The sequence below is a fragment of the Elephas maximus genome, chromosome 3, assembly GCF_024166365.1.
Source record: "Elephas maximus indicus isolate mEleMax1 chromosome 3, mEleMax1 primary haplotype, whole genome shotgun sequence".
NCBI classification, from domain to species: domain Eukaryota; kingdom Metazoa; phylum Chordata; class Mammalia; order Proboscidea; family Elephantidae; genus Elephas; species Elephas maximus.
The window spans coordinates 144,167,453-144,239,541 of record NC_064821.1 but is presented as its reverse complement, the minus strand read 5'-3'; positions in this window follow the sequence as shown (position 1 = coordinate 144,239,541).

The following is a 72,089-nucleotide window of genomic DNA, read 5'->3' as shown; positions in this document are numbered from 1 at the left end:
CAACGGCAATGGGTTTGGGTTGGTTTTTTTGGCATATGAACTATAGAAAAAAACAGACTTTTCAAGAAATGTACTATTGTCAATGCATACATTGATATGTAGTTTATTTTTCTCATTATGCTGTGCTGGGATTAGGAATCCCTAGAATAGTGTCACGAGAATGATGCAGTTCAATTCACTCAACAAATATGTTGACTGAATGCCTACCATGTTCTATATCCTAGGCATTTGGGGGTACATCTGTGAACAAAATTAAGATCCCTGTCCTCATTCAACATATAAAAAAGAAAATGTACAAGTTTATGATGGTGATTAATTTAGCCTGAAATATAAAACCTGCTTTTCTCATTCAATCACAGAATTTTCTACTAAAATTAAATTCAGATCATAAATGAGAGCAAGCAAAATCTGCTCCATATTTGTAAAAGACAAAGGATTTTCATAAAATGAAAGGGAAAATTGTGATGTTTTATTCCAAGTTAAGCAGTAAGTTGAAGGCTGAAGACAGCACATTATATTCTATTGACTGAATGCATAAATAGAAATTTATCTGATAATATTAAAATATGCGTTGTTTTCCTTTCACATTTACCATATACATATTTCTAATTTTTCTGGCTGAGTAGTTTTAATAACTCAATTGTTATTAACTTCTCTGTCGAACCTGAGATAGACCACTTTCTGATGTACCTCCATGATCATCTTTTGGTCAAATTGAAATCTTATGTTTTTTTAATTATGTCAAGATTATGAGGTTAATATTATGTGCTATCTTCAGATATATTAAATTTTTGTGTATAATGTTGGGTGAATTTATACCTACTTGTCTAAAAACTATTGGGTCAGAATCTGTCTATCTGCCTAAGTATATTTATCAGCATTTCCTTATCTTTTCTAAAACAGATGGATCTTTAATTATTATGTTGTGTGAGTTAAAAATGCATCTAGGCATTCAAAAATCTCTGGGTTCTCGGTTTGCACTTATCAGCAGAAAAGTTTTCTTCACCTGTGTTTGGTTCAAAGGTTATATCCCTATTTTTCCAATGCAATTCTCAATACTTCTGCATTTCTTAAAACCAGAGATACACAGTTAAAAATCCACAGCATCCAGAAAGGTGACAGAAATCTTGAACTGAGCAGCCTACATAACAGGAGGAAATGATTGGGGACTATGGTAGAACCAGATCCTATATACCCTACTAAAGACATTCAAAAATGTTCTGTGTTTTTAAAGCACTTTGGTCAAACACAACTGCAGATACAGCCTGCAGGCTTGCAATTTGCGATCCCTGTCTTAAACACTGCTTGCCTAGATTGCTATAACATACGCGGCTTAAGTCAGCCTGACGTAAATCCACAGGTTCCAATTACAGGCAGTCCTGGGTTACCAACAAGTTCCATTCCTAAATCTACTTTAAGTTTGTATGTTAAGTCAGAACAGTTATATATGGTTCATATTTAATGTCAGATCATATCTAATATCAGTCATGGATCTGTCTTAGTGTACAGTAGATAATACAACTTTTTTTTTTTTCTTGTACAAAAATTTATATACACCTTGCTATATAGTCCTGGAAACACTGGCGGCATAGTGGTTAAGTGCTACGGCTGCTAACCAAAAGGTCGGCAGTTCAAATCCACCAGGCGCTCCTTGGAAACTCTGTGGGGCAGTTCCACTCTGTCCTATAGTGTCACTATGAGTCGGAATCAACTCGACAGCAATGGATTTCATTTTTTTGGTTTATATACTCCTAGTTGCTCTCCCCTTAATGAGACAGCACACTCTTTCTTTCCACTCTCTATTTTCGTGTCCATTTGGCCAGCTTCTGAACCCCTCTGCATTCTCATCTCCTATAGAGCTGCCCACATAGTTTCATGTGTCTACTTAATCCAAAAAGGTCACTCCTCACTAATATAATTTTCTAACCCATAGTCCAATCCAATCCTTGTCTGAAGAGTTGGCTTTGGGAATGGTTCCTGTCTTGGGCTAACAGAAGGCCTGGGGACCATCACCTCCGGGGTCCTTCTAGTCTCAGTCAGACCATTAAGTCTGATCTTTTTACAAGAATTTGAGGTCTGCATTCCCCTGCTGTCCTACTACCTCAGGGGTTCTCTATTGTGTTCCCTGTCAAGGCAGTCATTGGTTGTAGCCAGGCACCATCTAATTCTTCTGGTCTCACGTGGATGTAGGCTCTGGTTTATGTGGCCCTTTCTGACTCTTGCGCTCATAATTACCTTGTATCTCTGGTGTTCATTCTTCTTTGCTCCAGGTGGGTTGAGACCAATTGATGCATCTTAGATGGCCGCTTGCTACCATTTCAGACCCCAGAAACCACTCTCCAAAGTAGAAAGCAGAAAGTTTTCTTAACAGATTTGATTATGCCAATTGACTTAGACGTCCCCTGAAACCATGGCCCCTAAACTCCCAACCCCCGCTATGCAAGCCTTCAAAGCTTTCAGTTTTTTCAGGAAACTGCTTTTGGTTTAGTCTAGTTGTGCTGACCTCTCCTGTATTGTGTGTTGTCTTTCCCTTCACCTAAAATAGTTCTTGTCTACCATCTAATTAGTGAAAACCTGTCTCCCTCCCTCCCACCCCACTCACATAACCATCAAAGAATATTTTCTTCTCTGTTTAAACTGTTTCCTGGGTTCTTATAATAGTGATCTCATACAATATTTGTCGTTTTGCAACTGACTAATTTCACTCAGCATAATGCCTTCCAGGTTCCTCCATGGTATGAAATATTTGGCAGGTTTATAATTGTTCTTTATAGATGCATAGTATTCCATTGTGTGAATATACCATAATTTATTTATCCATTCATCTGTTGATGGACACCTTGGTTGCTTCCATCTTTTTGCTATTGTAAGCAGTGCTGCAATGAACATGGGCATGCATGTATCTGTTCATGTAAAGGCTCTTATTTCTCTAGGACATATTCCAAGGATAATATCACACGCAAGCAAAATTTTGCTAAAGATCATTCAAAAAGGGCTGCAGCAGTATATCAATAGGGAACTGCCAGAAATTCAGGCCGGTTTCAGAAGAGGACGTGGAACCAGGGATATCATTGCTGATGTCAGATGGATCCTGGCTGAAAGTAGAGAATACCAGAAGGATGTTTACCTGTGTTTTACTGACTATGCAAAAGGCATTCGACTGTGTGGATCATAACAAACTATGGATAACACTGTGAAGAACGGGAATTCCAGAACACTGAATTGCGCTCATGAGGAACCTTTACATACATCAAGAGGCAGTTGTTTGGACAGAACAAGGAGATACTGATTGGTTTAAAGTCAGGAAAGGTGTGCGTCAGGGTTGAATTCTTTCACCATACCTATTTAATCTGTATGCTGAACAAATAATACAAGAAGCTGGACTATATGAAGAAGAATGGGGCATCAGGAATGGAGGAAGGCTCATTAACAACCTGCGTTATGCAGATGACACAACCTTGCTTGCTGAAAGTGAAGAGGACTTGAAGTACTTACTAATGGAGATCAAAAACCATAGCCTTCAGTATGGATTATACCTCAACATAAAGAAAACAAAAACCCTCACAACTGGAGCAATGAGCAACATAATGATAAATGGAGAAAAGATTGAAGTTGTCAAGGATTTCATTTTACGTGGATCCACAATCAACAGCCATGGAGGCAGCAGTCAAGAAATCAAAAGATGCATTCCATTGGGCAAATCTGCTGCAAAGGACCTCTTCTAAGTGTTGAAGAGCAAAGATGTCACCCTGAAGACTAAGGTGCGCCTGACCCAAGCCATGGTATTTTCAATCACATCATATGCATGTGAAAACTGGACAATGAATAAGGAAGACTGAAGAAGAGTTGACGCCTTTGAACTGTGGTGCTGGTGAAGAATATTGAATATACCATGGACTGCTAAAAGAATGAACAACTCTGTCTTGGAAGAAGTGCGGCCAGAATGCTCCTTAGAGGCAAGGATGGCGAGACTGCATCTTACACACTTTAGACATGTTGTCCGGAGGGATCAGTCCCTAGAGAAGGACATCATGCTCGGCAGAGCACAGGGTCAGTGGAAAAGAGGAAGATCCTCAAAGAGGTGGATTGACACAGTGGCTGCAACAATGAGCTCAAGCATAACAATGGATGTAAGGATGGCTCAGGACCGGGCAGTGTTTCGTTCTGTTGTGCATAGGGTCACTATGAGTTGGAACCGACTCAATGGCACCTAACAACAACAACATAGTCCAAAGAGTGGGATTACTAGATCATATGGTACTTCTATTTCTAGCTTTTTAAGGAAGAACCAAATCGATTTCCAAAGTGGTTGTACCATTTTACACTCCCATCCGTGGTATGTAAGTGTTCCAGGCTCTCCACAACCTCTCCAACATTTATTATCCTGTGTTTTTTGGATTAATGCCAGCCTTGTTGGAGTGAGGTAGAATCTCATTGTAGTTTTGATTTTCATTTCTCTAATGGCTAATGATTGTGAGCATTTTCTCATGTATCTGTTAGCTACCTGAATGTCTTCTTTAGGGAAGTGCCTTTTCATATCCTTTGTCCATTTACTAATTGGACTAGTTGTTTTTTTGTAGTTGAGTTTTTGCAGTATCATGTAGATTTTAGAGATCAGACACTGATCGGAAATGTCATAGCTAAAAACTTTTTCCCAGTCTGCAGATACTTTTCTCACTCTTTAGGTGAAGTCTTTGGATGAGCATAGGTGTTTGATTTTTAGAAGCTCCCAGTTACCTAGTTTCTCTTCTGGTGCTTTTGCATCGTTAGTGATGTTTTCTATACTGTTTATGGCATGTATTAGAGCTCCTACCATTGTCCTTATTTTTTCTTCCATAATTTTTTTCATCTTAGATTTTATATTTAAGTCTTTGATCCATTTTGAGTTCGTTTTTTTGCATGGTGTGAGGTATGGGTCCTGTTTCATTTTCTTGCAGATGGATATCCAGTTATGCCAGCACCATTTGTTAAAGAGACTGTTTTTCCCCATTTAACTGACCTTGGGCCTTTGTCAAACAAATATCAGCTGCTCATATGTGGATGGATTTATGTCTGGATTCTCAATTCCCATTGGTCTATGTATCTGTTGTTGTACCACTACTAGGCTGTTTTGACTACTGTGGCAGTATAATAGATTCTAAAATCAGGTAGCATGAGGCCTCCCAGTTTGTTCTTCTTTTTCAGTGATGCTTTACTTATCCAGGGCCTCTCCATCCCATATGAAGTGGGTAATTTGTTTCTCCATCTCATCAAAAAATGTTGGAATTTGGATCGGAATTGCATTGTATCTATAGATCACTTTTGGTAGAATAGATGTTTTTACGATGTTAAGTCTTCCTATCCATGAGCAAGGTATGTTTTTCCACTTTGTTGTAGGTCTCTTTTGGTTTCTTGGAGTAGTGTCTTGTAGTTTTCTTTGTGTAGGTTTTTAAGTCTCTGGTAAGATTTATTCCTAAGTATTTTATCTTCTTGTGAGCTACTGTTAATGGCATTGATTTGGTGATTTCGTCTTTGATGTTCCTTTTGTTGGTATGGAGGAATCCAACTGATTTTTCTGTTTATCTTGTATCCTGAGACTCTGCCGAACTCTTCTATTAGTTTCAGTAGTTTTCCTGGGGATTCTTTAGGGTTTTCTGTGTATAAGATCATGTCATTTGCAAATAGAGATACCTTTACTTCTTCCTTGTCAATCTGGATGCCCTTTATTTCTTTGTCTAGCCTAATTGCTCTGGCTAGGACCTCCAGCACAGTGTTGAATAAGAGCAGTGATAAAGGGCATCCTTGTCTGGTTCCTGATGTCAAGGGGAATGCTTTCAGGCTGTCTCCTTTTAGAATGATGCTGGCTGTTGGCTTTGTATAAATGCTCTTTATTATGTTGAGGAATTTTCCTTCTATTCCTGTTTTGCTGAGAGTTTTTATCATGAATGGGTGTTGAACTTTGTCAAATGCCTTTTCTGCATCAATTGATAAAATCATGAGTTTCTTGTCTTTTCCTTTATTTATGCGATGGATTATACTAATTCTTTTTCTAATGTTGAACCATCCCTGCATACCTTGTATGAATCCCACTTAGTCATGGTGAATTATTTTTTTGATACGTTGTTGAATTCTATTGGCTAGAATTTTGCTGAGAATTTTTGCATCTAAGTTCTTGAGGGATATAGGTCTGTAATTTTCTTTTTTTGTGGTGTCTTTTGGTATCAAGGATATGCTGGCTTCATAGAATGAGCTTGGGAGTATTCCGTCCTTTTCTGTGCTCTGAAATACCTTTAGTAGTAGTGGTGTTAACTCTTCTCTGAAAGTTTGGTGCAGCTCTGCAGTGAAACCATCCAGGCAAGGGCTTTTTTTGTTGTTGTTGAGAGATTTTTAATTATGTTTCCAATCTCTCCTTTTGTTATGGGTTTATTTAGTTGTTCTACCTCTGTTTGTGTTAGTTTAGGTAGGTAGTGTGTTTCTAAAAATTCATCCATTTCTTCCAAGTTTTCAAATTTGTTAGAGTACAATTTTTCGTAGTAATCGGATATGATTCTTTTAATTTCAGTTGGGTCTGTTGTAATATCACCCATCTCATTTCTTGTTCAGGTTATTTGCTTCCTCTCCTGTTTCTCTTTTGTCAGTTTGGCCAATGGTTTATCAATTTTGTTAATTTTTTCAAAGAACCAGCTTTTGGTCTTGTTAATTCTTTCAGTTGTTTTTCTGTTCTCTATTTCATTTAATTCTGCTCAAATGTTTATTATTTGCTTCCCTCTGGTGCCTGTGGGTTTCTTTTGTTGCTCTATTTCTATTTGTTCAAGTTGTAGGGATAATTCTTTGATTTTGGCCCTTTCTTCTTTTTGTATGTGTGCATTTATTGATATAAATTGGCCTCTGAGCACTACTTTCACTGTGTCCCAAAGGTTCTGATAGGAATAGTTTTCATTCCCATTGGATACTATGAATTTCTTTATTCCATCCTTAAAGTCTTCTATAACCCAGTCCTTTTTGAAAAGGGTGTTGTTCAGAGTCCAAGTGTTTGATTTCTTTTCCCTGCTTTTTCTGTTATTAAGTTCTACTTTTATGGCCTTATAGTCAGAGAAGATGCTTTGTAATATTTTGGATTCTGCTAAGGCTTGCTTTATGACCTAATATGTGGTCTATTCTAGAGAATGTTCCATGTGCTCTAGAAAAGAATGTATACTCAGCTGCTGTTGGGCGGGGAGTTCTGTATATGTCTATGAGGTCGAGTTGGTTGATTGCGGCATTTAGATCTTCCATGTCTTTATTGAGCTTCTTTCTAGATGTCTTGTTCTTCACCAAAAGTGATGTGTTGAAGTCTCCTACTATTATTGTAGTGCTGTCTATCTCACTTACCAATGCTGTTAGAGTTAGTTTTATGTATCTTGCAGCTCTGTCATTGGGTGCATAAATATTTAATATGGTTATATCCTCCTGGTATATTGTACCTTTAATCATTATATAGTGTCCTTCCTTATCCTTTGTGGTGGATTTAACTTTAAAATCTATTTTGTCAGAAATTAATATTGCCACTCCTGCTCTTTTTTGTTTGTCTTTTGCTTGGTATATTTTTTTCCATCCTGTGAGCTTTAGTTTCTTTGCGTCTCTAAGTCTAAGGAGTGTCTCTTATAGGCAGCATATAGACAGATCGTGGTTTTTTTAATCCATTCTGCCACTCTATGTCTTTATTGGTGCATTTAGTCCATTTACATCCAGTGGAATTATGGATAGATATGAGTTTAGTGCCATCATTTTGATGTCTTTTTTTGTGTGGCGTTGACAGTTTCTTTTTCCTACTTAAGTTTTTGTGCTGAGTAGTTTATCTTTATATACTGTCTTTTCTTCTTATTCATTGCTGTTGATTTTGTTTCTGCTGAGTCTCTATTTTTTCTTGTATTTTATTTTGATGAGTAGGATTGTTAGTCTCCCTTATGGTTATCTTAATATTTACCCCCATTTTTCTAAGTTTACCTTTTATTTCTTTTATCGCCTTGTCTTTCTCTCCAAATGAAAGATTTATGACTACATTTCTTAGTCCCTCTTTATTGTTTTAATGTTGTCTTGTTTTACATAATGACATTGCCATTTCCCTGTTTTCAGCATTTTTTTTTATCTTCATTTATTTTTGTGATTTCCCTGTCTGGATTGACATCTGGTTGCTCTGTCCTGTGTTCTAGTCTTGGGTTAATATCTGATATTATTGATTTTCTAACCAGAGAACTCTCTTTAGTATTTCTTGTCATTGTAGTTTGGTTTTTATAAATTCCCTAAACTTCTGTTTATCTGAAAATGACCTAATTGTGCCTTCATATTATCATACTGGGTTTTATTTGAGAGGCAATTTTGCTGGATATATGATTCCTGGTTGGCAATTTTTTTCCTTCAAGGCTTTATATAAGTCATCCCTTTGCCTTCTTGCCTGCATGGTTTCTGCCAAGTTGTTTGAGCTTATTCTTATTGACTCTCCTTTGTAGGTGACTTTTCATTTATCCCTAGCTGCTCTTAAAATTCTCTCTTTATCTTTGGTTTTGGCCAGCACAAATTGTACAAGGCAAGGTCATGGACGCTCCATGGATACATCCAAACTCCCTGAGGGACCAAATTGCTGGGCTGAGGGCTGTGGAAACCATGGTCTCAGGGAACATCTAGCTCAACTGGCATAATATAGTTTATAAAGAACGTGTTCTACATCCTACTTTGGTGAATAGCATCTGGGGTCTTAATAGCTTGTGAGCAGCCATCTAGGATGCTCCACTGGTCTCACCCTTTTGGGAGCAAGGAACAATGGAAAAAACTAAAGATACAAGGGGAAGATTAGTCCAAAGGACTAATGGACCACATCTACTGCATTCTCCACCAGACTGAGTCCAGTACAACCAGACAGTGTCTGGCTACCATCACTGACTGCTCTGACAAAGATCACAATAGAGGGTCCTGGACGGAGCTGGAGAAAAATGTAGAACAAAATTCTAACTCAAAAAGAAAGACCAGACTTACTGGCCTGACGGAGACTGGAGAAACCCTGAGAGTATGGCCTTCTGACACCCTTTCAGCTCAGTAATGAAGTCACTCCTGAGGTCCACCTTCAGCCAAAGATTAGGCAGCCTCATGAAACAAAACGAGACTAAAGGGGCACTCCAGCCCAGGGGCAAGGACTAAGAGGCAGCAGGGAACAGGAAAGCTGGTAACAGGGAAACCAAGGTTGAGAAGGGAGAGTGTTGACATGTCGTGGGGTTGTTAACTGATGTCATAAAACGATGTGTGTAATGACTATTTAATGAGAAACTAGTTTGTTCTGTAAACAGTCGTCTAAAAATACAATAAAAAAATAAAATGAACCACAAAAAAAAAAAAAAAAAATCTAAACAAATGGACACAGAGAACCCAGGATGGAAAAAGAGAGAAAGTACTGACACATTGCAGGAATTGCAACCCATGTAACCACATAATTTGACTATAAATTTTTGGATGAGAAACTTATTTGCTCTATAAATTTTCACCTAAAACAAAATAAAATTAAAAAAGAAGAAGAAATCAAACAACATATTGCACTTGGCAAATGTGCTGCAAAAGACCTCTGTAAGGTGTTAAAAAGCAAAGATATCACTTTAAGGACTCAGGTGAGCCTGATCCAAGATGTGGTATTTTCAGTCTCTTCATGTGCACGTGAAAGATGGATGATGAATAGGGAAGACCAAAGAAGAATTAATGCCTTTGAATTGTGGTTTTGGCAAAGAATATTGAATATCCCATGGACTGAGAAAAGAATGAAGAAATTTGTCTTCAATAAAGTACAGCCAGAATGCTCGTTAGAAGTGAGGATGGTCAGACCTTATCACATATACTTTAGACGTGTTTTCAGAAGGGACCAATCCCTGGAGAAGGACATCATGCTTGATAAAGTAGAGAGTCAGTGAAAAAGAAGACCCTCAAGGAGATGGATTGACACAGTGGCTGCAACAATAGGTTCAAATGTAGCAATGATTGTGAGGATGGAGCAGGACTAGGCAGTGCTTCTTTCTGTTGTTCAGAGGGTTGCTATAAGTTGGAACCAACTCAGTGGCACCTAACGACACACATATATATGGAGGGAAAGAGAAGTCTATTCTGAGGAATTGGCTTACATGATTGTGGGAGCTGGCAAGTCCAAAATAGTTATGTTAGGTGACAGACTGGACATAGTGGCAGGTGTGTGTCCCAAAATTGTTGTCAGAGTGTGGGGGAGAGAGAAGAATCCTGGCAAGATATCTATTTATAGTCTGGAGACAGAATTGTCCCTTGGGAAACTTCCTGTTTTGCTCTTAAGGCCTTTAATTTTAGATGTGATCCACCCACTTTATGGAGGGTAATCTGCTTTACTTAAGGTCAATTGATTTAAATGCTAATCACATGTATATATCTTTATAGCAACATCTACACTCATGGTCAATCAAACGAATGGGCACCATAGCCTAGCTGTGTTGACAAATGAAATTAACCATCACACCCATTGTGCAGAAGACACTGATTGTATATTTCTTGTGTAGCCCTTTCAAAGACCTCCCTGACTTCAGCGACAAAGGTTTTGTTACTTAACCATTACTAGCATATATGGGTTACCTACCCTGTTGCCATCGAGTTGATTCTGACTCATAGCTGGACTGGTGACTATATAACCTTTGAATTCCTCTCATATTTGCATATATATATATGTTAAATGGCTTTTATCAGTAATGTGATGACCATTATTCAAGATAAATAAAACATCAAAAAAATTTCAAAGGTCATTATTTTGTGATTAACACAGTAGATTCAGCTGTGTTTATATATTTTGGAGCACACAAACTATTAACCATCAGTTGAACTGGTTTTTTGTACCTTACACTGGTATAATGTTAACTAAAGACCAAGAGTTCCTTAAGGAGAGGCTGAAACTCCTCTCATTTATTTACTCATTTTTTTAATCCTTTAACAATCCTCATTGATGAACAAGCAAGTGGGGGTGTAGATAAACAGGCTAGTTTTTCTCCCAATGGTGTCTAAATTTGAACAAGTTATTTTTTACAGGTAGCCCATATCTCAGAGATTCATTTTCTCTCCTGCTTGACAAATTTCATATGTTTCAGGACACAATGCAGTGCTTTGGCATTCAATCGAGGTCTGATGGATGGATGGATGTGGGTATATATTTGGAATAGAAAAACTTGTTTGGTAATTCAATTTTGTGTTATTGTTAGTAAGGTTCTGTGGACCAAGCATTAAAGAAAATAAATAGAAATATTTAGACCAAAGTATCATTTTAGGAATTTATCGATAAAACTTATTTCTAAGAAAAGGGAGGATATAACATTGTTATTTGTACCAACTAGGAGAATTTGGTAGTACTTACACCTCAATTTTTATCAGTCATTACTTTCTTGATCATACTTATATTTCTTAACATAAACCCAGAAAAAACATAGTATCCAGTTTATATCCTCAAGGGTACGTTTCATCTGGTTTATATTGAGCTAATTGGCCATTTTACTCTGTGTTGACCTCATCTCTCATCTCTCAATCCCTTATTTGCAACTACCTCTTTTTGAACTCTAAGCTGTTTAGATAGTGACCCTGATTTTGTCAATTAGCCTTTCTAGAGAAGAATTGACATTATTGTGCTGAGGAAAGTATAACTGCCTTCTGTTCATTGTTATTCCTGAAGGCCTCACGCAGGGCACTTGATTCATTCTTGTTCTTGCTCTACCTCTCCAGAATGAACTGGTAAAAGCTGATTTTCCCTGAGCTGATTGAGCACCAACACCGCTAGGAATTTTCACGTCTTCTATTTCATTTAGCTTTGGCCCCACACTAGGAGTTAAGTCCCTTTTCCTTTATGTATACTGCAGCTATATGGATATACACAGCTTCTTCCAAAAAAAAAACCAAGCAATTTCACCAAGATAATAGCTAACATTTTTTGAGTACTTACTGTGAGTCAAGCACTATTCCTGGATTACCTTATAATCCTACAACAGCCCTAAAAGGTATTTATAATTATTCTCCCTATTTTACAAATGAGGAGCCTTATTCTTAACCACTACTATGCATACAGAAACCCTGGTGGTGTAGTGGTTAAGTGTTATGGCTGCTAACCAGAAGGTCAGCAGTTCGAATCCACCAGGCGCTCCTTGGAAATTCTATGGGGCAGTTCTACTCTGTACTATAGGTCACTACGAGTTGGAGTCGACTCAATGGCAGTGGGTTTACTGTGTCTACAGTGCTCTATTCCCAGCCATCGTGCCTTTATGCATATTCCTTCTGCTTTTCAGCTGGGACTGCCTTACTCATCCTCCACAGCCTTGCAAACCTCTATTAATTCTTTAAAACTGATCCCAGCTGCTCTGTCTGTGAAGCCTTTTTTAATCCACCCCAAATATTTGATCATTACCTCTTTTGTGCCAAAACTATACGAACTACAAGACTTAGTATAGCTCATATTACACTTCACAGCTTTTGTTTTCTTTTATTTTTTTTAACACATCTGCTTTCCTTACCAAAGTAGACTCACCTTGAGAGCAGAAACTTGAAATATTTACCTTAAAAGTCTTTGTCTTCTAGGTTCGTTACCTGAGCCAACTCAGGGTGAGTTTCTGGCCACAGCTGTGTTTCTTAACATGAGTTGTAATTTCCTGTTTCTTTATATGTCTGGTAATTTTTTGATCGATACTGGAAATTGTTGCTAATACATTATACAGACTCAATTTTGTCATCTTCCTCTGAAGAATGTTGATTCTTATTTTAGCACACAGTTCAGTTGCTGGCTGATCACCTTGTATTGGATTAAGCATGTTTTTATGCTTTGTTATTGGGATCCATGCAAAGCCTCATGTATTTCCTAAGCCTGTCTAAATTGCCAGGCATGCCAAACAATGCCTCCTCTGCAGATTTTGTTAGATCATAATTTTATGCTTTGGTAGGGAGGGTGTAGTTTAGTCTTTGCTTTAACTTGTAGCCTCACTCCCAATGTGTGACTGTTCTGGTGTCTCAGCTGGGTGCAAAGATGTCAACTAGGTGTTAAGATGATGTCTCCACCCTGGTAGTGCCAAAACCCAAAGTCCCCTGGCACTGCTCTTACCTTAGGCACTGCCGATCTCTGTTCCCCTCTCAACCCTTTAGCACCCACTCTCTGGTGAGTTTTCAATGGGTTCACCCTGCATATACCTGTAGCCCAGTCCTCAGTGGTAGACTCACAGGGAACTCACAAAGGTGCTTTTGGGACCCCTTTCCTGCAACGTTCCCTGTATCTAATGCCCCATCACATAGATTCCAGCCATTTCAGCTGACTCAAACTTTGACCTGTGTCTGTTCACCTCAGTGGGACCTCCATGTTTTATTCAGACTCTAGCTCTCTGCACTATGATCAGGAAACTGTTGCCAGGTAGAGAGTTACACAATTATGGGGTTCACCTCTTATTTGCCTTGTCTTGGGGATTACAGTATTGTGTTGGCTGTTGTCCAATGCCTGAAAATAGTTGCTTTATATATTTTATACAGTTTTATAGTTGCTTATGGCAGAAGAGCTAGTCTACTACCAGTTATATCAGCATAGCTAGAAGCAGAGATCTACTGTCTTATTTATTTTTATATCACCACCAGTTACAGGTGTCTAGGAAACAGTGTTTAATAATCAATTATTAAACAAAGGATTGAACGAATGATGCTTTTCAATGAGTTACACTGTTTGAGCTAAATAATATTTTTATTACCCATAAGATCACCAAAATAGATTTTATTCTGATGTGAAATTAATTTACTAAAATTAATGAGGGGCAGGTGAGAATTTTCTCTGCTAGTTTTCACTTGCTTCAGTTTATTTATAGCACAATTTGCCAGTCCTTTGATGGTAGGCAGATAAATACTTAGGCACATTAAGGTAAAAAATCTAGGTTAACAGGTACACCTCAGAGAATGGAATTTCCTGTTAATGTAATTTTCCCAGTCGGTGAGGATTAACAGAAAATCCTTTCTGTTTTAATACTTATTATTGAAATAGAGACTCTAACTTTCCTGCCTTAGGAAATACAGTAAATTTCAGAAAGGTAAATCTTCCTTCTGCTTCTAAATAGCAATCCACACTGTCCAACACAGACAGTCCCTAATACCCAGTAACAAGTCACCCAGGAAGAGAAAAAAATATCTAGACAACACTCCCAAATTATGACTACACTAAATTCTGATCATTCCCAATATGTAGGCTTTAGGAAAATGAATACAACTCTACTCCCATTTTCAAGTGGGATTCCAGAGACAAATATTCTCTCACACCACATCCCTATAAGCAAGACGTAATCTCCAACTGTTTGTAGAGCAGTTTCAGGTAACGCATGATTCCTTTCCCTGCTTCTTACCATGATCATAGAAAAAGCAATGTCCCAGCCCTCCAGGGTCTCTGAACTCCATAATGATGCAAAGCTTCTATCTAAGGAATCCTGGACCAACTTCTCAGGGAGAAGCATCTCCAGATTGCTGCAAATTTTTCTGAATTGTATCCCTCATTAATAAAGTAACCAACTAGTCACCTTGCTGGCTGAGGGATCACACTTGTTCCCTTTCCTTTCTTTTTCACTTATCCTATTTAGGGTTTATTTGACTTCTTGATACTGTGGGTTGTATGTTTCAACACTTCTAAAAATCTTCAATTATTACTCTCTTCAAATATGACTTTGCTACATGATCTTCTCATACTCAATTCTCCATGATTCTTAATCTCTTTTTTTATATTTCCCATATATTTCTATTTCCTAGCTGCCCTCTGGATAATTTCTTCTGAACTGTCTTCTGGTTTGCTAATTCTCTCTTCAGCTAATTCAAACTGTTGTCAAACCCACCCATTAAGCTTTGTTATTTATAGCCATGTTACTCAAAGTGTGGTTCTCAGACTACCAAAACTGGTATTATTTGGAAGCGTGTTAGAAATAAAAATTCTTGAGCCCACCACCTAAAAACAAAACCAAACCCATTGCCATTGAGTTGAGGACAGAGTAGAAACGCCCCAGAGGGTTTCCAAGGAGCTGCTGGTGGATTCAAACTGCTGACCTTTTATTTTGCAGCCATAGCTCTTAACCACTGTGCCACCAGGGTTTCACCACAAGCTTACTAAATTGGAATCTGTGGGAGTATGGCCCAGGAATTTGTGTCTTGACAAGCTTTCCAGGTGATTCTTACATGTTAAAATATGAGAAACATTTATTTAGAGTATTACATTTTCCTAATTTTATAAATTCTATTTGATTCCTTTTTAAATATTCTTGGTAATCCTTTTGTTTCCTAGAGAGATTAGTTAAGTTCGTCTTTTGTTTCTTTAAATATAATAACCATATTTGTTTTATATTCCAGTATTTGAATTCTTTGGGAACCTGCATCTGCCATATGTTGCTTCTGCTGGTCTCACTCATGATGTCATGTTTCCTCTGTACTTATTTTTTTAACTGTAAGCTACTCATTTGTCTTTCAGAATTCCTTACAGGAGTACTTTGATGCCTGCTATGAAGGCGCACTCCTCCAGAGATAATTTGCATTTTGTGTGCCAAGAGTTTAGGGGTACTTTAGATTTACAGGGTGTTTTGGACCGCTTATGTGGGCTACCAGTCTTTTTGAGGGTTAGCTAATAGTTAGGATTTCTGAGAAGCAATTCTGTTTTCCTCTTGATCTGATTAGCTCCCTGGCAAATTTTTATTCAGTTCCCAGAGGGTAGAGGAGGAGGGTGGCATTAATTCTGGTTCACTGTTACACTCAGAATGTAGCTCTTGGTTCCTTTATGAGGATATGATCATTTATTAGATTCACCACCTTGTGTGGGCCTGAGGATTAGTCTATCGCCCAAGCCAATGAGGCCTCAGAGCTCAAATCTCAAAATTACCAGCTGCAGCAAACAACTTCAAGGCAGTAGGACTTCCATGCATTTAAGATTACACACACACACGCACACACACACAGTGGTGTGCTACAGCTGACTTATACCACTCCTGAGATTGAATTGTTAGCATCTCTTCCCAACTATGCATTCAGTGACATCATGTTGGTACACTGAAATCAGCTATGGAAGATTATTTATACCATGAAAATTGGCAAACATAGAAAGTTATAATTCCTTTTATTTTCTAGGAAGCTGATTATTAAATATTTAATAGCACAAAACTGTACATACAGTCCAATATTTTTATTTGTGATCTTCAGAAGGATCAGCTTGGCTATCTAACAAATAAAACTCTCCTTGCTCCCTTCTTCCCACTATTGCCACCCTTGCTTTTCCTAGAGACCCATCGTGTATGCCCAAGACACAGGCTGATTTTTGTTTGTTTTTCCTGTTTCCTCACACAACCAGGAAGAAACATTCCAAATAATTTAACTCCAGATCAAGACTCTTTTTTGGTCTTCCGATAACTTAACTATACTCCTCAGATATACTCTGCAAGGTTATTTTTGTTATTTATCTATTTTATAGATGAAGAAACTGAGCCCCAGAAAATTGTATTAGAAGAAAATGGAGTTCTATGAACAAATTAAAATTAGAAAACAGTGAGTTAAATATAATTAACTGCTTATATTTGTTGAAGGACTTCTCACAGCCTTTCCTTAATTGTGTTTTCTTCTAACACCTATTAATATCCCAATTTCTGCACAGGTTTTGTGAAGCAGCATAGATACAAAGAAAGCTTTCTGGTCAACTATCTCTTTAAACTCCAAATTAACTCTGCAGAACCCTCATTTTTTTTTTTTTTTTGCCACGATGCATTTCTGGAAACTGAGTTATAAAGTACCTTGGAAATAATGTTATGATTTGGATGTTGTATTCCTAATGAAGGACTTACCATCAAATAAATAAATTATAAATATGATCAATAATCTTTCTTAAAATCAAAGGTATCAAAATAAGACTTTATAGAATTTTCAAAAAGCAAAACATTCTTAATAACCTGCATATTTGATTACTGGAAAGACATCACTGTATTATAAAGTTATTATAGAGTATTCACATCCAAAAAAATTGCAATTTTGCTGTCTATAAAGTTGATCTGAAACTGATACTCTGCCATAGCAAATATTATTAAACTTTCAAAGAGTCTTTAGCTTCTACAACTTTGTAAGGACTTTGGAAAATTGGTAGAAACCTTCAAATCCATCATGAATTAAATAAGGATGTTAATGTGGCAACTCAAAGATGATGAACATTGTCTTTACTTAGTCAATTTAAACATTGGTTTTGTAACTATATAGGTTTCTTTTATTATAATGGTATAGCATATCAGCTCTTTGGTGAACTTGATACGCAAACCATAACTTATTATGCTGATTCTATTAAAAATGTGCTCTGAATTTCAAACAATATATTTCAAAATGAACTTTGGAACATATCAATCTGAAGCTACCTAAGCCAAGAAAAAGAAGAAGCTGATTGGACCAAATGCATGATAAAATCGGGGGCTATATATAATTATATATGTATTCCGACTATAAGCTTATGTGTTTATAAGTTATTCCTTTCTTCTAAAAGTTTTATCGTAGGGTGATAGGAGGTTCTGGTTAACTCAAGGTAACTCAATTAAAATTTCACTATACTTTGAAATATTGCAAATGTATCTAATGTTTTAAGAAATTGTGCTAAAATTATCTACCTTTCATCGCCTCAGTTTCTTATAGGACATTATTTCCCTAACTTATTTCAATTATTTGAACTTTTTATGTAATAAATTAACTAATATAAGGACCTGGGAATTGTTGACAGAGTTTGGATTTGTGTTGACATGAGTATTCATTAAAATCTCTTTTTAGTTTATAGTAAGCATCCCCACAAAAGAAAAATGTTCTGTTGGTTCTTTTACTGAAGTGTTTAGCTGGATTCACAATACTTTTTAAAAAAATTTTGTTAAACTTCTATCATCTTTGGAATTTAAAAGAATTTCTTTTATCTCTACCAGTGCACTTGCCTGGTTGAATTTGCTACACTGGAAAAGATAAACCGACGGAATTTAAGATAATTTCTCCTGTTACGATTCCAGGGTTAAATTTCTGGTTCCTTGTGTTTTTCACCTTTTTCATTTTGTTCTTTTCCCATGGCCTCCAAGGATGCTGTCTGTGCTAATATCATTGCAGTCAGACTGACTATTTGTCCCTCTGATTTTGTCCCTTTGGGTTTTCTTCATAGACTTCTTTCTCTTTCATTTCACATCGTATAGCTAATGATATTTCATCTCCCTTGGCTTCTTAGATTTTCCTATGTAATTTTAATTATCCTTTGATCCCCTCTATTGTATGAAAAAGAGAAAAGTTAATGTAAGAATCTAAGGAAGGTTTTCTACTGACCTAATCAGTTATTATCGATTGGATTCAGACTGTAGATGTTGATTTCCCTCTACCTACAGACTTACAATTTGGTGGGACCATTTCAACCCAGATATACAGCTAGTCATTCAGGAGTTGCACTCTTACAAAAGCTAGTGGCAATACAGTCAGAAAATGGAATGACTTATCATCAGTTTTAGCATCTGGATTCTTCTGAGAGAACTGAAGATTTCATCACACTAGGATTCTTCACTAACAATTGGCTGTTCTTAAGTTTCAGAATTAAATATATACAAATAAAGTATCTGTTATGGTTCTCATAGCTGCTTTTTTATTCTCCTGTTCACAGATCTTATGCTGGGGTTTCTCAATATGAGTTGTATCTTTCAGATCCTTGGGTACATACCAATGTTAATTGATTTAAAAAATAATAATTATCATGTGTATACTGATGATGTCGAATATAAATTGACTTCCCCACTTTTATAAAGATATATGCCAGCACATCTTTCTGTTCTCAAATACTATAAAATATTGTAATTTTCTGTCACTGGTCCACATTTTACTCCTGATATTTAAATTCTTGGTAATTTTCCTTCTTCTTTATATACAGTTTTTGGTAGGAATTATAAATGTTTACCCAGGCTATTCAGAAAACATCATAGTTAAGATCTAGGCCCTCAAGTATTTTCAATATTTAGAAATAAAACTATGGTTTTTATGACAATTCTTAAAATTATGTTCCATAGAACTTTCTAGTCAAAAGTAAATGTGATGGCCAGACCCAGTCTGAATTATGTTAACAGTAGCAAAAGCTGTCACTGAGCGTTTACTATATGCAAGTTACTTTACATATATTTTTCCTTAAAAAAACAAAAACACTGTGTTTTACAAATAAAGAGACTAAAGCTCATAGAGATTATTTAATTTGCTCAAATTCGGTCAGTGTATGAAAGATTCATGATCTGAACCTGGATTTGTGTAACTCCAGAGTCTGTGTCCTCTCTTCCATACTACATTATGTCTCAATTAGACAGGTGAGCTGTCTCTTCAGTGATCATGTTGTCTGATTAATATCTCAACTCTCTACCTCATTTTGCCTGTATGAGTTAATACATGGCAGAACTAATGAACCTGGCACAGTAAATTCATTTATTTACTAAGTGACTGATATAGATCACTGGATGGTCATTAACACTATGGCCATTAGTATGCATTGTAAAGATGGCTGAAATGAATGAGTCAGCTCCAAGACCTGGGCACAGGGCACAGTGTTTCACAGCCTTTCCTGGTGATAAAACTCAGAGCACTAGGCTTGGGTCATGAAATGAGATTCTGCTGCACTACTTACTAGTCACATGCCCTTGCATAACCCACTCAACCCCTCTAGCCTCTTTTTCACATCTATTAAATACAAGTACAGGGATACCTACCAGGTAGAGTTGTTAAGAAGATTAAATGAGATAATGTGTATAAAAGAATGCTCTTTAGAAGCAAAGATGGCAAGACTACGTCTCACATGCTTTGGACATGTTATCAGGAGGGATCAGTCCCTGGAGGAGGGACATCATGCTTGGTAAAATAGAGGGTCAGTGAAAAAGAGGAAAACCCTCAACAAGATGGATTGACACAGTGGCTGCAACAATGAGCTCAAGCATAGCAACAATTGTGAGTATGATACAGGACCAGGCAGTGTTTCATTCTGTCGTGCATAGGGTTGCTATGAGTCAGGACCAACTGGATGGCACCCAACAACAACATATAAAAAGATATTATATTCTGAAAAGCATTCCATAAATTAAAGCTACGACTATTACTTTATTAAGGCAGCATTCACCAATAAATTGTCATGATACTGAGACTACCTGGGAAAGAGAGAAAATGTGTTGCATGTTACTGTTCTATTATTTAAATCTCTTCACACTTGGACTCCTACATTACTTTACAGTCTGGATCAAGCTTAATTTTCTATTTACAATTTAACATCCTGCAAATGATTTACAATTTGCTTTACCATCTGTGTCTTCTGCAAAATCTAGGTTACATTGTAGGATCTCTGTATTTAGTGTCTTATACTAAGATTTCACTAAATATTTTTGGAGATCCTCTACTGCCTATTTATATTTAAGTCTTCATTTTTCCTTCTATAATATTCCTCAAATATCATGGTATGAGTGAGATGGAGTATATAAATTAATCAATAATAATTAATAAGCTTTTGACTGTGACATATGCTGAATACAATCAAGTCCCAGAGGGTGATACACAGCATGTTACAAGTCTGTCATAATATGTATGATTTATGTATGTAAATACTAGGTCATAATCAGTCTTCATTTGAAGAAATCGTATATTTCTAAAACAAAATAAGTCAGCATTTAAGATTATTTCTGTCATCAGCAGCGTTATTAAAAACTATCCTATTCGAGTGTGTCATTAAGATAATCTATTAATATATTTACCAAGAACAACACTTCGTATAAGAAATTTCAAAGTAAGCTGGAAATAAAATAGGACATTGCTTTTTTATAAAAGACTTTTTTTTCTTTATTCCAAATAAAATACAGAACGAACAGTAATTAAGAGGGCAATTTGATGGTCCACTGACAAATTTGAGTGGGTCCCTTTCCCATGGAAAATATGCATAGTTAAAATACACAAAATCTCTGTGTGTTTTAATTAGTGAGATTTGATAGTATTCATTATAATAAATTATTTCAACTGTAATGTTAAAACAAAGATATATCACACAAAGCAAAATTGAACAAAGGTCCAAATGGGATATTATTAAAATGTCAAAGTGAGTAAGCAGATGGGGTTTGTATGGCTCAGTGGATTAGTCACCAGACCCCATTACCTTGGGGACTCCAGTGAAATCCAGTCTCAGTAGAATGATCAGAAAGTAAAAATAAAGGGTATATGCAGAAGCAAATAAATCATTTCACTTGTGTTCCCAACTAAAGCCCACAAGTTTTTATTTTACTTTTCTTTAATCACAAAACTACATGAAGATGACAATACCACTACATCTGTTTTTATCAGAGATTTCCTTTTCCCTCTCAGGTTGAGTAAAGAAAATAAAAGGAGAGACTGGAAAATATGCAGATTTGTCATGCTGTTCACATAGCAGCATGGGCAGGCGGTGGCTGGATGAAAGCATGTTCTCTCTCTAACGGAGCTTCCGTACAATGTGCCAGAGTGTGGGGAGGGCACCACTCAAAAGCAGTGACTTCATACCAATCCCATAAAGAAGAAATTAAATTTTTTTACAGTCTTTCATCCTGGTCAGCTCCCTAAAGCAATTACTAATACCCACTCTTTTAAGACACAAATTGTAATGTAGGCATTTACATTTCCCCTGAATTTTGACAAATCACTTTGACTTTTATTGTGGCCCTACATTTTAGCACACATCAAACCTTACGATCTGTATGAGTAAGTTAAGATTTAGAGCACGAACATACATCTTGCAGGAAAAATTAGAATTGGTAGAAGGACCTTTCCCTAGATCAAATAAAAGTGTTCCTCAGATATTTCATGATATGAAGAAAGTGATTGCATGCATTAGAGTTCGGATAGCTTTTTGGTAGGAGCTCAGAACTGTTTGGGTGATGCTCTACTTACTACACAAAATGAACACGTGCTGAATGTAGATTCCCGCGCATAAGTAGCTGTTGAGACAGCAGCTACAGCGTAATCATGGGCCAATCCCTACTCTAGAAACAGAAGTCAAAGCAAGCTAGAAGTGTAAGTTGACCCGGCCCGATCTGCTCAGGGTTTATGTTATTTGTCTTGTAATATAGTTAAGCACTGGGTATTAAAAGTTTAGTCTGGTATTTGAAAACTTCCTTGAGCCCGTTAGTACTATATATATATGTGTGTGTGTTTACTATATATATATAGTATAGTATATATATACATTTATATACACATACATGGGTTTGGTTTTATATATATATGTCATTGAGTCGATTGCCATTGCCATTGAGTTGATTCCTACTCATGGCAACCCCATAGGGTTTCCAAGGCTGTAAATCTGTGTGGAAGCAGACTGCTACATCTTTCTCCCATGGAGCTGCTGGTAGTCACGGCTCTATATACATACACATATGTATAATTAGCCCATTAGTGCTGAGCACACACACAAGCACTGTATGTATACTATATTTATTTATTTATTTATTTTAGGCAACAAAGAGATGGAAACCTTTGTTACTAAACTTGTGCAAATTAGATAATTAATATTTTCTGAATTTCCTAGGAATGGATTTCCTGGGAATCCTTCAGTATGGATTACACCTCAACATAAAGAAAACAAAAATCCTCACAACTGGACCAATAAGCAACAACATGATGAATGGAGAAAACATTGAAGTTGTCAAGTATGTCATTTTACTTGGATCCACAATGAACACCCATGGAAGCAGCAGTCGAGAAATCAAATGATGTACTGCATTTGACAAATCTGCTGCAAAAAACCTTCTTCAAGTGTTGAAAAGTAAAGATGTCACTCTGAGGACTAAGGTGTGCCTGACTCAAGCCATAATATTTTCAATCGCCTCATATGCATGCTAAAGCTGGACAATGAATAAGGAAGACTGAAGAAGAATTGATGCCTTTGAATTGTTGTGTTGGTGAAGAATATTAAATATATGATGGATTGCCAAAAAATGAACAAATCTATCTCGGAAAAAGAACAGTTAGAATGCCCCTTAGAAGCAAGGATGGTGAGGTTATGTCTCAGATACACATGTTATCAGGAAGGATCAGTTCCTGGAGAAGGACATCAAGCTTGGTAAAGTAGAGAGTCAGCCAAGAAGAGGAAGACCCTCAATGAGATGGATTGACACAGTGACTACAAAAATGGGCTCAGGCATAACAATGATTGTGAGGTTGGTCCAGGACTGGGCAGTGCTTGATTCTGTTGTACATGGGGTGGCTATGAGTTGGAACTGGCTTGACAGCACCTAAAAACAACAGCATGTATATATGTATTTCGAAACCCTGGTGGTGTAGTGGTTAAGGGCTACGGCTGCTGAGCAAAAAAGTCGACAGTTCAAATCCACCGGGCATTTCTTGGAAACTCTATGAGGCAGTTCTACTCTGTCTTATAGGGTTACTGTGAGTCAGAATCTACTCGACAGCAATGGGTTTGGGTGTGTGTGTGTGTGTGTGTGTGTGTGTGTATATATATATGTTTAGTCCTTTATTGCAATACCTTGGCAATACATATAGTCAAGATACTGCAATAAAGGACTAAATTGAAAGTAGAACAGGAATCTCTTATTGCTACACTGTGCCAATTATATTACCACGTTGTTCCTGCACTGCAAGGCTGATAAGAATCTACAAGCCTCCAGAGCCCAAGGGACTTGAGCATGCCTGGTGAAAATTGGAAATCAATAGGAGTCTATAATCGCAAGCAAACGGCATCATTTTCTTTGGGGTAAAGATGACAGGCGTCACAGAGCTTGTATGGATGCTGTCGCACACAGGACCAAATGAACGCTCTTGATCCTTAGCCTGCCTGAGTGTTCCTGGGTTGGAAACACCTGTTTTTTGTTGTGTGTATGGGTGTTTTTTTTCAATATATATTTTTTAAAGGCAAATTAATCTTTGACACTAGGCAACAAAGAGATGGCAAACCTTCATTACTAAACTTGTGCAAATTAGATAATGAATACTTTCTGAATTTCCTAGGAATGTGAGAGAATTCATTTTCTGAATTTGGCACCTCTGTTTTTCTGCACTCCTGGTACCAAGTGTTCAAACGTTTCCAGGCTTTCTGTCAACATACCACAAATTCATCTCAATTCTGGCTTGAGGCAAACTCCATTTCCAAAGCTCAGAGTTAATTTAATCTCCAGGGTCATTTGGTTCTGCCCCTCACTTAAGCAAAGACTACCAATTCAGTGTGACAATGAGAATTACTATCCACTAGAGGCCAAGCTAAACCAAACATTTAATTTTGTTGCAATTGCCCATTTTTTCCTAGCTGAAATTACAAGCATCTTTTTTTCTTTTCTTGATTTTTTAGCCTATCACACGATGTGTCCAATTCAAAGCTGTCCTTGAGCGCTGTAGCTGAGGCAGACACAGCTCAATGATATGAATGTGCAGTTGTTATGAAAAACACGAACACACCCACCCACAGAGAGGCAGGTGGTATGCTCAGTGACATCCTCCCCCAGACGAACACCGAAAGAGATGTCAGCCTTCAGACAACGGCACCTTTAAAAGGCTTTCAAAATAGAAACCAAGGTTATCCTTAACATTATTTGTGGCTATCTTGTCCAATTTTTGAGTGAAGGAGGGTGTGCTAAAGGTGATGGGTGCCTAGGTCAGTTGTCAAAAGACAATGCCTAGCCAAGTGTTCATTTATTTCTAACATTTTTTCCAAATATAAAATGTGCTAGGATGCTGCCTTATTAGTGGAAAATGAGTGTCTAAGTGTTGCCCAGGTGAAATGACAAACATAGGGCTGGATTTCAGAGTGTTTTTGAGAGTGCAGCGATTTTAACTCAAAGGTTCTATAAACTAGTGCCAACTGTCTTCTGAGAACTTAGGGTTTAGCTTGTTGAATGACGTGTAAAGTGGCTAGTTGCCAATGTCCTATTATATACAAAATTCAGATTTGAGAGAAAATTATTTTGCCTACACATGGAGTTTTTCCTACTCCTTCTACACTTCTTTACTTCAAGTAATTAATTTGTTACAAGGAAACTCTGGCTTAAAATAGAGATGAAACAAAAGAGAATAAAACCAAAAAACCAAACCCAGGGCCATCGAGTCGATTCCAACTCATAGTGGCACTATGGGACAGAGTAGAGCTGCCCCATAGAGTTTCCAAGGAGCGCCTGGTGGATTCGAACTGCAGACCCTTCTGTTAGCAGCCATAGAACTTAACCACTAGGCCACCAAGGTTTCCACAAAAGAGAATACCTAGTATAATGTTTTACATGGATAACAGAGTAAGTACGTATTTCTTTTTTAAGGGCTCAAGTAGTTTTCCATAGAGTTTAAAATACTCTCTATCTTTCAGCACCTTGGACTTACGCTACATAATTTCTCCTTCAGAGAAAGCTGTCTCTCTCTGCCATATATTCAGAAATATTATCTTAAGTGTGCAAATTGTACAAGCACAAGGCTGATTCCGAGCATATGAAGAAAGGGTATCCACTGATGGAGTATGATTTGGTAAGAACCTAAGAATTTCCCTCCTTAGCTTTCAGAACTGAGCTGAGTTCACCCCGTGAACATATTATCTTACTGTCTCACAATTCTTGCCTCAATTCATTCCAGTAGAGCTATCTTTCTCAACATACCTCTGATCATGACCGCCTTTTACTTACACTTGCCAATGGTTCCTCCACTTTGTAAAAAATAATCTCAATACCTTAGGCATTTTAGATCTTCCCTATCAGGCTTCCTCGGATCGTCCTAATTTTATTTCTCCACTTAGTAATTTAGTGGCATCATAGTAACTACCCATCTTGCACTTGCATCAGTCTGAGTCATTTTCCACTCTCCACCATTTATCTTATCCAGTCCCTACCCTACAGAACCGACATCTCACAGGGCTGGCACATAGTAGAGGCACAATAAAATATTTGATTGATGAATAAAGGGATCATTGTGAATTGAGATAATAGCAGTCTTCATATTAGCCATTTCAAACTGATGACCAAAGGGCTTCCCCTGTAACTTGGAAAGTGGACAAGGAAATCACAAGATTTACTTAGATTGAATTTTCCACTGGTCCAGCAAAGTAGGGGCTTGAAGATGAAATTAAGTGGGTTTTTTAAAATTAAAAAATAAAACATTTCTTGCCCACCTGTATTTGAGGACAGAAATTCATGCCTACTACATGTAAGAGCCAAGAAGGGTTTCTTTCACATTAAAAGATAAGTTCTAGGAGGGAAGGACCATGTTTGTCCAGCTCACTGTATCCACAGCAGCATTAAGTAGGCAGTCAATTACTGTTGTTGTTGTAAGTTGCTATGGGGTTGATTCCAAATCATGGCAACCCCATGTGAGCAGAGTAGAAATGCTCCATAGGTCTTTCAAGGCTGTGACTTTTCCAAAGCAAACTGCCAGGTGTGTCTCCCAAGGCACCTTTGGGTGGGTTCAACCACCAACATTTTGGCTAACACTCGAGTGCTTAACCTTTTTGTCACCCAAGGGCTCTTTGGCAGTTAATTAATAGTGCTTAAATAAATGAGTGATTGGGTAAACACTGTAGGACAAATGTCATTATAAATTAGCTAGTTATTATCCAGCAGAAGACACAGAGTAAGAACAAATGAGCTTTGAGTCCAGAAAAGAAAATTTTCTGAACACTGGTGGACAGGAGACAAATGGCCAGCATATTGCACAAACTTAGGCTGCAGACATACTCTGATTACACCAAGGGCCTGATGGAGGGGCAGGTGACTTTGTCTGAACTTGGTGTTGAATATGGGGGTGGCAGTGGTGGGGTGCATTGCGTAAGACTGCCAAAGACAAGGTTATTCTGGCCCTTATCAAAGTGTTAGCATAAGGAAGAATTGGAAACATACTGTTCAAAAAAAAAAAAAAAAACAGTTGTTGAGTAGATTTCAACTCATAGCAACCCCATATGTTGTAGAGTAGAACTATGCTCCACAGGGTTTTCAAGGCTGTGACCTTTCAGAGGCAGACCACCAAGCCTGTCTTTCACGGCACCACTGGGTGCCTTTTGGTTAGTCTTTGAGTGCTTAACTGTTTTCACCACCCAGGACTCTCACTGCTATGAAAAAAAAAGCTCCACTGGCATTGAATCAATTCCAACTCATATAGCGAACCTATAGGACAGAGTCAAATTGCCCCATAGGGTTTCCAAGGCTGTACATCTTTATAAAAACAGACTGCCACATCTTTCTCCCACGGAGCAGCTGGTAGATTTTGGTTAGCAGTTGACCACTGTAACCACTATGCTACCAAGGATAATCATTGCTATGAAAGGGGATATTTTAGGCTTGGTTCTCTAGAGAAGCAAAACCAGCAAAGTGTATAAATATAGAGAGAGAGAGATTTATATCAAGGAAATGGCACACACCATTGTAGAGGCTGGAATGTCCCACGTCTGTGTATCAGGCTAGAGGCTTCTCCTGACTCATATAGCTGCAGGGCCTGGTGAACCCAAGATCAGCAGGTCAGACAGCAAGCCTCTGTTCACAGGCTGCAGAGACTGATGAATTCCAAGATCAGCAAGCAAGACAGCAGGTAGGCTGCTAGCTCAAGTCCCAAGAACTGGAGATCAGAGGAACAGGACCCAGCTTCAGAATCCAGAACAAGAAAAAGCCCACAAGACTTGCCAGAAAGTCCACCTATATTGAATGCCACACCCCCCAAAGAAACTTCCTTCCACTGATTGGCTGCTCACAGTCGATCCTATCATTAGGTGATCACATTATATAGATCTCATCATGGAGGTGATTACATCATTATCTGACGGCCAAACTAGGCATAACTGCCAAACCACTGAGAATTATGGTTCAGCCACATTTACACACAACCTTAACGATCACAGGGGCCTTTAAATTCTAACTTTTAAAAATAAATTTCTGAAAAACTTTTGCATCTATGCATCTCTCTTTTCTGCAGCAAACTTTCTTTCCTCAGCCCCCTCTTTCCATCTTTTTTCTTATTTCTTCCTTTGAGCAAATGTGAGCTCTAAAGCTCTCCATCTAGTTGCGCCGCTGGTAAAGTTTTAGGAAAAGCCCAGAAAAAAAAAAAAAATGGCAAATAGAGTAGGCTGTTCAATCTTTCCTACAACCCACCCCTTATTGGGCCTGCTACAAAACCTTTTTTACCAGCACTACAGGCGTTCCTGCAACTGCTTGGGCAGGTGAGATAAGAACCCCTTCCAGAACCTGAGCTAGGAGGTCATATTAGTCCTTGAAATAATATATAAAAGCAAAAATTTTGCCTTCTATGAGGAAGAACTGAGTTTGATTCCCAGCCAATGCACTTCATGCTCAGCCAACATCCATCTGTCAGTAGAGGCTCCTGTGTGGCCATGACACTGAGCTTATTGTTTTATTCTCTCACAGTAACAGATTTCAACAAAACTTCTATACTAAGACAGACTAAGAAGAAAGGCCTTGCTTTCTACTCCCTGGCAGTACAATGATTAAACGCTCGACTGCTAATGAAAAGTTCGGTGGTTTGAACCCACCCAGCACCTCCATGGCTGAAAAGCCTGGCAATCTGCTCCTGTAACGATTACAGCCAAGGAAACACTACAAGGCAGTTCTACTCTTTCACATTGGTTGTTATGTGTCTGAACTGATTCCATGGTACCCAATAACAGCAACATCTACTTTCAAAAATCAGCCAGTGAAAACTGATTCAGGAGGTAGTATTGAAGCCATTATTCCCTGTCCTTGAGTATAGAGAATGTGACACAGCTGGAGCTGGACTCACAAGCACTCACAAGGACACATCAAATAGCCCCTGAGGTATAAACACAATAGCTAGGTCAATCTTGGAAAACATCTTTTAGGCAACTTTTCACATGGTGGCACAGTGGTCAAGAGCTACTGCTGCTAACCAAAAGGTTGGTGGTTTGAATCCACTGACCTCTCCTTGGAAACTCTATGGGGCAGTTCTACTCTGAGTCGGAATTAACTCAAAAGCAACACGTTTTGGGTTTTTTCACATAAACTAATCAAACAGAGCACATCCATATACTTTCCACTCTTATTTTTCTATTGACACTTAGTAAGTAGTAAGATTTGTTGGACCAAAGAAGATCCTCCTGACTGTCATTACTGAAACCTGTGTCACTGATTATTAAGAAAGACAATTCAAAATGTAGAATCAAGGTGATTTGGTAGTTTTTTTTTTTTTTAATTGAACTTTAGATGAAGGTTTACAGAACAAACTAGTTTCTCATCAAAACAATTAGTAACACACATTATTGTATGACATTGGTTAACAGCCCCACAACATGTCCACTCTCTCCCTTCTCAACCCTGGGTTCCCTATTACCAGCTTTCCTGTTCCCTCCTGCCTTCCAGTCCCTGCCCCAGGGCTGGTGTGCCCCTTTAGTCTTGTTTTGTGTTCCATAGGCCTGTTCAATCTTTGGCTGAAGCGTGAACCTCAGGAATGGCCTCCTTACTGAGCTGAAAGGGTGTCAGGGGGCCATACTCTCAGGGTTTCTCCAGTCTCTGTCAGGCCAGCAAGTCTGGTCTTTCTGAGTTAGAATTTTGTTCTACATTTTTCTCCAGCTCTGTCCAGGACCCTCTATTGTGATCCCTGTCAGAGCAGTCTGTGGTGGTAGCCCGGCACCATCTCGTTGTACTGGACTCAGTCTGTTGGGGGCAGTGGTAGATGTGGTCCATTAGTCCTTTGGACTAACTTTCCCTTGTGTCTTTAGTTTTCTTCATTCTTCCTTGCTTCCGAAGGGGTAAGACCAGTGGAGTATCCTAGATGGCCACTCACAGGCTTTTAAGACCCCAGATGCTACTCACCAAAGTAGAATGTACATTTTCTTTATAAACCATTATGCCAATTGAGCTAGATGTTCCCTGAGACCATGGCCCACACAGCCCTCAGCCCAGCAACTTGGCCCCTCAGAGAGTTTGGATGTATCTATGGAGCTGCCAATGCCTTACCTTGTACAGGTTGTGCTGGCTTCCCCAGTATTGTGTACTGTCTTACCCTTCACCAAAGTTACCTCTTATCTTCCGTCTATTAAGTGTTTTTCAATTCCCACCCCTTCCATCCCTCATAACCATCAAATATTGTTTCTTTTTGTATGTAAGTTTCATGAGTTTTTACAGTAGTGGTCTCATACAATATTTGTCCTTTCGTTATTGACTTATTTCACTTAGCATAATGTCCTATGCTGAGTTCCTTTTGTTTGTGGATTTCTTTTTCATTTCTTTTGCTTTTGTAGATTTTGTTTTTATTGAGACTTTATGTTTTTCTTCTTTATTTTGGTGAGTAGGTTTGTTAACTTTCTTTGTTGTTACCTTGAGATTTACCCTTATCTTCCTAGGTTTGAACCAGTCTATTATTACTTGGTATCACCTTGCCTTCCTCTCCATTAGAAAGTTCTATATCTATACCATTTATTCCCTCTTTTATTGTTCTGACATTGTTGTGATTTACAGATTAACCTCTCTGGTTCCCTGTTGCAATTGTTTTGGTTTTGGATAGTCCTTGAGAGTTCATTTCCTAGGTTGGTATCTGGCTGGTACAATCTTGCATCTTAGATTCAGGCTGTGGTCTGATGTTTGTTCTCAGACTGAAGGACTCCCTTTAATAATTCTTGTAAGTTTGGCTTGGTTTTTACATATTCCCTTAATTTCTGTTTATCTGGAAATGTCCTCACTTCCCCATCATATTTGAACAAAAGTTTTGCAGGATATATTATTCTTGATTGGCAATTTTTTTTCTTTCAAGGTTTTATAGACCTCGTCCCATTGCCTTCTTGCATGCCTGGTTTCTGCCGAATAATCAGAGCTTAGTCTTGTTGTTTCTCCCCTGTATGTGACTTTTTGTTTTTCCTGAGCTGTTTGCAGGATTTTTTCTTTGTCTTTAGTTTTAGCAAGTGTGATTATGATATGTTTTGGTGTTTTCTTTTGGGGTCTATCCTATATGGGGTTCATTGAGTTTCTTGGAGGATCAGCTTTTCATCATTCATGATATTAGGGAGGTTTCTGTCAGCAATTCTTTAATGATCCTCTCTGCGTTTTCCATTTTCTCTGTTCTGGAACTCTGATCACTTGCAAATTTTTGCTTTTGATTGTATCCCACATAATTCTCAGGGTTTCTTCATTTTTCTTAATTCTTTTTTCTGATTTTTCCTTACAGTTGTATCCAAGTCTTTGTCTTCAGTTTTGCTGATTCTGTCTTCCGTCATTTCAAACCTGCTCCTCAGCTGTTCCATGACACTGTCCATTTCTGAAATCTTGTTGCTTATCTTTTGGGTTTCTAATTGTTGTTTTTGTATGATTTCTAGTTGTGAATTTATTTTGGCATTTGTTCCTGTATTACTTTCCTGAATTGTTCAATTTTTTTTTGACTATATTTCCCATGAATTTGTATGCCTTTTCCAAAAATTTGTCTATTTTTTCCTCATTTTTGCCTGGTTTTTGCTTCAACTCTTGGATTTCTCTGAATATTAGAGATTCAAATTCCCTGTCAGTAGTTCTAGGGCCATTTTTCTACTGGAAAAGTCACCTGGTGTTTTATTTTGGACACCTACTGGGCCCATCCTGTCCTGTTTTTTAGTATGTTTTGATATTGTCTGCTGTCTTTGGGACATCCAGTAGTCATTTTTTTTTTTGTTTCTTGACTGTAGATTTGTTTGTTTTGTCCTACTTTTTTGTTTTATTTGGTTATGTCTGAGGAGGCGGGCTGTGCTTTCTTTGTTGTTTGCTCACCTGCAGTCACAATACTTTCCACCTCCTTGTCCAATAGGCAGGGCCAGTCATTCAGCTATGGTGCAGTAGGGCAGGTCCACCTGAAGGGGAGGGGCTGGGACAGGTTGTTTGTGGCATGTACTAGGGCTGACAGGGCAAGCTAGGAATCAGTGCTGGTCATGTTCCAGTATCCCGTGCCTGTGCTGCTCAGGGATGTAATGTTCACTGCATGGTGCAGGTAGGCAGGAAAGGGGGGAGGTTGTGATGTGTGGAGCTAATACGGGTGTGGGAAAGAGGTGAGAGAGGGGAGAAAAACAGGAGCCAAAAATAAACAAGCAAAGAAAGAAAGAAAAAAAAAAAAGAGCACAAAGGGAGCTTGCCATTGGAGTGAAGAGATGAGTAACCAAGAAATGGAGAAAAGCCAAAAGAAAATAAAAGAAAAATGGAAAAAGGAAGAAAAAAACAACTAGATAAAAAATTGGAAAAGAAAAGCTCCCAGGGGTCCTGGAGTCCCACTGGTGGGGCTGCTAAGTCTAGGGAAGTGGCTCCCAGGCTGCACAGTATAGCCTGGCTAGAGGGGGTATAGGTGTCACACAGCATCAGGAATTCAGCAGACAGGAAAAGAAGATAAGTGCAGAGAGACGGGAACTCAGAAATGAAGACAGAAAGGTAAAAAGAGAGAGAAGAGAAAAAAAAAAATGCCCCCAGGGATCCTACCTACGGGGCTGAGCAGATGGGGGGAGTGGCTCCTAATATGTGCAGTGCAGCCTGGCTAGAAGGGGCCCCCAAGCTGCGAAAAGAAAAAGAAAACAAACAGAATAAAGCAAAACAAGGGGAAAAAAAGCCCCAGGGATCCCACCAGCATGGTGTCTTGGGATGGGGGAGTGGTTTCCCAGTCAAGCATGGCTTCACAGCCTTTCAAGAAGAAGTAAAGATGGCACACGGAGCCAGGTGTTCCAGAGAAAGGAGGGGCAGGTGGTAGGAGGCACAGAAGAAACCAAAAGAGACAGAAAAAACTAACACCAGCTCAGGGGCCCAGCCAGTGCGGACAGGGCAAATCCACGCAGCCTGAGGTCAAAGCAGTTGCCTCGTGGCCAAGAGACTGTGGCTGACAGGAAGCAGAGTAGGCCGAAGACGGGCGAAAAAGAGGAGGGGCTAGAAAAACCTATATGTCTCCTTCCCGGGAGTTCTACCTCCTGCTGGGAACTTCCTGAAGCTGCTTGCGCTGTACTCCCTGCCCACCGATCTCTGATGTGGGTGGGGCGAATCCCAGCCTCACCAACGGTGCACTTCCCAGCCGGCTGAGCCACTGCAGTCAGCCAGAAAGCTCGGCAGTAGAGCAATGGGGAGAGAATAGGGAATGGGAAATCATGTATTGCTGGTTATTGGGTGCTGTCCCCTGCTGGGAGTTCCCAGAAGCTGCTTTCCAGTGCTCTCAGTCTGCTGATCCCCGACTGGAGTTCAAGATGGCAGATCCGTGCTGCTTTAGCTGATGGGGCCCTCATCATGTATCTCTCCTCACTCTCCGTTCTCTGTCAGTTTCTTTTTCCATAGGGTGTTTGGCTGAGTTCTCTATCTCTTCATTTGGCACTTCAGGTTCCAGGAATGACCTTTGTCTCTGTTTTAGTTTTTCAGGTCTTTGTTGTGGAGCGATGACGTGGTGCCTGTGTCCGGCGCCATGTTTGCCGGAAGTTGATTTGGCAGTTTTTAGTCAATCTGTGAAAAGGTAAAGCTTTCAATGATTTTAACCATTTGTAACGTTAATATATATATAATGATTCTTTAATATTCCTTGGACTTGGGCAGACATGGCTCTGGCAGCATGCTTGTTCATTTCCTGCTTTTGCCTCTTGGAATATATGCCAAATAAAATCTTCCTTTTTGCTTAACTATAACTTTGTGGTGATTTTACCATAAGACAAAATCCTATGGATCACAAAAGTCCTATTCACAACTGCTCACAGGAATGGCACAGGACAGGGCAATGTTTCTGTTGTGCATGGAGTCCAGAGGAGCTGGGGGCTGACTCCATGGCAAATACCCACAAGAACAGCACAGTGTTAATTTTCCTCCTTCTTTCCATACCTTCGGCCATTTCTCCATTCCTACACCTAGCCTCTTCCTAGGAAAACTCAGCAATGTCTTCTCTTTTATGAGAGAGCATCGAGTGATCAAATAATTTATAAGACGAGCTACAGCTTGCAACAAGGTGTAATTAAAAAGTGTCACGTATTTACCAACTGGCTCACCTGTAACCCAGCAAATGGGACTAGAAAAATGCTTCACTCTGCTGAAAGAATCCAGCCGCCTGCTGAGAAAACTGTGTCAGCCTGACAGCGCCTGGCTTAATTACTTCAAACTTAAAATAATTAATAAGTTCCTCATTTTGCAACAGGAAAGCACTTAACGCTGTTCAGTAAAATAATTCATAGCCTACATAGCTTGCTGCAGCTAGGAGTTTTTTATTTTTTTTCCCTGTAACTTTGGGTAAGTTATCTACTGCACATTTGAAATGTTTTCTTGCTGAGCTTCCCAAAGGAATGTGAGTTCCGATCATTACATTTCCTCCAGCAAACACAGTCTTTCTCAAACGCACCAGGGAAAGACTTTCTTTCCCCTCGTCTTCTCCCCTTAGTGATCCCCCTGAGTCCTGTGCTTCATTGTAAATGGTCTGAGGAGACTTTCAGTCTTAAAACCTAAATATTTGCTGAAAATAAATGGAGGAGGAGGAGGAGGTAGGGAAGGTGGTGAAGTGAAGGGAAAAATTTGTGCTTAGGAAAGCAATCATAGTAATGAAATAGCAATAAAGGATGTTTAAAATGGGCCTAACTTTCTCCTTCCTGTGGTGGGCTTTCCATTCCGTATCTTTATAGGTGGCTGCATGAGGTAATATGAACGCAGAAAGCAGTGAATCTAGTTTTTTTAAATTGTCTAATAAGAGATTTTCTTTTAGACTGTAAGGAAATTTCCTTTAAGGAGAGAAATTTTATTTGAAAATGCATAATGGAGAGCAACACGGGAAGCTGGAGTTTCTCAAAGGTCGTATTCTTTGGTAACTGTCCTAAAAAGAAAGTGTTTATTCCACCCTGAGTGGGTAATTTTTAGGGAAAACTTACTGTTGGGGATTCTATAAGGTTATTAAAATCAGGGCTGGGGGGAGGGCAGGAATAAAAGGCTAAATGCCACAAAGTCTTCACCAGGGACAAACTGAGAGGAGGCTCTAGGTTCCAGTACCCTGGTTCTCAAACTTCAGTGCATATGCACAAACATCACCTCAGAAGCCTGTTAAAGCACTCCATGGTAGGGCCATCTCCAGAAATTCTGATTCAGGAGTCCAGTCTTGGGACCTTGGAATCTGCACATTTAATAAAGTGGGTGTTTCTGATGCATTGACCAATGGCTGACGCTTAGAGAAACACGACTATCATGAGAGACTCTGGGGGTGTGGGGTCTTCGAAACAGCTAGAGAACCACTAATGCTACTACACAGTGGAAGCAAATAAGATTAACAGTTACTATTACCAAGTGTTCCTAAGCCAAGAGGCAAAAGGTTTATGTCCTCTTCCAACAAGATAAGCCACAAATCAGCAGTGAGGCAGGGGGCTGTGATACCTAAAGTTATCACTCTAACACTTGATTTGTTTAAAAATCTTATTTGCTTGTGCTTTTGAAGTAGAAAAAAACCCATAGATAAATTGGGGGAAGACTCTCCCTTTGTATTCCAAATGTCAATTTTTTATTTAAAAAAAAGTTACTGTTAGATGTCAACATGGGTCCACAGGTGCCCTGGTTGCACGGTGGTTAAGGCTAGGGCAATTAACCAAAAGGTGGGTAGTTTGAATTCACCAGCTGCTCCTTATGGGGCAGTTCTACTTTTTCCTATAGGGTCACTATGAGTCAGAATTGACTTCACAGCAATGGGTTTTGGTATGGTCCACAGTCTTTCCTAGAAAGGGATATTTTTACTTCCTTTGTTGGAGAGGGCAAGGTGGTTCAGTGGTAGAATTCTTGCCTCCCATGCGGGAACTTGGGTTCCATTATCAGTCAATGCACTTTGTACACAGCCACCACCCGTCTGTCAGTGAGGTTAGCTTGTTGCTATGATACTGAATGGATTTCAGCAGAGCTCTCAGACTAACACAGACTAAAGCCCAAAACCAAGCCTGTTTCCATTGAGTTGATTCCAACTCATAGTGACCCTATAGGACAGAATAGAATGGCCCCATAGGGTTTCCAAGGAGCATCTGGTGGATTCAAACTGCTGACCTTTTGGTTAGCAGCCGAACTCTTAACCACTACACCACTAGGGTTTCCAACACAAATGAGTGTCAAAGAGCAAAACTAGAGTCTCTGTTAAAATTAAAGCAAAGAGTTCTGTTGAAGGAACAAAGTGATCCAAATCAGGCAGCATTTACTGAGGATTCACCAAAGTACTCTAGTGAAAGGAAATTTTCACAGAGTTTACAGAAAATTCAGGAACTTACAAGGAAAAATTCTGATTGGTTGGCATTCAAAAATCGCCTTTTAACAGACACTACACAATTATAAGATCCCTTAGGCGTTATTTTGTTAATCATAAAGTTTGAGTCAGTTAACCTCTTGCTCATCTATGGATATTTTGGGGGCCAGCCTGAGTAAGTATCCTTCCTGGGAGCATCCTGTGACAGGAAGGGAGGGGAAGGGAGCCCACAGGCTTCCTGAGGTATTCTGGCTAGCTGACTTTTCAGAGGCAGCTCACAATGAACAGTAAACAACAAAAATGGAGTTTGGCCTACGTCTTTGGCAGAAGCCTCTCCTCATGCACCTAGATTTTCAGGGCTCCTTCACAGAGAATGTCCTGGTGATCTGCATCTGAAAATCGGCCAGTGAAAAACCTATGAGTCACAATGGTTTGATCATGGGGATGGCACAGGACCGGGCAGCATTTCCTTCTGTGGGGTTGCCATGAGTCAGTGGAAAAGGTTAACAATAACTTCCTTTGTTGGAAATGTTTCTTAGTTGTCCTTATAGGGGCTTGATTTAAGACCATGAGAGAAATCCTTTTGTATCCATGCCCACACAAGCAGTGGGTCTCTAACACTATTCACATGAAGCAAGATCTCACCGTCAGCAGAGGGCTGAAAGCACAGAGGGCAGTACTGGAATATGGCTTGACATTGCATTGTTTCAGGCAGTGATTAAGGGGAAGTGAAACTTTTTCACCGGTCCCAAACTCTTGGTGTCTTTTTCATTACGATCAAAATATTAAATAACATCCTCTTGCCCAAAGAAGGGAGAAATCTCTAATTTTGATAGATGTTATGTATAATAGGAATGAGTTTGCATCACAGTCTCCAGAAAAGCAAAGATTGCCCCTTGCTATAGTCTGGGGGCTAAACATCAAGTCTTTAACAACAAGCAGTTCAAGATTGAAGCTGTCTGTATAGTTTGGGGCATGTCATTTACTTCTCCAAAGCTTAGTTTCTTTATTTATAAAATAGATGTAATAATAGGAGCTATTGCATAATGCCGTTGTGAAAATTAAATGGAACAGTTTGGTAGGGTGTGTGGTACAGGATAAAGGAATCAAAAAATGCTAATTTATCTCACTCGCCTATAAGTCCAAAAGGGCAATGACTATGCTGCTTCTGCTTGTCATTGCAGTCCCAACACAGAGCCTGGCATATGGTTTGTTTCATAAATACTTTTGGAATGAAGAAAAGAAGGAAGGTACAGAGTAAAGAAGGAAGGAAAGGAAGATTTGGGAAGATAATGGAAATATAATTCCAAGGCCAATAGCGTGAAATGTTCAGAAGCAATATGTTGGCCTGGACTAAATTACAATAACAAATAACATGTATAAATGTATTTTTTTGCTCAAAAAAAGTCCCTTGCGCATCCAAACAGTGAGTCAGGGATAATTCAGATTCCATCTGGTGACACTGGCATGTGCCTTCCAGGGTAAACACTGCAGGAGAAAGAGCTAGAGAGCCATACCTCCATCCATACATGATATACGTCATTTCTCTTCAGGTCTACTGGCCAGAACTAATCACATGACCAACCCTACTGCATGCAGGTGGGAAAAGGAGTGTGTCATGTGCCAAGGAAGGAGAAGAAAACCAAACAAAGGGGAGCACTAATTATGTCTACCACATCATATGTCCTGGTACCAAAGTCTAAGGGAAGGCAGTGACAAAGGATGTAAAGGAAACTACATTGTGGGAAAAATCAGCAAAAGTAAATTTGTTAAACGAATGTGGTTTTTGTTTTCAATTAATAATATCATGAGATTTTCACTTGATGTTTGGCATGTGCAGCGGCACAGGTGAGATCTCAATAGAGCTCAATACAGTAAGAAATGAGTTCAATCCTTAGTTAACTCTTTCTCCCACATACACACTCCTTCCTTTATTCAGGGTTAGATAAGGATCCTCTCTACCCACGTTAACCTAGACCCTAGGAGGAGAGAGATGCAAATATTTGTTGATATATAACATTTATTGAGAGGCAACAATGTGTTAGGGATGGATATTTCCTCCATGACAACTGCCCTCAAAAATCCTTCATCCTAATTCCACTGCATAAACAAAGCCTGGCAACCTGACCTTGAACTATCACTTGACTCAGACCAGGTCTGTACATCTAGAACAATTTAGCTATGGCAGAGATATTCCTTTTGTTTATCTAAACACTCAAGACAGCTGCACAATTAATTCACTTCAAATTATCAGTATCGAAAACTGGCCAGAATAACACAGATATAATCGGCTCACAGGGAGCCCTGGCAGATCAGTGGTTAAGCACTCAGCTGCTAACCAAAAGGTCAGTAGTTCAAACCCATCAGCTGCTCCACAAGAAAAAGATGTGGCATTTACCTTCTGTAAATATTACAGCTTTGAAAAACCTATGGGGCAGTACTACTCTATCATGTAGGGTTGTTATAAATTGGGATCAACTCGATTGTAACAGGTTTAATTTTTGTTTTTGTTTTGTTTTGAGTCTGCTCACAGCCAGTCTCCGGACTGGTGCATTTCTTTAGCTTGCAGGACTCTTGGACTAGAACTCTCTTTTTTTTTTTTTTTTTGGTCATTAATTTCTGAGAAGACTATCAGAATTTTTAATTATTAATTAATTAAAATTAATTATTAATTAATTGGAGTTAATATATAGTAGTCTAACTCTGTGTGAAGCGTTTTAGCCAACTTCACTGTGGTAAAACAACAACAACCATCTTCAAAATTTCAGTGGCCCACAACAACAAACATGTTGCACATTGACAGCTGTAGGTCAACTTATGTGGCTTTGTTCCATCTTCTCATTCTAGATCTTAGATTAGAGTTGTTGTTATCAGGTGCCATCCAGTTGGTTTCAACCCACAGCAACCCCATATGACAGAGTAGAAATACCCCATAGAGTTTTCTAGGCTGTAATCTTTATAGAAGCAGATCGCAAGGTCTTTCTCCTGCAGTGCCGCTGGGTGGGTTCAAACCACCAGTCTTTTGGTTAGCAGCGAGGCACTTGAGCATTTTGCCACCAAAGCTCCTTAGATTAGGTTTAGTAATATGTTTAGGGCTAGCAAAAAAAGAAAAACAATTGCTGTTGAGTCAACCCCAACTCATGGCAATCCCTCGTGTGTCAGAGTAGAGTTGTACTCCATAGGGTTTTCAATGGCTGATTTTTTTGGAAGTAGATTGCCAGGCCTTTCTTAGAAGCACCTCCGGGAGGACTCGAACTGCCAACCTTGTAGTTAACAGCAAGTGCATTAACCATTTGCACCACCAGCAGCCCTGTTTTGAGACACAGAGCTCTCACAGCAAAGGGAAAACAGCAACAATGCTGATGGAAACACAAATACCTTTTAAGTCTGGTGGCGTAGTGGCTAAGAGTTCAGCTGCTAACCAAAAGGTCAGCAGTTCAAATCCACCAGCGCTCTTTGGAAACCCTATGGGGCAATTCTGCTCTGTCCCATAGGGTTTGTATGAGTCAGAATCAACTCGACGGCACCTAACAACTCACATGCCATTGGCTAAAAGTCATTCACATGGCCAAGTGTGGGGAAGTTATATTCCTCCCACATGACACATTATAAGGTACACGGTCTCAGGCAGAAAGGTATAATCCTCTTACAGGAAGGAGAGCAAATATTTGAGAACAATACTGCAATCTACCGTGGTAAGTATCCAATACTGAATCTGTCTCATCTTAATATCCCTGGGGCCTAGCACAGGTGTTCAATGAATATTTATTAAAATACATTGAATATTCATTGTATTGAATGAATACATCATTGCCGGGTAAGTCAGTGATCTGAAAGAAAGAGTCTTTTATCATTATACCTATCACCTCTATTATCATCAAATAGTATTTTTCCTTTTGTTTGATTAGCCGTGTATACATAATACATTCTACAGGCAACAACAACAGATTTTACTGATTACCTTTAGTAGCTTAATCTGAAAGAGAAAATGATAGCACACAATTTTTAAAAGACATTAACATACACACTCAGTTTCCTTTTTGAAAATACTGTTGATAATTCCAACCAAATCCTAAAAAAAGTGGAATTTATTTTTCTAAAAGTAGTTTCAGAAATTTAAAACTGTGTTTCTTCTGTTAGAAATTTTTTTTTCCGGGCGGGGGGGGGGACAGATGTACCAGGTATGAATTCCTTTCGTGTAATGAACTCAGGAATTAGACTTGTCACAAACGTGTTGATTTTGAAGGCAGTCATTGAAATAGTTACAAGGTTGTGTAGAGAATGAAGATCATGTGTTCAGCCTGAATAAATTCAAAATACAATAAAATTTGGGATACATTTCAACAAGGGATGGTTATCTTGCTTTTGAATAAGAGTTCAGGCAAAATAAAATTCTGAAACGATGCCAGTCCCCTCTTAGGGACCCACTTTCAGAGGCTACGCTACAGCGTGCTTCACTATCACAGAAATCACTCCTTTTAATTTGCATCCATTTCAGGAGTTGGTCACGGGCAGATTCACACATCCAGAAACTGGCTTTTCCTCAAAGATACCAGTATGCTACACATTACATTACAAGAATCAGGACTAATACCTTTATCCTGTAAAACAATGCTGTTCCCTTCTAATTGCAACTGGAAATTTTTACCAAAGTTGTCATTTTTGCTCAGTGAGTTTGTGAATTAATTCACTATGTTGTTAAAATCCCAGCGTCTCTTATCACCTGCTGCTTTGAAGACTTCAGTTGCATTACCAGCTCTGCCCTGTCAGCTGCCAACTTGCATGAGCTGGAGGCAGCTAAGAAGTGAATCCTTGAGCTGAGAAATTCTACCTAGGGAAGGAGGAGATGCGGCTTTGACTTGCAAACAGGGCCCCGGGAACCCAGCAGAGCTATCTGGAGAACTACCTGAATCATCGATCCATAAAACCATCATGAAAGTCAATGTCTCCACCAGCACATATCAGAGTCAGGCTTAGATAAAATGCTGTCGGTAATTATAACCCTGTTCTCTAACCGTGGACAAGAGTGAGGGATCAGTGTGCCTTACTTTGAGGAAATCTTGCGCAAACATCTGAAAATAGTAGCAGGAAAATCCAAGCAAGCCCTTGTTTTGGAATCCTTTCCTAAATATATGTGAACTTCTACATTTAAAGTTTGATGTTACCTTTGAGAAAATAAGCCAGTATCACTTATTAAAAGAATATTTATTTTTTCCAATGCCGCCATAAGCCTTATGTATTTGCCTGGCTGTGAAGCGATAATTAATTTTCCAGTGTGCACTGCCTGTCCTGAGATTTCCACTGAGCCACACTAGCATTTCTCATTAAAATGAATCCTGAAGGCACTTTGTTATTGTTTAGTCTGAGAGAAATATTGACAGTGGTTTTCTTTTTCCCTCCATGTGTTTTATAAATGTTAAATGTAAAAGAATTTTTTAGCACACCTTTGAAGTATTTCTTATCAATAATTCATTCAAAATCACAAAGGAGCAAAATAGCTGGGTGGTCGAAACCGTAGCAGCGTTAGGGAAATCACATCTGCTTTTAAATCATCATATTCCTGAGATAAAGCTTCATGGAAGGAACAGTAACAGCCACAAGTCTGTGGGTTTCTCTTTGTGTTCGATTCAGCTGTGCCTTTTAACTGAGCTTTAGGAGGTTGTTTCACCGGCATTCCAGATGACAGCACCAGGGTGTATCAGACTTTTGCTTCTATTTTTGTTTGTTAAGATACATCCTGGAAGAACACGGTCGTTGTGTAGTGTTCTATGTACTTTTGCGTCAAATCATGGATAATTATCTCTTAATACTGGGGTTTTGTTTGCCTTATTTATAAACTATGCCCACCGAGAAGGGATTCTTCCTACTCTGTGATATTCAACGTAGAGCTGAGTCTGTTGCCAGTGTTAATAATAAATGTTAAATAATAAGACTCATATCACTCCTGCCCTGAAGAACATCTATTTAAGAAAAGAAAAATAAAAGTGAAAAACCTATTACACATTTGCGAAACTCAGATATAAAAAAAAGTCAGATTCTCCATTGAACTTTTAGTGTCAGATGAAAAGGTGAGGCTTTTTAATTATTTCAGCCATAGGTTAAAGAAAACAGCCATTAGCTCTTTTGTTAAAACATTCTTCTGTTCTCTACACTGATTTGAAAGTTAATAATGCCAGTGGTTCCCTGTGTCACAGGCACTATGAGTTTTAAAATCACTGAACCTTATTCCTGAAGTCTAAATTGATGGTAAATGTTACATAGTGTGCGTATAACAAATTAAGATATATTTTCATGCAGTTATTAGATATCTTAGAACTAATGTTATTTTAGAAACTACAAAAAGGAAAATAAAAATATAGACCAGGGATTTCTGCTTATCTGCCTACTCAGAAACCCACTCAAACTTCCTTAGTAGAAAGGTTCCTGGGTGTTTGTACCTTGCTACAAGCCAAAGGGTTGGCAGTTTGAGTCCACTCAGTGACACCACAGAAGAAAAGCTGGTGATATACTTCCATAAGACAATATCCATGGGGGGAGTGGACTTCCTCTGTAGATCACATAAACATTCTTCAGTATGTCTAGTCATTAGTCAAAAGTAATAAAGTCATATTTAACCCAAAATAAATCTTTACTTTTATAGCTTTAATTTTTCATCATTACCCTCCCATAGCAAAACATAACATTGTGCAAAAGTAATTATTGAATAAAACACACAAAAGAACAAATCTGTCTCAAAAGTAGACAGAATGCTTCTTATAACCAACGATGGCGAGACTTGTCTCATGTACTTTGGATGTTATCATGAAGGATCAGTCCAGGGAGGCGGGGCCAAGATGGCGGAATAGACAGACATTTCTGGTGAGCCCTTTTACAACAAAGACCTGAAAAAACAAGTGAAACAATTATATTTATGAGAAGCTAGGAGCCCTGAACATCAAAGGCAAAGTTAGAAAATGAACTGAGCAGCAGGGGGAGGAAGAGATGGCTCAGAAGCAGAGACTGGTTCCTGGACCTGAATTGCTGCGAGTCCTCAGGCACCATTCCTGGGATTGGCTGCAGCGGACTGGTACTAGTGTTTGGCTGCAGTTTCCTAAGGAAGAAGCAGCCAGTGAAACAGCCTACTTACACCTCCAGAACCAGAGAAGAACGGTGTTCTTGGTAAAACTAAGTACTTGCATATATTTTACCACGCCCCCTACCCTTAAGCCAGCTTCAGCAGCTGAGATAGGCTCTGCTGAGTGACTAGAGCCATCCTCCCAGCCTTGGAGAAGGAATAAATTAGCAACTGGGGGAAAAGATAATTTGCCAGCTCCACTAATCTGGGGAGCTCAAGATAGAAGCAGCTCATCTCCAGGCATAAATGGTCCATGGACTTTGAGTACCTTTCCCCCTGCATGGACCTGCGTGGGCCTATTTCAGGAGAATAGGCCCTTATTGGTAGACTATAACTGTTCCAGCTGTGCAGTGGAGAGGTGGGGGTTTGATGTTTGACGCCTCTTGCCTATTAAATAGGGTCCTCACCTATCCACATCAGTGGTCTAAGGACTGGTGGCTCCACTCAGCCACCCATGACAGGGGTCCAGGGATAATTGGTACCTCCCAGTCCTTACAATCAAAAAATTTGGGTGTCCATGGTCCGTCTGCAGAACGCACCCACAGGTAAGTGCTAGAGAAGAAGGATGCACATTCCTCAGAGACACTTAGGGGATGGTTCTCAGTCCCCTGCTTTTTTCAGAGCATAACCCCCTGCAGCAACCAGATACTGGTACCTAGAGCAACCACCCCTGCCCCTCTAAGTCTGTAGGAAAGAACCTATATCACACACTTGATGATCAGCTACCTGGACACCTGACCTGAATCCATACAAGAAAACCGAATGGACTTCTAGAATAATATACCTGATAACAGCTCTAGCCATCCGGTGACAGTACATCAGAGCTTCAAATGTGAAAATAAGCTAGTCAATGAAGCACCCCATTTGGGCGTATCAAAACAAAACAAAGGAAGAAGCTGGGATACAGTAAGCAAACATAAAATAAACTAATACAATAACTTATAGATGGTTTGGAGATAACAGTAAATATCAAATCACATAAAGAGACACCATGGTCGCTTGAACAAGCTCTCAAAACAAAGAATTAAGGGGCATTCTAGATGAAAGTGTCTTCCTGGAATTACCGGATGCAGAATACAAAAGATTAATACACAGAACCCTTCAAGACATCAGGAAGAAAATCAGGCAATATGCAGAACAAGCCAAGGAACACACAGAGAAAGCAGCTGAAGAAATTAAAAAGGTTATTCAAGAACATAATGAAAAATTTAATGAGCTGCAAGAATTCATGGACAGACAGCAATCAGAAATTCAGAAGATTAACAATAAAATTACAGAATTAGACAAATCAATAGAAAGAGGAACAGAACTGAGCAAGTGTAAGGGAGAATTGGTGAACTTAAAGCACTTGGCACCAATATATTTGAAGAAAAATCAGATGAAAGAACTTTAAAAAAAATAAACAAACCTTAAGAATCATGTGGGACTCTATCAAGAGAAATATCCTACAAGTAATTGGAGTACCAGAACATGGAGGGATAACAGAAAATACAGAGAAAATTGTTGAAGATTTGTTGGCAGAAAACTTCCCTGATATCATGGAAGATAAGAACATATCTATCCAAGATGCTCATCAAACTCCACATAAGGTAGATCTTAAAAGAAAGTCACCAAGACTTATTATAATCAAACTTGCCAAAACCAAAGATAAGAGAGAATTTTAAGAGCAGCAAGGGAAAAATGAAAAGTCACCTACAAAGGAGAATCAATAAGAATAAGCTTAGACTACTCAGCAGAAATCATGCAGGCAAGAAGGCAGTGGGATGACTTATATAAAGCACTGAAGGAAAAAAATGCCAGCCAAGAATCATATATCCAGCAAAACTGTCTCTTAATATGAAGGTGAGATTAGGACATTTCTAGATAAACAGAAGTTTAGGGAATTTGTAAAAACCAAACCAAAACTACAAGAAATACTGAAGGGAGCTCTTTGGTTAGAAAATCAATAATATCGGGTACCAACCCACTGAACAGAGCAATCAGACGTCAATCCGAACAGGGAAATCACAAAAATAAATCAAGGTAAAAAAACACTCAAAACAGAGAAACAGCAATGTTATTATTTAAAAGGAGACAATATTAAAGCAATAAAAAGGGACTACAAAATGTAGTCATAAATCTTTCATACGGAGAGGAAGACAAGGCAATATAAAAAAAAAAAAAGTTAGGTTTCAATTTAGAAAAATAGGAGTAAATATTAAGGTAACCACAAAGGAGACAAACTATCCTACACATCATAATAAAATACAAGAAAAAAATAGAGACTCAGCAGAAACAAAATCAACAAAAATGAAGAAGAGGAAAAGGCAATATATAAAGATAAACTACGCAGCACAAAAAAATTAAGTGGGAAAAAGAAACTGTCAACAACACACAAAATAGACATCAAAATTACAGCACTAAATTCATACCTATCCATAATTACCCTGAATGTAAATGGACTAAATGCACCGATAAAGAGACAGAGAGTGGCAGAATGGATTAAAAAACAGGATCCATTTATATGCTGCCCACAAGAAACACACCTTAGCCTTAGAGACACAAACAAACTAAAACTCAAAGGATGGAAAAAAATATATCAAGCAAACAACAATCAAAAAAGAGCGGGAGTAGCAATATTAATTTCTGAAAAATAGAATTTAAAGTTAAATCCACCACAAAGGATAAGGAAGGACACTATATAATGATTAAAAAGACAATACACTAGGAGGATATAATCATATTAAATATCTGTGCAGCCAATGACAGGGCTGCAAGATATATTAAACAAACTCTAACAGCACTGAAAAGTGAGATAGACAGCTTCACAATTATATTAGCAGACTTCAACACACCATTATCGGTGAAGGACAGGACATCCAGAAAGAAGCTCAATAAAGACACAGAAGATCAAAATGTCACAATCAACCAACTTGACCTTATAGACATATACAGAACACTCCACCTAACACCAGTCAAGTATATTTTCTTTTCTAGTGCACATGGAACATTCTGTAGAATAGACCACATATTAGGTCATAAAGCAAGCCTTAGCAGAATCCAAAATACTACAAAGCACCTTCTCTGACCATAAGGCCATAGAAGTAGAAATCAATAACAGAAAAAGCAGGGAAAAGAAATTAAACACCTGGAAACTGAACAATACCCTGCTCAGAAAAGACTGGGTTATGGAAGACATTAAGGATGGAATAAATTCATAGAATCCAATGAGAATGAAAATACTTCCTATCAGAACCTTTGGGACACAGCAAAAGCAGTACTCAGAGGTCAATTTATATCAATAAATGCACACATACAAAAAGAAGAAAGGGCCAAAATCAAAGAATGATCCCTTTAACTTGATCAAATTGAAAGAGAGCAACAAAAGAAACCCTCAGGCACCAGAAGAAAACAAATAGTGAAAACCAACACAGAATTAAATGAAATAGAAAACAAAAATAATTGAAAGAATTAACAAGACCAAAAGCTGGCTCTTAGAAAAAAATTAACAAAATTGATAAACTGTTTGTCAAACTGACATAACAAAAACAGGAAAGGAACCAAATAACCCAAATAAGAAATGAGATGGGCAATATTACAAAAGACAACTGAAATTAAAAGAATCATATCAGATTATTATGAAAAATTGTACTCTAACAAATTTGAAACCTAGAAAAAATGGATGAATTCCTAGAAACACACTACATACCTAAACAAACACAAACAGAGGTAGAACAACTAAATAGACCCATAACAAAAGAAGAGATTAAAAAGGTAATCAAAAAATTCCCACCAAAAAAAGAGCCCTGACCGGACAGCTTCACTGAAGAGTTCTACCAAACTTTCAGAGAAAAGTTAACACAACTACTACTAAAGGTATTTCGAAGCGTAGAAAAGGATCGAATACTCCCAAACTCATTCTATGAAGCCACCATATCCCTGATACCAAATCCGGGTAAAGACACCACAAAAAAAAGAAAATTACAGACCTATTTCCCTCATGAACTTAGATGCAAAAATCCCCGAGAAAATTCTAGCCAACAAAATTCCACAACGCATCAAAAAAATAATTCACCATGACCAACTGGGATTCATACCAGCTTTTTATGCAGGGATTTTTTTTTTTTTATGCAGAAAAACAATTAATGTAATCCATCACACAAATAAAACAAAAGACAAGAACCATATGATCTTACCAATTGATGCAGAAGAGGCATTTGACAAAGTTCAACACCCATTCATGATAAAATATCTCAGCAAAATAGGAATAGAAGGAAAATTCCTCAACATAATAAAGGGCATTTACACAAAGCCAATAGCCAACATCTTCCTAAATGGAGAGAGTCTGAAAGCATTTCCGTTGAGAGCGGGAACCAGACAAGGATGCCCTTTATCACTGCTCTTATTCAACATTGTGCTGGAGGTCCTAGCCAGAGCAATTAGGCTAGATAAAGAAATAAAGGACATCCAGATTGGTAAGGAAGAAGTAAAACTATCTCTATTTGCAGATGACGTGATCATATACGCAGAAAACCCTGAGGAACCCTCAAGAAACTACTGAAACTAATAGAAGAGTTCAGCAGAGAATCAGTATACAAGATCAACATGCAAAAATTAGTTGGATTCCTCTACAAGAAAAAGAACATTGAAGAGGAAATCACAAAATCAATACCATTTACAGTAGCCCCCCAAAAGATAAAATACTGAGGAATAAATCTTACCAGAGATGTAAAAGACTTATACAAAGAAAACTACAAGACACTACTGCAAGAAACCAAAAGAGACAAACTTAAGTGGAAAAACACACCTTGCTCATGAATAGGAAGACTTAACATTGTAAAAATGTCTATTCTACCAAAAGCCATCTAATGCAATTCTGATGCAAATTTCAATGGCATTTTTTAATGAGATGGAGAAACAAATCACCAACTTCATATGGAAGGGAAAGAGGTCCCGGAAAAGTAAAGCATTACTGAAAATGAAGAATAAAGTGGGAGGCCTCACCCTACCTGATTTTAGAACCTATTATACTGCCACAGTAGTCAAAACAGCCTGGTACTGGTACAACAACAGATACATAGACCAATGGAACAGAATTGAGAATCTAGATATAAATCCATCCACATATGAGCAGTTGATACTTGACAAAGGCTCAAAGTCAGTTAAATGGGGAAAAGACAGTCTCTTTAAGAAATGGTGCTGGCATAACTGGATATCCATCTGCAAAAAAATGAAACAAGACCCATACCTCACACCATGCATAAAAACTAACTCAAAATGGATCAAAGACCTAAATACAAAGTCTAAAACAATAAAGATCATGGAAGAAAAAAGAGGGACGCCGTTAGAAGCCCTAATACATGGCTTAAACAGCACACAAAACATTACTAACAGTACCGAAAAGAAACTAAATAACTGGGAGCTACTAAAAATCAAACACCTATGCTTATCTAAAGACTTCACCAAAAGAGTAAAAAGACTACCTACAGATACGGAAAAATTTTTTAGCTATGACATTTCCAATCAGGGCCTAATATCTAAAATCTACATGATACTGCAAAACCTCAACTACAAACAGACAAATAACCCAATTAAAAAATGGCAAAAGATATGGACAGACACTTCACTAAAGAAGACATTCAAGTAGCTAACAGATACACGAGGAAATGCTCACAATCATTAGCCATTGGAGAAACGCAAATCAAAACTACACTAAGATTCAGTCTCACTCCAACAAGGCTGCCATTAATTCAAAAAACACAAAATAATAAATGTTGGAGAGGTTGTGGAGAGACTGAAACACTTATACAGTGCTGGTGGGGCTGTATAATGGTACAACCACTTTGGAAATCAATTTGGCACTTCCTAAAAAAGCCAGAAATAGAACTACCACAGGATCCAACAACCTCACTCCTTGGAATATATCCCAGAGAAATAGCCTTTACACGAACAGGTATATGCACACCCATGTTCATTGCAGCACTGTTTACAATAGCAAAAAGATGGAAGCAACCAAGATGCCCATCAATGGATGAATGGATAAATTATGGTACATTCACACAATGGAATACTATGCAATGATAAAGAACAATGATGAATCCATGAAACATCTCATAACATGGAGGAAACTGGAAGGCATTATGCTGAGTGAAATTTGTCAGTTGCCAAAGGGCAAATATTGTATGAGACCGCTATAAGAAGAACTCAAGAAACAGCTTAAACAGAGAAGAAAATATTCTTTGGTGATTACAAGAGTGAGAAGGGAGGGAGGAAGAGGGGCTTTCACTAATTAGATAGTAGATAAGAACTCTTTTAGGTGAAGGGAAAGATATCACGAAGGACAGGAGAGGTCAGCACAACCGGACTAAACCAAAAGCAAAGAAGTTTCCTGAATAAACTGAACACTTCAAAGGCCTGCGTAGCAGGGGTGGGGGGTTGGGGACAATGGTTTTGGGGGTCATCTAAGTCAATTGACATGATAAAATCTATTAAGAAAATATTCTGCATCCCACTTTGGAAAGCGGCATCTGGGGTCTTAAACGCTAGCAAGCAGCCATCTAAGGTGCATCAATTGGTCTCAACCCACCTGGAGCAAAGGAGAATGAACAGCCCCAAAGACGCAAGGTATTATGTGCCCAAGAGACAGAAGGGGCCACATAAACCAGAGAATACATCATATTGAGACCAGAAGAACTAGATGGTGCCCGGCTACAACTGATGACTGCCCTGACAGGGAACACAACAGGTAATCCCTGAGAGAGCAGGAGAGCAGTGGGATGCAGACCCCAAATTCACATGAAAAGACCAAACTTAATGGTATGACTCAGACTAGAAGGACTCCAGAGGTCATGGTCCCCAGACCTTCTGTTAGCCCAAGAGAGGAACCACTCCCAAAGCCAACTCTTCAGACAGGGTTTGGACAGGACTGTTGGATAGAAAAAATGACTGGGGAAGAGCTGCCACCTCAAAGTAGAGTCGACCTTAATGATGTGGATGGAGTAAAGCTTTCGGGACCTTCGTTTGCTGATGTGGCACGACTCAAAATGAGAAGAAACAGCTGCAAACATCCATTAATAATCAGAACCTGGAATGTATAAAGTATGAATCTAGGAAAACTGGAAATTGTCAAAAATGAAAAGGATATCCTAGGCATTAGTGAGCTGAAATGGACTGGTATTGGTCATTTTGAATCAGACAATCATATAGTCTACTGTGCTGGGAATGAAAACTCAAAGAGGAATGGTGTTGCATGCACTGTCAAAAAGAATGTTTCAAGATGTATCCTGAAGTACAACGCTGTCACTGATAGGATAATATCCATACCCCGACAAGGAAGACCAGTTAATATGACTATTATTCAAATTTACACACCAAGCACTAGGGCCAAAGATGAAGGAATAGAAGATTATTATCAGCTGTTGCAGTCTGAAATTGATCAAACATGCAATCAAGATGCACTGCTAATTACTGGTGATTGGAATGCGAAAGTTGGAAATGAAGAAGAGTCAGTAGTTGGAAATATGGCCTTGGTGATAGATACAATGCAAGAGATCCAATGTTAGAATTTTGCAAGACCAATGACTTCTTCATTGCAGATACCCCCTTTCACCAACATAAACAGCAACTATACACATGGACCTCGCCAGATGGAACACACAGAAATCAAATTGACTACATCTGTGGAAAGAGATGATGAAAAAGCTCAATATCATCAGTCAGAACAAGGCCAGGGGCCGACTGTGGAACAGACCATCAATTGCTCATATGCATGTTCAAGCTGAAACTGAAGAAAATCAGACCAAGTCCATGAGAGCCAAAATATGATCTTGCCTATGCCCCACCTGAATTTAGAGACTATCTGAAGAATAGATTTGACGCATTAAACACTAGTGACCGAAGACCAGATGAGTTGTGGAATGACATCAAGGACATCATCCATGAAGAAAGCAAGAGGTCACTGAAAAGACAGGAAACAAAGAAAAGACCAAGACAGATGTCTGAGGAGACTCTGAAACTTGCTCTTGAGCGTCAAGCAGCTAAAGCAAAAGGAAGAATTGATGAAGTAGAAGAACTAAACAGAAGGTTTCAAAGGGCGTTTCGAGAAGACAAAGTTAAGATTATAACGACATGTGCAAAGAGGTGGAGATGGAAAACCAAAAGAGAAGAACACGCTCGGCATTTCTCAAGCTGAAAGAACTGAAGAAAAAATTCAAGCCTCAAGTTGTAATAGTGAAGGATTCCATGGGGGAAATATTAAACGATGCAGGAAGCATCAAAAGAAGATGGAAGGAATACACAGAGTTATTATACCAAAAAGAATTAGTCGATGTTCAACCATTTCAAGAGGTGGCAAATGATCAGGAACCGATGGTACTGAAGGAAGAAGTCCAAGCTGCTCTGAAGGCATTGGCAAAAAACAAGGCTCCAGGAATTGATGGAATATCAATTGAGATGTTTCAAAAAACAGATGCAGCGCTGGAGGTGCTTACTGGTCTATGCCAAGAAATATGGAAGACAGCTCCCTGGCCAACTGACTGGAAGAGATCCATATTTTATCCTATTCCCAAGAAAGGTGATCCAACCAAATGTGGGAATGATAGAACAATATAATTCGTATCACATGAAAGCAAAATTTTGCTGAAGATCATTCAAAAACGGCTGCGGCACTGTATTGACAGGCAACTGCCAGAAATTCAGGCCGGTTTCAGAAGAGGACGTGGAACCAGGGATATCATTGCTGATGTCAGATGGATCCTGGCTGAAAGCAGAGAATACCAGAAAGGATGTTTACCTGTTTTATTGACTATGCAAGGGCATTTGACTGTGTGGATCATAACACATTATGGACAACATTGTAAAGAATGGGAATTCCAGAACACTGAATTGTGCTCATGAGGAACCTTTACATACATCAAGAGGCAGTTGTTCGGACAGAACAAGGGGATACTGATTGGTTTAAAGTCAGGAAAGGTGTGCATCAGGGTTGTATTCTTTTACCATACCTATTTAATCTGTATGCTGAACAAATAATACAAGAAGCTGGACTATATGAAGAAGAACGGGGCATCAGGATTGGCGGAAGACTCACTAACAACCTGCATTGTGCAGATGACACAACCTTGGTTGCTGAAAGTGAAAAGGACTTGAAGCACTTACTAATGAAGATCAAAGACCACAGCCTTCAGTATGGATTGCATCTCAACATAAAGAAAACAAAAATCGTCACAACTGGACCAATCAGCAACATCATGATAAACGGAGAAAAGATTGAAGTTGTCAAGGATTTCATTTTACGTGGATCCACAATCAACAGCCATGGAAACAGCAGTCAAGAAATCAAAAGATGCATTGCATTGAGCAAATCTGCTGCAAAGGACCTCTTCTAAGTGTTGAAGAGCAAAGATGTCACCCTGAAGACTAAGGTGCACCTGACGCAAGCCATGGTATTTTCAATCACATCATATGCATGTGAAAGGTGGACAATGAATAAGGAAGACCGAAGAAGAGTTGACGCCTTTGAATTGTGGTGTTGGAGAAAAATATTGAATATACCGTGGACTGCCAAAAGAACGAACAACTCTGTCTTGGAAGAAGTGCAGCCAGAATGCTCCTTAGAGGAAAGGATGGCGAGACTGTGTCTTACATACTTTGGACATGTTGTCAGAAGGGATGAGTCTCTGGAGAAGGACATCATCCTTGGCAGAGTACAGGGTCAGCGGAAAAGAGGAAACCCTCAACAAGGTGGATTGACACAGTGGCTGCAACAGTGAGCTCAAGCAGAACAACGATTGTACGGATGGCTCAGGACCGGCAGTGTTTCGTCCTGTTGTGCATAAGGTCGCTGTGAGTCGGAACCAACTCGACGGCACCTAACAACAACAACAACATTGGATAGAAAACGACACCGGTGAAGAATGAGCTTCTTGGATGAAGTAGATGCATGAGACTATGTTGGCATCTCCTGTCTGGAGGGGAGATGAGAGGGTAGAGGGGGTCAGAAGCTGGCTAAATGGACGTGAAAAGAGAGAGTGGAGGGAAGGAGTGTGCTGTCTTATTCGGGGGAGAGCAATTAGGAGTATATAAATTTTTGTATGAGAGGCTGACTTGATTTGTAAACTTTCACTTAAAGCACATTAAAAATAAAAAAATAAACAACAACAACAAAAAAAGAAGGATCAGTCCCTGGAGAAGGGCATCACACTTGATAAAATAGAGGGGCAGCCAGGAAGAGGAAGATCCTCAAGGAGATGGATTGACACAGTGGCTAAAACAATGGGCTCAAGCATAAGAGGAGTGGTGAGGATGGCGCAGGACTGGGCAGTGTTCCGTTCTGTTGTACATCCAGCTGCTGTGAGTCAGAGCTGACTCGATGGAACCTAATAACAACAAAATACACAAACCGTATTCTCGTAATTCTCTTTCTTGCCCTCAGTAAAATTTCTTTCATTTTATTCCTTCTGACTTCTTGGCAGCAGTCTAAACTTTCTAGTTCATGTCACTAAACTCCATGAGGAAACAAACTTTCTGAAAAGTTTAAGAAAGTAGTAGCTAAAGAAAAATAAAGCCAGTTTGACCTTTCACAACTAAAGGCATGAACACAACCTCACTTCTTCAACTATTTAGTTCTGGGTTCTGAACAACAGCAGGCGGTACTTAGGGTGTACATCACGTGGGTTTACATTACCTATATTTATTTCATCATGTAGAGAAACATAAGAACTTGTTCGAAGGTTTTACAAACTGAAAAACATGAACATATTAATACCGTGTGTTAGATTAATTTGAGAATAAGAGACATAAATACCAGTAGCTTATCGAGGATCCACAAAGTAAACTAAATCATATGCACCTCATTATATTTTTGGTGAGATATTAGGCTGGTGTAGAAAGACAGATATAAATTGATAAAAAAAAAAAAAAAAAAAGCTCTTACAATACAAATCCACCCACTGCCATCGAGTCGATTCCAAATCACAATATATTCATGGATAATAATATCAATAATAATAGTTATCATCTGTTGAATAATTATTGTATGTCAGGTACTATTCTAGAGGAGAAATATGTATATGTAAATATATATACATATATGATCTTAATTAATCTTTACAACAATCCTTTGAGATTAGAATTATTTCCTCATTTTTCAGTGGAAGAAACCAAGACTCAAAGGGTTATGCAACTTGTCTGTAGCAGCATCAGGATTTGAACCCATGTTTGTCTGACTTGAGGCCTGTGTCCTTAACCATTACTAGGTAATGGCATTGTCAAGAATCTTAATAGCTGATTGAACAACCACATCCAAATAATATGGATAGATACTATTAGTCAGTGTTTTCCCAGAATGAGGTCTTTTACACAAATTTTAACATTTAGCCTCACCTGGTTCAAATTTATTTTTAAATCACCAACATTAATAAGAGAAGAAGAGATAGCTAATACATTGAATTACTGAATCTGGATTGAAAAAAAAAAAAAGAGCCTGACGCACAAGAATAATGAACCCAAACAAAGATGACATTTAATAGAGAGGAACATAAAGGGGGAGGCCTGTCTGAACTGTGGTCCAAGTAAAGAAAACCGGAGTCCTACAGATTTTAGAAGATCACAGGCAGCGTGATAACGCTGCCCAAATTAATGATAAAGTGCATTATCCAAATCGAAGAAGACAACTGTATCATCATACTTTGTAATTCTCAGATAATATCTACACTATAAGGAGCCCTGGTGGTACAATGGTTAAGCACTCAGCTGCTAACCTAAAGGTCAGTAGTTTGAACTCACCGGCTGCCTGGAGGGAGAAATAGGTGGTGGCCTGCTTCTGTAAAGATTTGCTTCCTTGGAAACCTATGGGGCAGCTCTACTCTGTCCTATAGGGTCGCTATGAATCAGAATTAACTAGATCACAACGATTTTTTTTGGTTGTTTTTTTAATCTAGACTAAAAACCAACCAAACCCAGTGCTGTCAAGTTGATTCCGACTCAGACTATGAAATGTTTTTCAAGAAGGGCTCTCAACAGTTTTTCAGAGTGTAGAGAAGAGGCTGCTTGCAGTTTTCAACAGGTTGGAGTTTAGTAGAAGGAGCCCTGGTGGGGCAGTAGTTAAGCATTAGGCTGCCAACCAAGAGTTAGAAGTTCAACCCACCAGTGGCTCAGCAGGAGAAAGTGTGGCAATCTGCTTCCGTAAAGATCGCCCCCTGGGAAATTCTATGGGGCAGTTCTACTTTGTCTTATTGTGTCACTATGGGTTGGAATTGCCTTGACAGCAATGGATTTGGATTGGAGCTTAGTGTCAAGTTCACTTGAGGAATCTTTCTGAAATTACAAAAGCCTAGGCTCTTTCCTTTTGACAGCCCCTACCACCCCACTCTGATATGGTAGATCTGTTTAGAGGCTTCTGCAGATTCATTTTGAAAATGTTTTTGCAGTGATTCTGGTACCTTTCTATACACATTGCATCTTATACTCTTCCTACTATGACTATTCTATCGCAAACTTTTCCACCTACCCAAATTAAGGCATTGGGAAAAGATGTCTGCAAATATTAAAGCTGCTGAAATAGAAATAGACACTCAAAAATCATATAGTAGGAGAAAGAAGCCAATATGTATTTTGTATACAGCAGCTAGGATTAAACAATAACATTAAGTTAAATATCCTGGCATCGAATCAAAAAACCCATTGCCATTGAGTTGATTCTGACTCACAGTGACCCTAAAGGACAGAGTAGAACTGCCCCATAGCTCTTAACCACTATGTCACCGGGGAAACCTAGTGTTATGGCTGCTAACCAAAGGGTCGGCAGTTTGAATCCACCAGAAGCTCCTTGGAAACTCTAGGGACAGTTCTACTCTGTCCTATAGGGTTGCTATGAGTCAGAATCAACTGGACAGCAACAGGTTTTGTTTGGCATCAAAAGATGAAAAACCAGCAACACACAACAATTGGTCTCTATTCTCCTGGAGGAATGGAGGAAAAGGGAGAACCAGAAATAGGAAGAGGAAATGGAATACATGGCTAAATTGCCCCCATTAACAATTGCCTCACTTGCCATGAGAATAGAACTGAATGGTGTCCGGCTACTATTACTGAATGTTTTGATCAAAGAATCTATAGAAGAACCTTAATCAAAAGGGGTAAATTGTGAAACAGAACTTCAAATTATCATGGAATCCAGAATTTCTGGTGCCATGGAGGCTGGATGACCCCCAAACTATTGTCCTGAGGTAATCTTTAAACTTTAAATAAAAATATCCCATAAAATCTTCTTTAGACCAACCAAAAACAAAAAAAAATGAAAAAAACCTTGTTGCCTTCAAACTAATTCTGACTCATAGTGACCGAATAGGACAGAGTAGAACTTCCCCATAGGGTTTCCAAGGCTGTAATCTTTATGGAAGCATAGTGCCATATTTTTCTCTGTCCAGTAGCTAGTGGGTTTGAACCACCGACATTTCAGTTAGCAGCCGAACACTTAACCACTGCAACCAGAGCTTCTCAAACCAAACAATACCAAAAAACCAAGCCAAACCCAGTGCCGTCGAGTCAATTCTGACTCATACCAACCCTATAGGACAGAGTAGAACTGCCCCACAGAGTAAACCAAATAATGGGTTAGCTTAATTAGTAAAGAATGTTTGCCTTGAGCATTGTGTGCTTTTAAAGAACAATCTATATGGGATCAAGTTGATGACACCAACTTGAAAGGTCAGATAATAAACTTAGGGGGTGGTGAGCTTATGTTAATTGAAAAAAAAATTAGGGAGGAACAATTCAGAAAAGGAGAGTGAGAATAGTTGCACAACTTGAAGAATGTAATCAATGTCACTAAAATGTACATGTAGAAATTGTTAAATTGGTGTATATTTTTAACAACAGTTAAAAGGGTTTACAGTAAACACTGTAATAAAATGGTTGTAGCTTAGATTTCAGAGTCAGACAGGTATTGTTGGAATTTTCACTCAGGCTTTTGACTTTGGGAAGTTTCTTAACCTTTCTAAGTCTCAGGTGTCTCATCTGTAAAATGATGAGGGGCAGTAATTGTTCCTCAACTTGAATCTCCTCCACTTCTAGCTATTTAACCTTAGGTGAGACGTTCAGCCTCTCCGTGTCTTAGTTTTCTTACCTACAAAATGGGCACAATAATAGTGTCCACTTCATAGGGCTTTGCCAAGAAAGTTAATATTTTCAAAATGTTTAAACAGTGTGTGGCTTATAGTTGAAATACGTTAGTTGTTATTTATCCTCTTTTCAAAACAGAGATTATATAACATGCCCTATCTATTGTACAGGGCTCTTATAAGAATCCTATCATGTGATGAAAGAAGAACCACTCTACAAACTAAAAAACCAATTGACTATTAGCTGATATTTTTATTTTCATCAGCCAGGAGTCCACAAGGCATTTGTGTAGACTTGAACTTAGAATTTATTTATATAATTGTGTAGATAGATAATTTACTAGATGTATTTGTGGACTTGCAATGAATTCCAAAATATGCTGCACAAAATTTTATATATATATTATAAATATATACTTATTTTTGTTAGCTGCCATCAAGTCAGCCCTAACTCATGATAACACAATGCACGATAGAACAAAACACTGAGTAGTCCTGCACCATCCCCATGACCGATTGCAGATCAGTCCATTGTGGTCCATAGGGTTATCATTGGTTGATTTTCGAAAGCAGATCACTAGGCCTTTCTTCCTAGTCCATCTTAGTCTGGAAGCTCCACTGAAACCTATTCAGTACCATAGCAACATGGAACCCTGCACTGACAGATGGGTGGTAGTTATGCATGCAGTGTATTGGCTGGGAATTGAACCCAGGTCTGCTGCATGGGAGGTGAGAATTCTACAACTGAACCACCACTGCACAAATATATACTTAGACGTTCACATTTTCAGAAGACAACAAGAAGAATCAGAAAGTTGTGAATTTCAAAACATCTCTTTTAACGAACTTCATTTTCATACTTCGAATGAAGAAAGCAAAGAAGCTTGAGCTTTTGTTCGTTTTCTGCAATCAGAAACAGGATTGTTTTTAATTGGCTTTATTTACTAAGCTTGAAGAAAAAGAATTGGTTCACAGACAGTGACAGCTCTGAGTGAGATCCCAAAACCGCCATCACCAGAGACCAGCTAGCCACAGCCACCTGAGTCATCTTCTAAAACATGATTTCAAGTCACACTTTTGAAAGTTAATCTCACGATTTCTTGAAACTTCTAAATTAGATTTCTCTGTATCTGCTATATAATAAACAGCATCTTGAATACATATTTTAATTTCCTTTAGCACGTCATCAAGAAATTAACCACGTTAGTTTGTTTCTTTGTTTAGCTTTCTTTTATGCTGTTTCATACCCACAGCTCATTTGTTGAAATTACATCAATATAACTAAGATGATTGTGGATTAATACCATCAAAATATTAAATGTACAGAATAGATTTTCTAAACTTGTACCAAAATCTTGTACCAAAAACATAGCAAAGAGATTTTTTTTTCATATTTTTATTGTAGTACTCAAACAATGAAAAATCATGCTGCCCCAAAATTCATTGGATTTACTGAACTATGTCTTCAAAGAAAAGTTTTGTTCTATGAAGAAAAGAAGCTAGCTTTTTTTTTTTTTCCTGATCAGAAGATTACCTAGTTTGAAGTGAACTGTTATCTCAAAATAAATGAGAAGCAGCAATAGACGCTAAGTGAAAACCCAGGAGACAATGCTTGCTTTGAAGTGCAAGTGGAGACAGCATTACACAATGTGTAAATGTCTGGCGGGACCAGCAGACACGGGTTTCCTTCAGTGCTATGAAGCATGGTAAATTCACAGCCTATTCGATAGCCATCAAAGCCTCCAAAAAGGAAATTTGTTTTCAAATGCCCTGGGGTGTTCATGATGCCCCTAATTTCAGAGGGACCAAAATAAATAAATAAATTGTACAAAATAAAACTCCTTTTTTGTTTTCCAGTTATACAAGTGCAGCGATGTTTCTCACAACCACCTCTCAGCAGATAAAAAGAATCAACTGTTCATAGGGGAAGGAAGTAGTATAGAAAGTATCTTCCTAACAAAAGACCTTTCAAATGGCCAGTGTAAAACAAAGAACAATCATGAACCAAAAGCTCGTAAAGACCTTTTTTTTTTATAACCACATAAAGATAGGTATTTGGGATGTTTACTCTGAAAACAGTATTCACAAAATAATTCTATGATAATCTATCTGCAAGAAAATGAAATTTTAGACCATCTTAGATTGAAGATGGATTGTGCCATTTAGAGTTGCCAAACTTTTACTACCATAACATGAATCTACTTGTAAGTGGTAACTTTGGTGAAGGGTAAGACAGTACACAATACTGGAAAAGCCAGCACAACCTGTACAACACAAGGCCATGGTAGCTCCATAGACACATCGAAACTCCCTGAGGAACCAAATTGCAGGGCTGAGGGTGGTGGGGACCATGGTCGCAGGGAACATCTAGTTCAATTGGCATAATAGAGTTTATAAAGAAAATGTTGTACATTCTACTTTGATGAGTAGCGTCTGGGGTCTTAAAAGTCTGTGAGCAGCCATCTAGGATACTCCACTGGTCTCACCACTTCAGAAGCAAGGAAGAATGAAGAAAACTAAAGACACAAGGGAAAGTTAGTACAAAGGACTAATGGACCACATCTACCACTGCCTCCACCAGACTGAGTCCAGTACAACGAGATGGTATCCAGCTACCACCACTGACTGCTTTGACAGGGATCACAACAGAGAGTCCCAGACAGAGCTCGAGAAAAATGTAGAACAAAATTCTAACTCAAAAACTAAGACCAGCGCAGGGCCAAGATGGCTGACTAGGCAGACGCTACCTTGGATCTGTCTTGCAACAAAGACTTGGAAAAACAAGTGAATTGATCACATACATGACAATCTATGCACCCTGACCATCAAACACAGATCTAAAGAGTTGACCTGAGTGACAGGTGAGTGAAAAGCTATGCCTTGAACCAGCGACCACTTTTGGAACCCACGACCCACCCCACAGCCTTGAGCCCCTGCGGTTCCCTGGTGCCGAGTGGCAGGGCTGATTACAGCTTGCTGAGGTGGGGCAGGCACGGGACACAGCCCTAACCCCTAGCCCCCTGGGGTAACCTCCGTAGACTCAGCCAGCGCAAGCAGGCTGCACACTGACGGGGCTAACGAGAGAACAAACAACCACAGGGAAGCAACAACTGCTTTTGGAGCCTGGAGCCAGCGTCCCAGTCAGAAAACCTTGGCGCCGGGCTTTGGACTGGGCTCAGGAGGGCTGAGCACGGCATCCTGAGACGGCGCAAATACAGGGCACAGCCCTAGCCCCCTGAAGTGACCCCAGAGGAAGCCCAGCCAGTGCACGCAGGCAGTGCAGCAATGCGGCTGACAGAAGGAGAAGTCACCAGGAGGCAGCGACTGATTTTGGAGCCAGGAGTGCAGCATCCCAGCAGGGGAAACTTGGCCCTGGACTTTGGACTGGGAGTGGAGGAACTAACCATGGCTTCTGGGAGAGCACAAGCACAGGACACAGGCCTGACCCTCGGGGGCAATCGCTACCCAGCTGGTGCACACGGTCGACACGCCCCTTGAGAATCTCAGATAAAACAGTCATCCCAAGCAAGATAAGTAACTTTGTCTATATTCCTTGGTGTACTCTCTCCTATCTATCTGATCCCTCCCCTCCCCTCCCCAGGCGGCTTCAATAACATTGGAATTTCCTGGGGCAGAGAGTGAAGTGCTCTGTGGGTTTTTTTTTTTCTTTCTTTCTTTCTTTCTTTTGTCTTTTCCTAACCCATTATCCTGGCCTGAAAGAGGCAGCTACAAAAAACCCAGGGACCAAGAATCCTTCCCTGACTTCCTGAAATTGGACTAAAAATACAGAACCAGCTCTAGCCAAGCATTTGTGATCCACAGTCTTGGGCTTTCACCCCTACAGGGAACAAGGTGACTATTATAATGCAAAGGCATTCCGATAGTGATCTGACTGTAAGTGTTTTAGCAAATAACTGGAAGACAAGTTTCCCAGGTCTGATATCTCTGCCTATTCAACAGAGCCCTCACTGACCCACAACGGGGAACTGAGGGCTGAAGCTCCACCCAAACCACCTAACCTCCTGCCATAGGCGTCTGAGGATAGTAACACCTACCAATCTGTAGAGGTACATGCATTGGGTGCCTAAGGTACAGCTGCAGAGCCTACCCACCAAAGTGCTTTAGGATTAGAGACACACCTACCTCACTGGCACTTGGGGAAGCCTGTCAGCATCCTGCCCCCCCTGGAGTGTGACCCCTTGCTGCTACTAGAATCTGGTGCACACAACTATCACCACTACTCCTCTAATCAAATAGGTGACAGTCTACCCCACACACTTGGTGACCCCAAATCAGATTCTACTCAAGAATAGTGAATGGACTCTTACTTAGGCTTATATTTCTGGTACCGGCCCAAACCAGCTGGTAAGAGGACATAAGTGATTCAAAGCCTAGAACAATCAAGACAGCACAATCTAGTAGCCCATCTGTGCATATTGAAAGAAAACAAAACAAGATAAGACTCAGTGAGCAAATATAAAATTAATCATTACACTATCTTATAGATGGCTCAGAGACAACAGTCAATATCAAACCACATAAAGAAGCAGACCATCATTGCTTCTACAACTCCCCAAATTAATGAATCAAAATCTTTCCCAAATGAAGATACAATCCTGGAATAGCCAGATGAAGAATATAAAAAACTAATTTACAGAATGCTTCAAGACATCAGGGATGACCTCAAAAATGAAATAAGGCAATCTACACAAAAAGCCAAGGAACACACTGATAAAGCAGTTGAAGAAATCAAAAAGATTATTCAAGAACATAGTGGAAAAATTAATAAGCTACAAAAATCCATAGAGAGACAGCATTCAGAAATCCAAAAGATTAACAGTAAAATTACAGAATTAGACAACTCAATAGGAAGACAGAGGAGCAGAATCCAGCAATTGGAATGCAGAGTGGGGGGAGATGGAGGATAAGGGAATTGACACCAATAAGGCTGAAGAAAAATCAGATAAAAGAATTAAAAAAAAATGAAGCAATCCTAAGAATCATGTGGGACTCTATCAAGAAGAATAACTTGCGTGTGATTGGAGTTCCAGGATAGGGAAGGATAACAGAAAATACAGAGAGAATAGTTGAAGATCTGTTCGCAGAAAACTTCCCCGACATCATGAAAGATAAAAGGATATCTATCCAAGATGCTCATCGAACCCTATATAAGATTGATCCAAAAAGAAAAACACCAAGACATATTATCATCAAACTTGCCAAAACCAAAGATAAGGAGAAAATTTTAAAAGCAGCCAGGGATAAAAGGTCTCCTACAAAGGAAAATCAATAAGAATAAGTTCAGACTACTCAGCAGAAACCATGCAGGCAAGAAGGCAATGGGATGACACATATAGAGCACTGAAGGACAAAAACTGCCAGCCAAGGATCATTTATCCAGCAAAACTCTCTCTCAAATATGAAGGTGAAATTAAAACATTTACAGATAAACACAAGCTTAGAGAATTTGCAAAAACCAAACCAAAGCTACAAGAAATACTAAAGGAAATTATTTGGTCAGAAAATCAAAAACATCAGATACCAACACAACACAAAGACACAGAACAGAACATCCTGATATCAACTCAAATAAGGAAATCACAAAAACAAATTAAGATTAATTTTAAAAAGAAAAAAATGCTCAAAACAGGGAATCATTGAAGTCATTATGTAAAAGATCACAATGATCTAAACAGGAGGCATAAAATTGCCATATGGAAGGAAAACAAGACAATATAGGACGATACAAGTTAGGTTATTACTTAGAAAAATAGGGGTAAATATTAAGGTAACCACAAAGAGGTCTAACAATTCCATAACTCAAAATAAAAACCAAGAAAAACATAACGACTAAGCAAACATAAATTTGACTACTATGAAAATGAGGAACACACAATTTAAAAAGAAAAACGTCTCAGCCCAAAAAAGTAAGTGGAAAAATGAAATTGTGAACAACACACACAAAAAGGCATCAAAATGACAGCACTATTAACACATTCTTATCTATAATTACACTGAATATAAATGGACTTAATGCACCAATAAAGAGACAGAGAGTCTCAGACTGGATAAAGAAACACGATCCGTCTATATGCTGCCTACAAGAGACACACCTTAGACTTAGAGACACAAACAAACTAAAACTCAAAGGATGGAAAAAATATATCAAGCAAACAACAATCAAAAAAGAGCAGGAATAGCAGTATTAATTTCTGACAAAATAGACTTTAAAGTTAAATCCACCACAAAGGATAAAGAAGGACACTACATAATGATTAAAGGGACAATTGACCAGGAAGATATAACCATATTAAATATTTATGCACCCAATGACAGGGCTGCAAGATACATAAAACAAATTTTAATAGAACTGAAAAGTGAGATAGACACCTCCACAATTATAGTAGGAGACTCCAACACACCACTTTCGGAGAACGACACAACATCCAGAAAAAAGCTTAATAGAGACACGGAAGACCTAACTGCTACAATCAACCAACTTGACCTCATTGACTTATACAGAACACTGCACCCAACAGCTGCAAAGTATACTTTTTTTTCTAGTGCACATGGAACATTCTCTAGAACAGACCACATATTAGGTCATAAAACAAACCTTTGCAGAATCCAAACCATCGAAATATTACAAAGCATCTTCTCAGACCACGAGGCCATAAAAGTGGAAATCAACAACAGAAAAATCAGGGAAAAGAAATCAAATACTTGGAAACTGAACAATACCCTGCTGAAAAAAGACTGGGTTATAGAAAACATTAAGGAGGGAATAAAGAAATTCATAGAATGCAATGAGAATGAAAACACTTCCTATCAAAACCTCTGGGACACAGCAAAAGCAGCGCTCAGAGGTCAATTTATATCGATAAACGCACACATATAAAAAGAAGAAAGAGCCAAAATCAGAGAACTGTCCCTACAACTGGAACAAATAGAAAGCGAGCAACAAAAGAATCCATCAGGCAACAGAAAAAAACAAACAATAGAAATTAGAGCTGAACTAAATGAATTAGAGAACAGGAAAAAAAATGAAAGAATTAACAAAGCCAAAAACTGCTTCTTTGAAAAAATTAACAAAATTGATAAACCATTGGCCAGACTGACTAAAGAAATACAGGAAAGGAAACAAATAACCCGAATAACAGACGAGATGGGCCATATCACAACAGATCCAACTGGAATTAAAAGAATCATATCAGATTATTATGAAAAAGTGTACTCTAACAAATTTGAAAACCTAGAAGAAATGGATGAATTCCTAGAAAAACACTATCTACCTAAACTAACACAACCAGAAGAAGAACAACTAAATAGACCCATAACAAAAAAAGAGATTGCTAAGGTAATCAAAAAACTCCCAACAAAAAAACCCCTGGCCCAGACGGCTTCACTGCAGACTTCTACCAAATTTTCAGGGAAGAGTTAACACCACTACTACTAAAGCTATTTCAAAGCATAGAAAATGATGGAATACTACCTAACTCATTCTATGCAGCCACCATATCCCTGCTACCAAAACCAGGTAAAGACACCACAAAAAAAGAAAATTGCAGACCTATATCCCTCATGAACATAGATGCAAAAATCCTCAACAAAATTCTAGCCAATAGAATTCAACAACATATCAAAAAAATAATGCAGCACGACCAAGTGGGATTTATACCAGGTATGCAAGGCTGGTTTAATATTAGAAAAACCATTAATGTAATCCACCATATAAATAAAAGACAAAAACCACATGATCTTATCAATTGATGCAGAAAAGACATTTGACAAAGTCCAACACCCATTCATGATAAAAACTCTCAGCACAATAGGAATTGAGGAAAATTCCTCAACATAATAAAAGGCGTCTATACAAAGCCAACCGCCAACATCATTCTAAATGGAGAGAGACTAAAACCATTTCCCTTGAGAACGGGAACCAGACAAGGATGCCCTTTATCACCGCTTTTATTCACCACTGTGCTAGAGGTCCTAGCCAGAGCAATTAGGCTAGACAAAGAAATAAAGGGCATCTGGATTGGCAAGGAAGAAGTAAAATTATCTCTATTTGCAGATGACACAATCTTATACACAGAAAACCCTAAGGAATCCTCCAGAAAACTACTGAAACTAATAGAAGAGTTCGGCAGAGTCTCAGGTTACAAGGTAAACATACAAAAATCACTTGGATTCCTCTACATCAACAAAAAGAACATCGAAGAGGAAATCACCAAATCAATACCATTCACAATTGCCCCCAAGAAGATAAAATACTTAGGAAAAAATCTTACCAAAGATGTAAAAAAAAAAAAAAAAAAAACCTATACAAAGAAAACTACGAAGTACTAGTGCAAGAAACTAAAAGAGACCTCAGTAAGTGGAAAAACATACCTTGCTCATGGTTACGAAGACTTAACATAGTAAAAATGTCTATTCTACCAAAAGCCATCTATACATACAATGCACTTCTGATCCAAATTCCAATGACATTTCTTAATGTGATGGAGAAACAAATCACTAACTTCATATGGAAGGGAAAGAAGCCCTGGATAAGTAAAGCATTACTGAAAAATAAGAAGAAAGTGGGAGGCCTCACTCTACCTGATTTTAGAACATATTATACAGCCACAGTAGTCAAAACAGCCTAGTATTGGTACAACAACAGACACATAGACCAATGGGACAGAATTGAGAACCCAGATATAAATCCATCCACATATGAGCAGCTGTTATTTGACAAAGGCCCAGTGTCAGTTAATTGGGGAAAAGATAGTCTTTTTAACAAATGGTGCTGGCATAACTGGATATCCATTTGCAAAAAAATGAAACAGGGCCCATACCTCACACCATGCACAAAAACTAACTCCAAGTGGATCAAACACCTGAACATAAAGACTAAAATGATAAAAATCATGGAAGAAAAAATAGGGACAACGTTACGAGCCCTAATACAAGGCATAAACAGAATACAAAACGTTACTAAAAATGACGAAGAGAAACCAGATAACTGGTAGCTCCTAAAAATCAAACACCTGTGCTCATCTAAAGACTTCACCAAAAGAGTAAAAAGACCACCTAAAGATTGGGAAAAAATTTTCAGCTATGACACCTCTGACCAGCGTCTGATCTCTAAAATCTATATGATTCTGTTAATACTCAACCACAAAAAGACAAACAACCCAAGCAAAAAATGGGCAAAGGATATGAACACCCACTTCACTAAAGAAGATACTCAGGTGGCTAAAAGACACATGAGAAAATGCTCTCCATCATTAGCCATTAGAGAAATTCAAATTAAAACTACGATGAGATTCCATCTCACTGGGACAAGGCTGGCATTAATCCAAAAAATACAAAATAATAAATGTTGGAGGGGCTGCAGAGAGATTGGAACTCTTATACACTGCTGGTGGGAATGTAAAATGGTACAACCACTTTGGAAATCTATCTGGCGTTTTCTTAAAGAGTTAGAAATAGAACTACCATACAACCCAGAAATCCCTCTCTTCAGAATATACCCTAGAGAAATAAGAGCCTTTACACAAACAGATATATGCACACCCATGTTTATTGCAGCACTGTTTACAATAGCAAAAAGCTGGAAGCAACCAAGCTGTCCATCAATAGATGAATGGTTAAATAAATTATGGTACATTCACACAATGGAATACTACGCATCGATAAAGAGCAGTGAGGAATCTGTGAAATATTTCATAACATGGAAGGGACCTGGAAGGCATTATGCTGAGTGAAATTAGTCAGATGCAAAAGGACAAATACTGTACAAGACCACTATTATAAGTTCTTGAGAAATAGTTTAAACTGAGAAGAACACATTCATTTGTGGTTACGAGACACGGGAGGGAGGAAGGGTGGGAGAGGGTTATTTACTGATTAGTTAGTAGGTAAGAACTACTTTAGGTGAAGAGAAGACAATACTCACTACAGGGAAGGTCAGCTCAACTGGACTGGACCAAAAGCAGAGAAGTTTCCAGGACAAACTGAATACTTCGAAGGTCAGCGGAGCAAGGGCGGGGGTTTGGGGACTATGGCCTAAGGGGACTTCTAAGTCAATTGGCATAATAAACTCTATTATGAAAACATTCTGCATCCCACTTTGAAGTGTGGCGTCTGGGGTCTTAAATGCTAACAAGCAGCCATCTAAGATGCATAAATTGTTCTCAACCCATCTGGATCAAAGGAGAATGAAGAACACCAAGGTCACACGATAACTATGAGCCCAAGAGACAGAAAGGGCCACATGAACCAGAGACTTACATCATCCTGAGACCAGAAGAACTAGATGGTGCCCGACCACAACCGATGACTGCCCTGACAGGGAACACAACAGAGAACCCCTGAGGGAGCAGGAGAACAGTGGGATGCAGACCCCAAATTCTCATAAAAAGACCAGACTTAATGGTCTGACTAAGACTAGAAGAATCCCGGCGGTCATGGTCCCCAAACCTTCTGTTGGCCCAGGATAGGAACCATTCGCGAAGACTACCCATCAGACATGGAAGAGACTGGACAATGGGCTGGAGAGAGATGCTGATGAAGAGTGAGCTACTTGTATCAGGTAGACAGTTGAGACTGTATTGGCATCTCCTGTCTGGAGGGGAGATGGGAGGGTAGAGAGGGTTAGAAACTGGCACAAAGGTCACGAAAGGAGAGACTGGAAGAAGGGAGCGGGCTGACTCATTGGGGGAGAGTAAATGGGAGTATGTAGTAAGGTGTATATAAGCTTGTATGTCACAGACTGACTTGATTTGTAAACTTCCACTTAAAGCAAAATAAACATTATTTAAAAAAAAAAAACAAAGATCAGACTTGCTGGCCTGACAGAGACTGGAGAAACCCTGAGAATATGGCCCCCTGACACCCTTTCAGCACAGTAATTAGGCCCCTCCTGAGGTTCAACCTTCAGCCAAAGATTGAACAAGCCCATGGAACAAAACAAGACTAAAGGGGCACACCAGCCCTGGCGCAGGGACTGGAAGGTAGAAGGGAACAGGAAAGCTGGTATTAGGCAACCCAGGGTTGAGAACTGAGACTGTTGACATATCGTGAGGTTGTTAACCAATGTCATGCAACAATGTGTGCACTATTTGATGAGAAACTAGTTTGTTCTGTAAACGTTCATGTGAAGTTCAATAAAAAAATACATGAATCTACTTATTCCTGAAAAGGAGCCCTGGTGGCACAGCAGTTAAGTGCTTGGCTGCTAATGGAAAGGTCAGTGGTTTGAACCCACCAGCCACTCCACCAGAGAAAGAAGTCTGCTTCAATAGAGATTTACAGTCTTGGGAACCCTATAAGGGAAGCTATGAGTTGGAATCAACTTGAGGGCAATAGGTTTGGGTTTTGGGGGTCTTATTACTGAAAAGGAAGGAGAAAAGAGAAAAAGTCACAGTGACTCCAAACCTGTGTATCCCAGTTCTTCCTAAAAAAAAAAAAAAAGCCATTTAGAAAGCCTACCTTTTCAGCTGCAGAAGTCATCCCCGGGAGGTAGATCAGGTGGTTTTACAGCAAAACAAAAATGTCTTAAAAAGTATGTTTTTCTTTCATAAGGGCGAAATACTCGTTGAAAAAAAAGACTTCCATGGTTTCATTCCTAACCAAAGGGTTGGCAGTTCAAATCCACCAGGTGCTCCTTGGAAACTCTGTGGGGCAGTTCTCCTCTGTTCTATCAGGTCGCTATGAGTTGGAATCGACTTGACGGCACTGGGTTTTTTGGGGTATGGCTTCATTCCTAAAGAGATTGTATCCTGAATGCAGAAAATACCCATTCAGAGCTTCAAAGAGAATAATTAAAATTTTCTCTAAATAACTTTTTGAAGAAAGAGGGAAAACTAAAATTGTCCTATGCACTCCCCAGAGTGTTTCTGCTCAAGTTAAAAACTTGCTGTGATTGGCCCCAACTTAAACTTAGACTTTCAGCAACATTTTTGCTCCAAGAAATAAGATGTTAAAGAATGGAAAGGATGCCAATTTAAGACATTAGCATCTAATCCTCATTACCAAAAATATAATCATAGAAGGGAACGCTTCTAAAATTAGAACCCAAAATAACTATTGAACTGAATTCATCTTCAAAGGCGGTACCCAGCATTTAATTAGGCTATTTCTGCAAGGAAAGAGCTGGTAAATCAATATAATCTAATAAGCATTCGGCCAGGGCAAAAGAAGAGTTATCACAATTGCTTGCTGTGTGTTTACTCTTCAGGCCTTTTATTGGGCAACTTCCACTGAAGAATAATACAGTAAAAAGGAAAGGTGTAGAAAGAATTTTTTTAACCAAGGAATTCTGGCTTCGGGATACTACTTTATATATTGAAGATATATAAGCCTTCTTTGGAAATTCTCCTTAACTACATAGCTTGAGCTTCGTAAGTTTGATAAATGGCTGTATTTTCTTTGACCTATTAAACAGAGAGAACAGGATGACCTGAACATTCATGGTTTAAAGTACAGTACGTGAATCTGTGAAAGTTAGCAGGCTCGCTGATTTGATTCACAATAGTACAAGAAGAAATTGGCTTACATTGCAATAAAAGGAAAATGCTTTTAACTTTAAATAACTCACTTAACTTCTCCAGGTCTCATTTTCATTGTTTGTAAAACAAAAGAGTTAGGTTAAATGTTTCCTATCTGTCTCTGCTTATAGGAATCTGGTTTGTATATGTAGGTTCCAGTACTAAGAGCAGACAGGAGATTGGCCTTGGAAAAAGCAACAACTGCACTTCAGGGTTAGAAATGGACAGGTTAGAATGGACAAGATAAAGGGAGAGTTTTTTTCAATCACCTGAATGGAGGACAAAAATGTGGGATAATTCAAGGAACAAGTAAGAAAGATGCAGAAATGAATACATTAAAGTCAAATTTCACAGCTTGGCCAATAGCAAGGCAGAGCCAGGGAACAGAAAAGCATTCCTGGTTCTAATGGCTTATGGGTGTGTTGGCGAAGAGATCAGAGAGCAATGGAGGAAACGCTATCTCTGCTATGTTCTGTGAAAGTAAATGAACAAAAGCCCTCAAGATTATCTCTCGGTGGAAAGTCTATAGATGTGGAGGGAAGACCCAACCACTTCAACTCTGAGCTCTACATTTAGACCTTCTCTTTCCAGTTGGGAGCTCTGGTGGCACAGTGGTTAAGAGCTCAGCTGCTGAAAAAATGTTGGCAGTTCAAATCCACCCCCTGTGGGGCAGTTCTACTTTGTCCTCTAGGGTCACTATGAGTTGGAATCGACTCAACTCCAATGGTTGTTTTTGTTGTTGTCTTTCCAGTTGTGTTCTCCCAGTTCCAATATCCCAAGTTCTGCACATGAGGGCTGTATTCACTGAAAAATAGTTCCATCTTGTTTGTATTTCTCACGTTACTTCACTAGAGTTATTGCTATATAAGGGCAATTATAGAACAAAGCCTCAGTGAGTTGCAAATGCTGCATCTTGGGCCAGACTCACCCTAAAAGGCTCAGTTTCCAACTTCATGTCATACCTGATTTGAAATACACCTTCCAGCTTTAGCAATTGTGAAATTGTACTTGTCATGGGACCTCTAGGGGTGTTCTAGTCCAGAAATTCTCAAACTACTGAATATAAGATTTACTGAGGCTGCTTTTTTAAAATACAGATTCATAGGCCCTCTTACTCTCAGAAATTCTGATTAAGTTAGTCCTGGTTGGGACTCAGAAAAAATGCATCTTAATAAGGCTTTCAGGAATGTGCATTTAAAAAAAAAAAAAAGCTTCCAGAAGATTTTGATGCATTCTTTGAGAAACCCTCTAGTCAAAATCACAAATGTCAAAAACCCCTTGAATTTCAATAATCCGTTATCAAGATCAAACTGAAAGCATTAGACCTGTTATAAACAGCACAAAATTGAGGTGTGAATAGTCGCATGAGGCTAAATCAAGCTAAGGCATCTCTGTATCATGAAAATGTGTAAACACAATTTATTTACAAATCTCTCTTATAACATTTAAGTTTTCAGAGTTTCCCTTAACTAAAAAGTCTGGTCAAAATTGGAGGAAAGGAACGTTGTTGGAAAGTCAAAAACTTGCATCCTGTGCTAACTATCACTGTACTAATGCCCCCATTCACCACAGCCAGATGTATTTTTCAACTCCCCAAATTAAGACAATCTATAAAGAAATGTTCATTTATTAGCAACTTGTGTTTGACAGTTTATTTCATGTCAGCCTCCAGCTTTCCTTTGCAAGCTTATTTGCATAATGTGTTATTATGTCTAAATGGAAAACTAAATGCCTCCATGTGGTCTTTAAATGACAAGTGCTTGTCAGCTTCATGCAATATTCAGAAGTAATAGATCCGAATCACAACAGCACTCACTGAGATGTTAAAAAAAACTTGTTGTGTATCCTTCCTTGACAAATTTACACTTTGGTACAGAATTGTCAATTAGACATTCCATGTGTTAAACAGTTTAGTTCAACTGTGAAGGAATTTACTGTAGCTTTATTCTAGAGTGTTCTAAGTAATTACAGTTCACATTACAATTTTTATTATTATTATTTCAAACAAAGCAGCTCAGGGAATAATCTCCAAATGACCTTGGAAAATGTCTCCAAGAACTTCTGTTTAATTATTTTAGAAAACATGACAGCATTTTGATAATGTCTTTAAGAGCACTGAAAAATCCATTGTGGAAGTCCAAATTTTTTTTAGGCCTTAGATTTGGTATTTTAGGACCGACAAAATGGTGTTAA